The sequence below is a fragment of the Protopterus annectens genome, chromosome 13.part0 (assembly GCF_019279795.1).
Source record: "Protopterus annectens isolate FY-2018-M chromosome 13.part0, PAN1.0, whole genome shotgun sequence".
Taxonomy (NCBI): Eukaryota; Metazoa; Chordata; order Ceratodontiformes; family Protopteridae; genus Protopterus; species Protopterus annectens.
Genome location: NC_056747.1, coordinates 115,339,969 through 115,412,057, shown reverse-complemented (window position 1 = coordinate 115,412,057; position 72,089 = coordinate 115,339,969). Strand labels below are relative to the sequence as shown.

The 72,089-nt window shown below is 35.3% G+C and overlaps 1 long non-coding RNA gene across 1 annotated transcript; it reads right to left on the bottom strand.

Moving 5' to 3' along the window:
• Positions 1 to 13,967: 13,967 nt before the first annotated feature.
• On the bottom strand, positions 13,968 to 46,822 carry LOC122788318. Its single transcript, XR_006362635.1, has 2 exons — positions 46,718 to 46,822; positions 13,968 to 14,473 (listed from the first exon to the last, which is right to left on the bottom strand). It is a non-coding gene; the product is annotated as an uncharacterized LOC122788318 (long non-coding RNA).
• Positions 46,823 to 72,089: the final 25,267 nt, after the last annotated feature.

Below are 72,089 nucleotides of genomic sequence, written 5' to 3'. Positions count from 1 at the left end.
GTAATAGTTGCATAAAACAGTTATTCTGTATCTGAAACACCTAAATGTCATAAGAAACAGAATAAGCAACTAAAATGCTACAAGAATAAGCTCTTATTTAGGCAAAAAAGTGAAGTTCTATCCTTTGAACTGGCTATGGGTATGTTTCAGCCTGTTAAATCTGATGTTTGTACCAACAACGTCCCACTTTGGGCATTTGAAAAGGTGGCAACCCTAAGCAATATAAGAATGCATTTTTTGCTGTCTGCCTGGTTGGGGTGCAACAAGGGGACTATTTTAAGACTATGGTCAGAATTCAGCCAACATGTTCTGCTCTGCTACTTGTTCCATTTCATTTTTACTGGATGCACTATTTGATTTCAGGAAAAATAGGAATGACCTGTGCTTGTCCATTCAAGCTGCAATTTTGCATTTTGGCCAGATCTGCTACTACTACAAATATCTCTCAACTATCCCTAACTTTGCCAGATTTGTCAGGTTATTTATATGTATTAATTATGCCTAACATATCCACACATGTGCAGTCCTATCCCTAGGGTTGTAAAATCAACTAATGCCCAGTCTTTTGTGAAAGTAGCATCACCTCAAAATAAGTTTAAAGCAGATGATCTTAGTTTATAGTGCCCAGACTGAAGGGACAGGTAGGACTGACACTGCAGGCTTTAGGACCACTCAGTGGCAAAGTTTTCTAGGGTGTTAATCCAGTCCTAAACTTCCATAGTCGACTGCCTTTTACAGTTCCTTCCTGCTGTAAAAGTGTTTGATTGTACAGAATGTCCTCTGGTAGCCTTGAAGATAAAGAATCATTTTTTTCCTCAAGGTAAACGTTCTATGCTTCATTCAATGTGTTTGCCACTTCTATAAAAAATCCTTTTATAAATTGTCTACTTCTCTTTGTTCTGTGTCTTGCATGAGCTCTGTTCCCTAAGGTGTCATGAATTCTGTTAATAGGGTACTGACTTCAGGTGCAAACAAATCTCCCTTTCAGATAGACACCAATTGTTTTTTCTGTCAGGCACTTCCTGTAACATCTAGGTGTGCTCTCTGTGGACAAGATTTAACAGTGATAGAAAAAGTACTGAATAAAGGCCATTAAGAGGTAATTGGTGTCTAAAAGACTGCAGGGACTAGAGGAAGTGCCCTGTTCTTTATCCTCTCGATATAAATCTGTGAGTGCTGTACTAAAAAAAAAGGAGGAGCCTTCTATGAGCTGTGCGAGGTGTCAGAACTCGGCACATTTCCTGAATGAGAAGTTAGTAAAATTACCTAAACTAATGGAGCAGAAGTTGGGTACAAAACCAAGGCCATCTACACTTGTTATGAATGAGCCCCCTGCCTAAACTATGATACTCAAATATACCTGAACCTGTTTTCATTGGACACATCTTTTCCCTGGTGCTTCTCCCCTCCTCCAGATCGACAGCTTCTGGTCCTGACAGAAATTGATTATGCTATGATGGTTGCAGTCATTCACAGAATGGAAGCTCAGTTGTTCCCCATATGTCAGAATGTGGTTTTAATCTTGTCGAAAGGCCATATACAGGTGTTTGTCCTACTAATGCCTGTCAAACAGATTTTGGTTGACCTGATGGTGCATCAGCCATCAGTCCCATGAGAGTCGACCTCACTGACGGATGTCTATCTGAATTTAGTTTTTTTATGTCTATCTTTCTCATCTTCCCTTCTCCAATGTCAGTTCAACTTGCACTGGCAGAATGGGTGCCATTCTGTACTCAGGATGCTCAGAATTGAAACATTTGAGTCAGTGCTGTTCACATTTTTTTTTTGCTAGAGGGAGGGTTTTCTCATATTTGGAAAACAGATTATGTGTGGATTTGTGATCACTCTTTCTCCAAAGGACAGCAACCTATATAATATGACAATGGGTGGGTGGGTGGACACATTTTTTTTAATTTTTATATATGAAATGGTTGTCCATAGATTATAGAAGCTCATGGTACAAGTGTATTTAGAATTTGTGTACTCTAATAGCCAGTTTTGCTGACTTTTACGTATAAATTGGGATTTAATGTTTTTAGTGTTAAGGAATTGTAGCCACTCCCAGTGGGATAGGTGCCTGTCCCCCAGCTACCACTTCTACAGGTGCCTGCATTCATTCTTCAGTCATATTCTTCTGTTAAAGAATAGCTTTCCTGCCTCAGTACATTTGAGAGGCAGCTCTAACACATTTAGGTCCTGCAGTGCCAGCTGTGGTCTTTTAAAATGAAGTGGCTCCTTCTTGGTAAGCCTGGGACCTAAAGCCTTCACAAGCCCTTTGTTCTTCTCCTTTGAGGTTTTTACTATGTCTGTTGGGCCCTCATATCTCTCTCTCTCTCTCTCTCACTCTGGTTTTACCTCACGACTAATTAGACAAGGCCTCAGTCAATTCCTTAACAGAATTTCCATCAATTAAATGATAAGGAGAAGTCTACCGAAAACAAAAATCTACACATTCCTTAAGAATATGATTCAGGTTTATCATCATCAACCCCTTTTTTTCCATTTTTTTACATGGGGTCAGGCTGTCATGTTAACTGTTACCATCTCTCATGATTCCGTGCCACCTCCTGCATTCTTCGACACTCATTCCTGACTGTCACAGATCTTTCTCTTTGCTGGATGCCCTCATTTCCTCTTAGCTGCTTCCTTTCTGTCTTACATCTTCTTCACCAGATTGTCTTCTTCTTTTCTGCACATGTCCAAACCACCGTAATCTGTTCTCTTTGATCTTTTCAGCAATTGGAGCTACTTTGGCTTCTGCTCTTATGCCCTCATTTCCTCATCTGTCCCACAGAGTGCATCCTACTACCCTTCTCAGGCACTTCATTCCATCACCTTCAGCTTCTTCATCTGTTCTGCCTTTACTGTCCAGGTTTCTGCATACAGTAGTACTGGTTGCACCACTGTTTTGTACACCTTACTTTTCAGCTTCTATGGCATTCTTCTGTCATAGACTACACCTGAGACTCTATGCCATTTAGCAGCAGCCCCTCTGATTCTAGCTTTGACCTCTTCATTCAGACTTCCCTTCCCATCAAGCACCCGTCCCAAATACATGAAGCTATTTATCTGTTCTACTATCTTCCCTTCTATCTCAATTCTCAGCTTCTTCTGATTTCCCCAATTTGCTGCCATTACCACTTTCTTATCTCTGCTTAGTTTCATCCCATGTGCCTTCAGTTTTGCATTCCATTCCCCTATCCTTTGCTGAAGTTCTTGCTCCGAGTCTGCCTGTAATGTCACATTGTCTGCATACAGCAACTTCGTTGATCTGTCCCCCTCTGACCTGTTTGCTGATGAGGTCCATCACCAGTATGAACAGCACTGGGCTTAGAGCTGAAACCTGGGGCACACCAACTCCCACTGAGAACCCCTATGTGAGAAAGAAAGATCACCCACTCCTACTTGTACATCAGAGGATCTCATGTTCATAGGTTCATAGGTGTTTAGTAGGTTAATGATCACAAGGGCCTTTTTAAGCCTAGCCATGCATCCCAAATCTCTGATGAGTTCTGATACCCTTGATAAGTGTAAGCATGTGCCTCGGAGATGATTCATTTACAGGTTACCGCTCTTCATTACAGACGTAGGTGCCAAACCAGGGATGAATTTCTGGTTTCCCATCAAATTGTCCAAGTTGCATTTGAATTGGGTTAGGGAGGAACTCTGCTTCACATGAGCCTATTCCATAGATGGGGTGGTCTCTGGGATACATATCTATCTCTCCAGCAGGTCCTATTTATGTCACAGGCAAGGTTTAAGTCTTTAGAATGGGTAATTCTGGTGCTGTTTGTTTTGTGGATATTTTTATTTATTTATTTAACATTTCTTTACCTGGAAAGTCTGACTGGACACAGGTCCATTTTCAGTGGAGGCCCAGGGAGAAAAGCTCTAACAATATGAAAAACAAACAAACATTATACCACAAAAAAATTACAGAGTACAGGTCAAAAATGAAACTACACATTGCAAAATATAAATAACCGAAAGAGATGACACCTTAGCAATTTTAACAACATTTGTACATCCAAGAGTATAAGGTATTATACAAACTAGACTAGCATATATATTTGAAAGCACAGTATGATATTTTTGAGGAAGACTTCAAATGATCTGAGGTAAAATGGTAAGTATATATATATATAGGGAAGGAAGAAGGCATAATAGGATAGTACTGTAAAGTGTAGATGTAAAGAAAGCCAGAGGGTGTGTATAAAAATGGAGAATATAGTTAGTCAGGTGGTAGCAAGAGCAAAGCCAGGACTATTCTAAGTGAGTAAATAGAAGTGTTTTAAAATTGTACTATGCTTCAGATGGAAGTGGGAAGTTTATTCCATATTTTAGGAATGATGTTAGAGAATAAGGATTCTCTAGCTGAGTTGTTAGCTTTGGTGGATTTAACTAGGAGTTTGACACTGGAACGGAATGTTCTAGTGGTGGTGTATGGTTGTATGAGCTCTTGAAGGGCTGGGTTTTATCTGTTTCATGGAGTATTTTATAGGTGAAGGTTGGTTGCTTATGTTGGAGGAGCTGAGGAAGTTCTAGCTAGTTTAATTGTCTAAGGGCTGTGCAATGGTGTGTTTTGTAGGGGGGTGTTTGTAGCACATTTGGCTATTTTATTGTAACATGAGTCTAGTTTAGTAAGATCTGATTTGCGTAGGTTGGTTAGTATAGGGGAGGCATCGAATAGGGGTGACAGGAGGTGTGTCTGGGCAATGGTAGCTTTTGTAGATCTGGTTAAAAAATTCTTGTTTCCTGTAAAAGAGATATAATTTTTTATGAACTTTTTTAATAGTTTGGGCTATGTGGATATCAGATTTTAGATTGTTGTCAGTTTCGACCCCTAGCAGTTTGGTGTGTGTCACAGGGATGCTAATGGTTTTGTTTTTGGACTCTAGGGTGAAAACTGAGAGTGTTGTAGGTGTTCTTGAGAGGTAGAAGAGGAGGAGTTTGGTTTTATTTGGGATTAGAATGAGCTGAGAATTGGTAAGCTAGGATTCTACCGATAGAAATGAGTTCTGGGTTATGCTTTGGAGGTCCTGTATGGTGGGGGCAGAGCATATGAAAGATATGCAAGGGGTCCATCAGAGTGGGATCTGAAAATACCCTGTATGTCAGGCATAGATCTTCCCTCAAAAGCCTGTAGGAGACAGAATACAGGGATAGGGCCTTGAGACGGTCTGCATAGGACATATTACTTACGGCCTGTATTATTTTAGCGAAGAACCTCTGTTGACATTCCAATTGTTGGATATGCCTGGTTAGGTACTTAACAAAGGGGGTGTTGTACTCAATGATAGGTCTGATGAATGCTGAATACTGTAGAACAATGACTTTCTTGGACTTAGATGCCATATCTTTGTTTATAAGTTGCGCAACATAGAATGATTTCCTCACCACTGTAGGCACGTGATGATCAAAGGCTAGATTACTATCTATTTGTGTCCGTAAGTCCCTGACTACTGGGTCAACTCTAAGGGGTTTGTTGTCAATATGATAGTTACCAAGGATGGATGACTTCCCAAAGGATACTATTATGCATTTCTTGGCATTTAGTTTTAGTCCATGGCTCTGAAACCAGTTGCTTGTTTCTGTCAGCCCCTCCTGGGGAATATTTGTGTCAGTGTGAGATTCAATGACAGCTCCTAATTGGCAATCATCTGCAAATTTAGTCATCCAGAGACCACTGACATTGGCCTTGACTTCTGAGAAGTAAATATCAAAAAGGAGCATTCCAAGGATTTAGGTCAAATTTAGATAGATCCAAAAAGGTATGCAGAAAAGATATGCAGGAGAGAGAAGAACAGACACACAAATCTGTCTCCTACTCTGAAGGCTTCAAAAAATTATTCTAAGACAGGTGTGTGTGTGTGTGTGTGTGTGTGTGTGTGTGTGTGTGTGTGTGTGTGTGTGTGGGTGTGTGGTACTTGGTTGATACTTTGTAAGACATTATTATGGATAAGAAGTCTTTGAGATCATGATCTCTATTTCCAAGAATGTGAGTGAATATTCCAGCCACTGAAAGAGTGTTGGCTGTGGGCAAAGAATAACAATTTCATTTAATTAGCAAAAGCTTTTAAGAAGACGAAACCTAATCCAGAGTTACCAGCTGTCATTTCCCACATTGGAAGATGTAGGTTTTGGACTGACTTGGGAAACCATGTGTTTGTATACTCAGTACTATCTGTGATGGTATTAAACTATCTTAAGCAAATGTGCTTTCAGTGATACCTTCTGGAAGAATTACAATATTCCATGCAGGAGATGCATGAACTATCTTAAATAATGTGCTTTCAGTGAGACCTTCTGGAAGAATTACAGTATTTCATGCAGGAGATATATGATAGCCTTAAAGAAAGAATTAAGACCCAGCCCTCCCCTGCCTGTACAGACGGCAACCTGATTATCTGAGTGATGTGACATAATGCATGGGTTTGCCATTGTATCTGAGTGACATGTGATATAATGCATGGGTTTGCCACAGTATCTGAGTGATGTGATATTATCTGAGTGACATGTGATATAATGCATGGGTTTGCCACAGTATCTGAGTGATGTGACATAATGCATAGGTTTGCCACTGTATCTGAGTGACGTGATATAATGGATGGATTTGCCACAGTATCTGAGTGATGTGATATAATGCATGGGTTTGTCACAGTATCTGAGTGATGTGATATAATGCATGAGTTTGTCACAGTATCTGAGTGACATGTGATATAATGCATGGGTTTGCCACAGTATCTGAGTGACATGTGATATAATGTATGGATTTGCCACAGTATCTGAATGACATGTGATATAATGGCTGGATTTGCCACAGTATCTGAGTGACATGTGATATAATGCATGGGTTTGCCACAGTATCTGAGTGATGTGATATAATGCATGGGTTTGTCACAGTATCTGAGTGATGTGATATAATGCATGTATCTGAGTGACATGTGATATAATGCATGGGTTTGCCACAGTATCTGAATGACATGTGATATAATGGCTGGATTTGCCACAGTATCTGAGTGATGTGATATAATGCATGGGTTTGTCACAGTATCTGAGTGATGTGATATAATGCATGAGTTTGCTGCAGTATCTGAGTGACATGTGATATAATGCATGGGCTCACCACAATATCTGAGTGACATGTGATATAATGCATGGGTTTGCCACAGTATCTGACTGACATGTGATATAATGGCTGGATTTGCCACAGTATCTGAGTGACATGTGATATAATGCATGGGTTTGCCACAGTATCTGAGTGACATGTGATATAATGCATGGGTTTGCCACAGTATCTGAGTGATGTGATATAATGCATGAGTTTGTCACAGTATCTGAGTGACATGTGCTATAATGCATGGGTTTGTCACAGTACCTAAGTGACATGTGATATAATGCATGGGTATGTCACAGTATCTGAGTGACATGTGATATAATGCATGGGTTTGCCACAGTATCTGAGTGATGTGATATAATGCATGGGTTTTTCACAGTATCTGAGTGACATGTGATATAATGCATGGGTTTGCCACAGTATCTGAGTGACATGTGATATAATGCATGGGTTTGCCACAGTATCTGAGTGATGTGATATAATGCATGGGTTTGTCACAGTATCTGAGTGATGTGATATAATGCATGAGTTTGCCACAGTATCTGAGTGACGTGATATAATGCATGGGTTCACCACAGTATCTGAGTGACATGTGATATAATGCATGGGTTTGCCACAGTATCTGAGTGATGCGATATAATGCATGGGTTTGTCACAGTATCTGAGTGACATGTGATATAATACATGGGTTTGCCACAGTATCTGAATGACATGTGATATAATGGATGGATTTGCCACAGTATCTGAGTGACATGTGATATAATGCATGGGTTTGCCACAGTATCTGAATGACATGTGATATACTGGATGGGTCTGTCACAATATCTAAGTGACATGATATAATGGATCGGTTTGCCACAGTATCTGAATGACATGTGATATAGTGGATGGGTCTGTCACAGTATCTGAGTGGCATGTGATATAATGGATGGGTTTGCCACAGTAGCATGTCATGCACCAGTAGTCCTGGATCCAATTCACGCCTTTTGCGGAAGATGTCAAAGCATCCATTATAACCTTGCCTATCAATGGGCCCTTTCTGTTTCACCCTGAAGTTGATTCTTTTGGCAAAATGAAGGGAAAAGGAAAAGCTGACTGTCTTGTATATGAAATATCTGCCTTCCATAAGGCTGCTTCACAAGAACACAGAGAAGTCTAGCCTAGTAAAGACATGCATCTGGAGCATTTCTCCCTGGGCCTCCGCTGAAAACAGGATCTGTGGAACCTAGTCGGACTTTCCCGGTCAACAAATGTTAAATAAAAAAATAAATAAAATAAATAAAAAAGTCAGCAGCCACCATGGTTTCACCAAAACTACAACCGCAGCATTAAGATTCTTCTGGATCCTAGCAAATACTTTCTGTGGTATTCTAGCAAATTCCATGGCTAAGGTCCCCAGCATCTTTATGAAGACTTCAGGAATCCCCAGAGTGGTCAGCAGTGACTCTCATACCAACCATTGCTACCTGAAAATGGAGGTGGTTAGACAGAAATGCTTCAAAGATTCACAAACGAGGTTCGCCATTACTACCGCTATGCTGGTAATGGGAATGCTAGCAGAAAAGAACTACCTTATGAAAGTGTCTTCCCTTATCATGCCAGTTGCCAGCATTTGCAAGATGTCCCACCTTGACAGAAAGGTTGATAATATAGACAGAGGTACAGATGCTCCTTGTGTAACCAGCCATTCTGGTGGTCCTACAAGACTATCAAGGGTGCAGGATTTTATTGCAGATTATTTTAAGTTTCAGAGAAGATTCACAGCTCATTGTAGACTTCAGCTGCTTGAGCACCTCCATTCCAAATGTCTTTTCATATAGTCACCCTTTATTGTTCTTCTATTTCCCATGAGGCATGATGCGTGCAAGTGAGATGCCTGCTTAAACATAAAGATTAAGAAGTCGTCTTTTCATATGGTCACCCGTTATTGTTCTTCTATTTCCCATGAGGCATGATGCGAGCAAGTGAGATGCCTGCTTAAACATAAAGATTAAGAAGTCGTCTTTTCATATGGTCACCCGTTATTGTTCTTCTATTTCCCATGAGGCATGATGCGTGCAAGTGAGATGCCTGCTTAAACATAAAGATTAAGAAGTGATCAGGAAGATTTATACACTTTAACAGAAAGTAGTCATTGTCAGTTTAGGACTCTGTCCTTCAACCTTCTTGAAGAATGCTCATGAAATGCATACTAATTGTAGATTCCCATCTATGGCTTCAGGTGACAAAATTGTTTTGTTATTTGGATGACTGATGTCTACAGGCATAGAGTTTCATATAACACAGGGAGTCTTCAGTCCAAACCTTGCACTTTTTGGAGGTCATAGTAAACTTTGCAAAGACAAAAACAACCAAAAGAATGACGCATCTGAATATGATGAAATATTGTTGGAGAGACGAAAGTGCTCAATAAACAACTGTTGATTCATTCTTGGAGATCTGATGTATTTGTACTAGTTATTAAACTTTGCAAAGATCCTTCTGACTCCACATCAGCTCTTAAATTTCAAAGGCTTTTTCTAGATTGAAAGACAGGGATATTTTACTACTAAAGAGAATGTCAGATATACGTTCCAGGGTCCTCCTTCTGTTTTAGTAGATCCTTCTTCAGCTTGTCTATGCTGAGTCTTTCATCAATAATAACAGCATTGATTCTGATGTTACCATGTCAGATATCACAAGAAGCTCTGATTTCCCAGGACTCTGGCCCCTGAATATACCAGTCACGATTTATGCATCTTACAAGAGATACATGCATTTCTGGAGTATCTCTTTTTTAGGCTCATAGCTTCATTTATTTATCTCATAATGTATTGGCCTCAAAAAAAGGTTGAATGCCATAATCTGAAGTTGAATTTTTTACTTCTCTTGTATGATAATAAAAGGCATTGTGTAATATAACTATATTTTTTGTGTTATTAATATTTATTTTAGTATTACAATACTTGATCTGGTATTAGCACTTCGCTTTCAGAACAGATTTTCAAATAAAAATATTAGGCATTCACTGCATTACAGACAGGAAAGAAATAAACTGTAAATACCAGTGTAGACAGATGACAGTTCCTGAAGCCTTTCTGAAAGTTATTTTCCTATACTATACTTTTTCTAGTAAGGGCAAACACCTTTTTAAATGATTGCAGATGGCTTGTTTGAAGGCTACAAAATGCAGCATTCAACAATTGGTTGGTCAATGCTGTGTAAAGTGGTACGAAAACCTTCCTGGGCTGCATGGCCATGCCTTTAGAATTAAGTGGGTACAGAACAAGCTTTTCTGAGTTTGACAGGCAGATAATGCTCCTAGTTTAAATTGTCTCCCATTGTCCCTAGCTATTTAATGACGGCGCTGTTTGTATGATTTGACCACTTATTTTGCAATTATAATGCATGCCTTTATCTCCAAGCATACAATGCTGCATTTGCTGTTATCAAAAGTAAGGCCTTTATTACAGCACCAGGTGTGCCTGTTTTGTAGAAGATCATCTTGCAGAATGTCTGCATCACTGCTTTAAGTAGTTTAAAGTTATTAGCATAGATAACATACCCCCAGCTTTCTTAACAATTTTCAAAACAAAGACTCATTCAAGAAATACCTTCCGGAAGCACAGCACTCAAAAGAATTCATGGACTTGGCCAACAAATATTACTGCTATGACACAGATTTTCCAATAGGCACTGATAACTTGCTCTTTATTTCAGCCTGTAGACAGGAACGTAGAGAGCATCTTTCTTGCTTCATTAAAATCTCGACAAAAATTGTATACCCTTTGAGTTCTCAGAAGTTCACCAGTGGGAAGTGAGGTGTTAGAATGGTGAAGAAGGTCACTTTCCCGTATAAAATAGATCTAGAAACAGTAGGATTTTCTAGTAAAAATACATCCAAATAGATGGCCGAACAGTGCAAAATCTAAATAATCAGTATAATTAGGTGCATGTTGTACACGGATTGAAGGGATTTTGTTGCGAACTAGTTTTTGAGATAGTGGGATGGAGTTCCACATTTTCAAGATGTGGGAGGAATAAAGGGAGTCACCTGATAAACTTTGAGTTTGATTACTTGTAGCCAATGTTTATCTGCAGAACAAAGGCTTCTGTTTGGAGAGTATTGTCAGAGGGTGTGGGACAGGTGTGGGCATTTTTCTGAATTGTGGATAAGGGTATGTGCCAAGGCTCACTGTAAATGAGCAAAATATTGCTGGAGTTCTGTCTAGTGAAGATTTTCTGGAGCCAGGCAGTGGTGTGATCTGTAAGGGAGAGGAGCTGTGAATGTTGTCACTTTATTATAACATTGATCAGAAATGTGAGACTGACAGGCTTGAAGGTTAGCAAAGACAGCAGCACCATATAGAAAGTGAACAAAGACAGCAGCACCATATAGAAGGTTAACAAAGACAGCAGCACCATATAGAAGGTTAACAAAGACAGCAGCACCATATAGAAGGTTAACAAAGAGAGGAGCATCATATAGAAGGTTAATATAGACAGCAGCACCATATAGAAGGTTAACAAAGACAGCAGCACCATATAGAAGGTTAACAAAGACAGCAGCACCATATAGAAGGTTATCAAAGAGAGGAGCATCATATAGAAGGTTAATATAGACAGCAGCACCATATAGAAGGTTAACAAAGACAGCAGCACCATATAGAAGGTTAACAAAGACAGCAGCACCATATAGAAGGTTAACAAAGACAGCAGCACCATATAGAAGGTTAACAAAGAGAGGAGCATCATATAGAAGGTTAATATAGACAGTAGCACCATATAGAAGGTTAACAAAGATAGCAGCACCATATAGAAGGTTAACAAAGACAGCAGCACCATATAGAAGGTTAACAAAGACAGCAGCACCATATAGAAGGTTAACAAAGAGAGGAGCATCATATAGAAGGTTAATATAGACAGCAGCACCATATAGAAGGTTAACAAAGACAGCAGCACCATATAGAAGAGCTGGAAGAAAGTATGTGGCTGCAATACATTTTCTACAGTCATCTGTCAGGGAGGGTTTTATTCTACAGAAGGTGCAGAGTTTTGATGGGTTTTCTTTACACCTTGCTTTATGTGGATGTTGCATTTATTTTCATCATTTACTGTGACACCTAGTAGCTTTGTATGGATTTGTAGTTCATTTGGGATAATATTAGAGGCTGCTAGGGAGAAATTAGCATAAGATGAGGAAAATTAAGCACCTGAGACTGTACCTTTAAGTTGATGAGAGATCTGTTCTTCAAAAAAAGTATGTAAACAATGCCACTAACATTAACAGAGGTAATTTTAGAAATTATACATTACTTACGCTACGTTGTCAATATGGGAAAGTACACACACGCGCACACACACACACACACACACACACACACACACACACACACACACACACACACACACACACACACACACACACACATTACTAAAGTGGTACAGGGTGGCGGGGTGCTAACCATAAAGCTAACACTGCCTCTTCCCCTAACCCTATCCCTACACTTTACCTTCATAGTAAGATTTCTGTAACACTGCCACTACAGAAAATACACTCAGACACACAGACACTCACAAACAGACACCGACAACACTACATCTATCCCCTAGCTTAACCCTGACCTTAAAATGCACAAACTCGCACACAGGCATACATCACCTATCCATCACTCATCCCCGACCCTAACCCTAACTCACATACACACACGATCACTCTCACCCCTCCACCCCCACTTATCTGTTTTGACACTTCACACTATAAACATTTCCACAATTTGACTATCCATACTGTCAGCATTAAATCATGTCCCTTGCATATTCAGCTGAATTTCAGACTAGTATTATGGGGGGAGGTTAGTGTTAATACTGGGGGAGGAAATAGTTTTCCTTTCTCAATATTATTACATTTGTGTTTGGTATTGTGTATGTTTCAACTGTTTTTGTTGGTGGTTTTAATTCAACAGTAAAGCAGTTTGATTATACATAATAGAACCTTTCAGCAAGAGGGATATATGCAGATCAAATGATTTGTTACTTAACTCAGAAATGTCTGATCATTAAACTGGATTTGTTTTTACTCAGATCTTATTTTTTGCTTTAAATTTATCAGGACTGGTAAATTAGTGGAATGATAGCATTAAGGTGACACCATTTTTTTACATTTTAAGTATGCAAAATGAGTTTTATTTTTATTCGTATTTGCTTCTAGTTATAATTTTTTTCTTGAATATCCAGCAGGTAATTTAAATGACTAAAACTGAGATGTAGAGTCCTTGCTCGCTGAATTTGGGATTCCGACATGAAAGAAAAGCAAGAACTGGAAACCAAAACAGCAGTGGAAGTTAAAACAAATGTCTCTCTATTAAAAAGCATTCCGAACATAAAAAAACACTCTTCATTAAAGAAATGAATGAAACAAAGATGTTTTTAAGACTGCCTGGCACCTTTTTTTTTAAAAAAACTGGCACTGTGCATCTAACAGCATGGTATTCTTAAGCAGCACAAAGTATGATGTTCCTTGCTGCATATTTAAATGCTCTAATTCTATAGCATGTTGTAAACATAATCCATGAGTCAAATATGATAATTAGTAAGTAGTTGTCAAGAAACCTTAATATAGTTGCAAGACTGGTCATCACTATGCCATAATAGAAGTGTAATACAAGCCTACATTTTGTCATTAACACACTCTGGACAATCAATCATGTTACTGCAGAATTACTAAAGCTTCAATGCAAGTAATGATTTTCAGGTCTCCTGTGATGCTGTGGGTTATGATGTCATCAGAGAATGCCAGGAGTATTTAAATTAAAAAAACACACAGCATATGCCTTTTGCTTTACAAAGACTACTGCACAGACCATCAGACTTCAGCTAAAGTTAATTTATTGACAAACAAGATTACAAGATTCATAACAAGTAAGCTATAGAATGCATTACAAGTAAAAATCAACTGCCTTTACAAGCAGAAAAAGAAAACAGTGAACTGCTTGACATTAAGTAAAAGCAGGATGAAAACATAAATGAAGGACAATCTATGATTTTATAACTAGCATTCAGAAAATCGTATTTTATTAGTTGCTGCAGAAGCTGTTCCAGCTTGCAGGACTTCACAAGAGAAGATTTTGTTTGTCTCCCAGTCAGAAGCAGGGACTGTCAGGTAACTGCTTAGGCTGAATGTGTTGTCTGATCTCTTGATAGGCAGGCCGGTACTGGTTCCACTGGTGACAGCGACTCCATCCACTCTCCAGTTCACGTCATTCAATGCCACGGACAACTTATCGACCATGCATGTCACAGTGGCTGTTCTTTTGTCTGATATCTCCTGTTCTGAGGGTGGCATCACTTGTATTGAAGGGTTAGGAAACACCTGGCCTGAAAAATAGAAATTTAGGTTTATTTTGCAAGCTTTACAAAGTGAAAGAGAAATGTATCTTAACATAACAATAAATTCCTACTGCATAACTGTTAGTAAAGGAGTGGAAGTTGCAAGGTAATAGGTGTACAAATAGCAAAAAAATTTAGAATGGCAATATGTGTGATTTATAATTGTGGCTTCTTGCTCTACAACATCAAAGTATTTTAGCTGACTGTGAACAATTCTATAGTAACTCCACAGCTAAGGAATGTTATATATAAATAAATAACAAAATCTAGTTTCAAAATGAATTCTTTGAATACTCCAATAATTCTGAAATCTGCCATCACTGTTATGAAGTATCTGTCTATCTATCATCTATCTATCTATCTATCTATCTATCTATCTATCTATCTATCTATCTATCTATCTATCTATCTATCTGTCTATCTATCTGTCTATCTATCTACCTATCTGTCTATCTGTCTGTCTGTCTGTCTGTGTGTGTGTGTGTGTGTGTGTGTGTGTGTGTGTGCACACGCGTGTGTGTGCGTAGACATTAAATACTTATATATCTTATATTTTGGATGTAAAATACTGCCTCTAACAATAATTGTGTATGCTTCAGAATGTTTAGAATTAGGTGGAGAAATTATTTTACATAAAAGGTATTTAAAAGAGTATAATAATAAAAAAAAAAAAAACACATAACTACATTTAAATCAGCACCACTTCAAGGGTGTTGACTGACCAAATTAAATGAAATATGTTAAATATCATGCAGCATTACCTATTTAGCTATTACAACCTTAACTATGATTTGCAGGTTGACAGATTGTTACTATCATTGAGCCACGGTCAGTGCAATAAATGAAAAGGGTCTCACAAGGGAGATGGAGAATTCCACACGGTCAGTGCAATAAATGAAAAGGGTCTCACAAGGGAGATGGAGAATTCCACACAGTGCAATAAATGAAAAGGTTCTCAGACCAGGGAGATGGAGAATTCCCCATGATCAGTGCAATAAATGAAAAGGGTCTCACCAGGGAGATGGAGAATTCCCCACGATCAGTGCAATAAATGAAAAGGGTCTCACCAGGGAGATGGAGAATTCCCCACGGTCAGTGCAATAAATGAAAAGGGTCTCACCAGGGAGATGGAGAATTCCCCACGGTCAGTGCAATAAATGAAAAGGGTCTCACCAGGGAGATGGAGAATTCCCCACGGTCAGTGCAATAAATGAAAAGGGTCTCACCAGGGAGATGGAGAATTCCCCACGGTCAGTGCAATAAATGAAAAGGGTCTCACCAGGGAGATGGAGAATTCCCCACGGTCAGTGCAATAAATGAAAAGGTTCTCAGACCAGGGAGATGGAGAATTCCCCACGATCAGTGTAATAAATGAAAAGGGTCTCACCAGGGAGATGGAGAATTCCCCACGGTCAGTGCAATAAATGAAAAGGGTCTCACCAGGGAGATGGAGAATTCCCCACGATCAGTGCAATAAATGAAAAGGTTCTCAGACCAGGGAGATGGAGAATTCCACATGGTCAGTGCAATAAATGAAAAGGCTCTCAGACCAGTAAGTAATAGTTTTATGTTGAAAACTGCCATCAGTTGTGAGTGAAAAGAAATGTCTGTCAGATGGAAGGGCATAATCAAATGTTTATGGTAGGTGAGCTACATGTAAACTTAAAAGTGGATTTCCATCACTCAGGAACTATTGCAATAAAATGCCAAACAGGGGAGATACAGAAGCTAAGAAGGAGGAAGTACCCTCTAAGCATCATAAGAAGAAAATGCAGTTGTTGAGTTTCTCATAGATGGTTGCACAGTCGATGTCATTCAGACATACAGAGTGGCTTTGGAGACAGTGAAGTTGTAGTCACCTCTACTGAAATTCAGATATCTTTTATTGCAAGGAAAGTCCAGACACTAATGTTGTAACAGTGAGAGGAATGTGCTGCTCCACTTAGATGACACTAAATTACCAGGGGGGGAGAATTGTATTACAGTGGAAATGGAAAATAATTATTTTTTAAATTGTGGGAAGCAGATGAGTCTGTCAACTAGAACACCATGATATCCATTAAAGGAGCAGTGTGTGTGTGTGTGTGTGTGTGTGTGTGTGTGTGTGTGTGTGTGTGTGTGTGTATGTGTATGTGTGTGTGTGTGTGTGTGTGTGTGTGTGTGTGTGTGTGTGTGTGTGTGTGTGTGTGTGTTTGTGTGTGTGTGCGTCTGTATGTGTGTGTGCACGTGCACGTGCACGTATGCATCCATTTCCATTTTCTGCTCCCTGGACACGAGCAAGGTTGTGGAGGAAGGGATTAAGGTTACAATGAAAACCCAATCCTTTGTGCAGATGATGGCCAGTTACGCTGATGTACTTGTTGTCATCCCCAGGGGGCAAATGAGCCATAGGTCTCTCCATTGCAGGGTACAAAAAGGATAATAGAGTGGCTAAAGGTGAAACTGGATGGCCAAACAGGACTGGCGCAAAAAAAAAAAATATATATATATATATATATATATATATATATATATATATATATATATATATATATATATATATACACATACATACACACACACATATAGATGTATGTATCTTTGAAGTACCTGTTATTAACATCTGACACATTAAAGTATATTTGCTATAACCTGTACAATGCAAAACATTATTATTTGTATGTTACACTTCTTTACATATTTTTACCATGACACTTATGCTTTTACAGAGTATAGACCCGATTTCATCCAGATGAGTTTTGAGTTATGAAATTTCAACATAGTTGACTATCTTCAGTTGTACTTGTAATTCCCCAGGCTAATGAAAGCGGATAAGGTATACATACTAAATCTAGAGTACTTGATAATAGTTTTCAATCTTACTCACAAACACTAGGTAATCTACAATGTATGTACTGTACCTGTGTACTATGTATGTATTCTACCTATGTTCCAAATTTCAGCAGTACACCACAAATCTATTAATTACCTTTATTTTTAAATTAATATTTTTTTTTGCTTGTTCTCTCCACTGTAACTGTTGATGTGCCACATACCACTGTAAAAACATGTCTCCTGTAATTTGTATGTATACTGATCATGTCTAAATAACTAAATGTGTCTGTAAATTCTCTTTGTGGAGCTTTTCTTCCTGGGCTTCTGCTGAAAAAGGGCCTTTTCGGCTCAGTCAGACACCCCCGGTTAACAAATGTAAAATAAAAATAAAATAAATGAATTCCCTCAGGAATGCTGTATTCATATTACTAGACTAGAAGGAAAAGTAGAGTTTAAGAAAGAAGGATGGTCAAGTATTTATTTATTTTACTGGAATAATACATGGATCACAATAGACAATTTGCCGACACAGCCCGGGTTGAGTGGTGGCTGGGTTACTTTTTTAAATTGTGAATATTCCAAACTGAAATAATTAGAGGCAGTAGTGTTGTAGTATAACTGGTGCTTAAATTACCAAAGCTGTTCTGTGGAAGCAAGAGGCAGTAGCAGAAACAAATTCAAGAATGCACAACATACACTGTACTTTTTATGACATTTGGGAAACTAAGTTCTTGGCTAAATAGGATTTGCAGCATCTGTATACAGTTAGGGGATCTGGCAGACTAAATGAGACATGCAGTCTTTATCCACTACTGAAGCATTTGTTTCTATTTAACATGGACAGATAATCTATTTACAAGGAGTCAAGCAATGCCCCTTGTGGGGCTGGCAAATGGACAAGCAGTACAACATTTTGTGACCTGAATGTGAAGTGGACAATTCCAAAATATCATAAACTGAGTAAATGTGAGATTAGTGAGGATGAATCCATGTATGAAGTAAGTGGTTCTGATGGCAGCTAAAGAACAGGAAAGGGGAATTACATGCTGGTGTACCTATGAGGGGTTCACACGGTACCCATTCGAAACAATATACTTTACGTATCCCATTATCTGAGATCTGGTACAGTTTCTTATTTGAAGTTTGAGTAATGTAAGTTTGTAGCACATAGAAGCACTAGAAACTCCTGTGATTGGTACTACTGTAACATTTACAGAATTTGTAACAATTGCTTCTAGTTTCTTTAATTTTAAATATTTACAATGTACATCATACTAATGGCTACCCCCAAACACATTTTGTAATTTTATTAATTTAGTTTCTTATAAAAGTGTTGAGAAAGAATGAATGAAAGTATTCTGAAGTTTGCAATATAATACACTTGTAATATTTCATACTTCCAGATCAGGATATTACCATATGGTATTCCAGCTGACTTGATATTAAACTGGACTCATTGTACTATGCAGACTAAAAATAAGATGATTTTGTCAATAACTATCAACGTTAAATACTCTGTTACATTACTTATGGGCTCCTGCTACCATCATTTAGTCAAACATTCAGTTTTTCAAATTAATCTTGGATATACATTCCAGTAGTTCACTTAAGTACTCCAGCTTCATCAGAAATAAGGCTACCAGATGAGCGAATGAGGTCCTTATCGGCCATAATGTTCTGCATCTTGCAGTTATGTTTATAGTGTAACTTGATTTTTAGTTATTACACTATTACATTCCTAGTTTCTTTCTTTAACTTTGTTTATTAGTTAAGTGTTTTGGTCAAGTGACCCTATGCAGGTATGACTTGGGCCTTGTACAGGAAAACATACAAGAAATAAATTGTCTCAAACAGAAGGAGTACACATTCAAATTAACAAATACAGTGTACACGTTTCTGTGAAAAAAAGGTGGCCATACAAAGACAGTTCAATCAAGTATAATAATATTCATAGAATATATATTTTTAGCACTGTAATTATTAATGTTGCAAATTTGGATTATAATATCATAGTATGTGTAGTTATGGTAGTATTCTGGTATAGGGAGTACAGTCAGTGTTAAGTTAAGGGTGAAGACTGCAGTGAGGAACATTTATAGATGATAGAGAAAATGAATTGGAAGATATATAGGTAGAGGAAAGCTCGGAGTATCAGAGTAAGTATTGAAAAGGGGAGGACTGGAAAGACATGGAGATGAGGAAAGGAAGAAGAAAGCATTGAAATAGAGTAAGAGTAAGTGAGGACTTGATTAGCACAATGTATATTAAGTTTGTTTTGGAAAAAAAGAACTGGAATGGAAATCCAAGATGGGAGAATGAGAGAAAAAAAGTTTGAAAAAGAGTACTTAACTTGATTAAATTTGCTATAAATGAATGAATGGAATGAATTAGTATACATACACACACACACATACACACATATATATATATATATATATATATATACGTATATATATATATATATATATATATATATATATATATATATATATATTATATACATACATATATATATATATATATATATATATATATATATATATATATATATATATATATAATATACGTATATATATATATATATATATATATATATATATATATATATATATATATATATTTATTCAATTGATGTACATTTTGTTGATATACATTTTGCCAGAAATATGACACTGGTTTAGAATATTGCACTTATTATGCAAGTGAATGACTACAGAGAATTTCCTACCATTTACTTTTACTGCAAAGGGGTGACATGTGATATGTACTGACTCTTGATGTTGTAATCTGATATACTGAATCTTAATGTAGCATTACAGCAATAACTAAAATATCTATCATAAAAAATAAATAAAAAAATAAAAAAATCTATTATCTATATTTTTCCTCGGTTTTCTTGTTTATGGTATTGTATAATGTTTATTTACTTAGATATCAAAGAGTTCAGACTCTGACTAGAAATAAAGAAAATGGATCAGTAGTACAATGTTCTTTTGGGCTAAATTTACATGCTCATGTTTCCTCAGTAACAACAAACTGTTGTTAGAGTAATTGATATACCAGCAGGCTATAATTATGTTATCAAAACTGTCTGGAATTTGGACAATGGGATCCTGCTGGGTGGGTTATTCGAATTACTATTGATAATGTAGGGAATGCTATTAACCTCTAATTCTCTGACACAGAATAAATGTCCTGATTTTGGTTAAGGAGAAAAGAAAGCTATCTCAAATCAAGATGTATCAGTCAGTATGAACAAACTTGAATGATTGATCCTAACATTTGCTATTCATAACTGGAAATAATCTTTCAAAACTATAATTAATGGTTACAATGTATCCTTGGCTTACTTGGAAAATTGCATCCATTTTTGCTAGCAAATGTTAAAAGCAAAACTAAAAATTACTTAAAAGTGTTTCTTATCTCCCCAAAATATAGTATTATCAAAATGAAAGAAGACCTATATGTATTCCATACAGTAAATTTAATTTGAAGTCTAAGAATGTTATTTTTCAGTGGGCAAGTGGTAAGATGAGCTCTGACACAGTGGTGTGCTAGTGGTATCCTGCAATACAAAAACTTACGAGAATAGTACAATAACAATACAAATAAGTAGTTCATTTTATCTAATGCTGTAGATATTATTCATGTATTCCACCCAGTTATACATTTCTATTAAATGCAATTAAAGTACATATAGTTTTATTTCACAGCTATTTAATTGACATTTACACCCTTTACTATTTGGCACAGAAAAATTATCTGTAAAAAAATGTAAGCAGCACTAACCTGCTATGTAGCAGACTTATTAATTTATAATAATTGATCTAGAATTCCTTCATTCATTTTATTCTGTAAAATAAATACATTCTACAAGGCTTGCTTTCAGAATTCATGCCATTATTGCATACTTGGTGTAGCAAATTTTGTACAACATGTCTGGTTCCTACCACAAACCTATAACTTGGTGGGATAGGACATTGTTTCTCTTGATTCTGAATTGGTTAAAGAAGACATTGGAAATGGATGGAATGAAGAAGGAAGGAAGGACGGATGAATGAATGGATAGATGGATGCGTGGATGGATGGATGGACGGATAGATGGATGGAGGGATTACATCAAATGTATTAACCACTAAATGAATCTGAACCTGAAATATGGAATGCAGATGGGGATATTGATTATCAGATACATAGAAGTATTGTTTTGAAAATATGATCAAATTATGGAGAGCTAAATTAAAATGCTCAAGCTTTAGCTGTTATCTTGTTAATATAATTCCAAACTCCCCCAGCCCCCTCTAATTTAGATTTAGACTATTCTTGTTTTGTGACAAAAAAGGTATCACAATACAACACTTCAAATTGTTCCTGTGGAAGCTTCCAGAGAATGAAATGTCATATTTATTACACTTTATAAATACTTGTAAGCATATACTGATTGATGGTGGGGTGGGATTAGATTTTTTTACAATGATGCTGTGGAGGAAGGTTTACATTTTATAATGTCCTAATAGAAGTTACTTCACATGGAAGGCTGAAGCTCTAAATATTAAACAATTATAATTTGTACAAAACAATGAAAAATTATAATAAAATGGAAAACATGACAATTACTGCAGGATTCTAGCAATCAATGAATTCCTCTTTGGGTTGAAAAGTTGAACATATCTACTTTTAATTGTTCCTTAAACTAATATGCCAGCAATCCTTTATTTTTCATGAGACATGATAATCACCCTTTCATCTAAATGCCACCATCCTTATGGATTAGTCATAATATTGGTGCTGTATTTAAATAACTTGTTTGAATACCTATGGATCACTTAAGTTGTAATTATAGAAGTATAAGGTTTCTGAAGTTTTATGACATATTTAAATTGTGGCTGAGTCAAATTTTAAATAATAAGTTTCTTGTTACCATCATAAAAAGTTAATCATTAACTTACTTCATAACTAATTTACTACATACATGGGGGTAACAATTAGAAATATAGGTTATACAGTTATGCCATTATCAAAATTCTTCAATGCCAATAAGTTGTAAGTTTGACATATAACTCTTTTAACCTATAAGATTGTCTCTGACAGTTCATGGCATTCTGGGGTAGAAAATAGACTTGGCAAAAATTTATTATTTAACTAAACATTTATGATTTATTTTTGCAATTTTTTTCTTTTTTTTTTTCAGAAATAATACACCACTCTGCATTTTGGGATTTCTGTTATTATAAGAACAAAATAAGAGATTCAGAATTGTGACATTCAAAAGAGGGCAGTCACCTTCTGTAACATATACTTCATTCTGATAGCATGTGTCAGGGTAATCGATAAGAGTAGTAGTTGACATATACAAATGTGAAGTTTTGTAAAGCTGTTGCATGACACTAGGTAATACTGGAATGTGAACTAGCAGAAACACAATACACAAAATGTTTTCCTTGTAGTAATATGGATTTCCTTGTTAACAAAGCCGATGTATTTCAGAGCAAAATTGCTTAATTATACACTTCAGAATTATAATCAGAGTAGAATCAGTAATCAGCCGCCTTGAGACCTTTTTGCATTCATTGTTACAGCAATGAAAATCACAGTACAAATGACACAATTTAAAAATAATGAATAATGCTCCTAATTAAAAATGAAGCAAAATCCCTACAACTTCTAGCAGGTATATGAAGGTGGGTAATGTTCTGCTCTGAGTGCTCAGATCAACACTCTAGAAATGCATTCTATAAAATGAAATGCTACTGCATTTTACTATTATATTTGGAACTGTTTTGTACATGACATAACAGAGTTCCATCCATAAGAGACTCAATAGTATTTTTGTTTTGGGTTTCTTATGACACAAATACCAGTTGTGTTTTCTCTGTAACGTTTCTATGAAGCCATAGAATCCCTTATCCAGAATATTTTCTAGCAGTAAATATATATGTAATGAACAGTATTGAAGAAGGCTTATTTCACAGTTACAAAGGCAAAACCATTATGTGAACAATTTAGTTCTAGTTCTAAGGGTAATGAAAGGCATAACCAAAATAAAACAGAAAGGGTACATTTTCAGTGTTCTATAATACTATTGATTTATTGAAAGTTGATTGAATTGGTTCTGTTTCACAATAAACATCTATCTTTATTTTTTATTTTATTTATTTGACATTTGATTACCAGGAAGGTCTAATTGGGCATAAAGCCCATTTTTAATGGAGGCCTAAGAAGAAAATCTCCAAATAAATTATACAGGTTTAATATAAAATACATATATAATGATTAAAAATGGATGAGATTTACACAGAGGATAACATGAACACTATCATTATACAAAATAGATTATAAAACCTTATCCCGAGTTGCACAGAGAAGTCAAGTGTACGATAATAGGAAATAAATTTATTAAGTTACACTAGAAAGGGATATAATAAAATAATGTGCATCAGTAAGTGAGAGAAGACTCTAAGAATAAAAATACATGCTACAGACAAACTTTTAATTTTGACACAATGAGGTATAATCTAGAGGAATAAAGTAGTTTATGAAAAGAAGAATGTAAAAATGTGGATGTTTCAGAAGATGGGAATGTTAGAGGTGGAGGGAGAGAGTGTAAAGGAAATTATAGGTGGGGATTTAAGGAATTAAATGATTAGTAGAAAAACAAAGATCAATATAGTGAGAAAAGAGAGAATTATTAGAAAATTAAAGTTTGGAGAGAAGAGATGAAGATGAAATTGGTGAAGGACTTAAAGTACATAGGAAGATTGATATTAATTAGCCAGGTGTGAGATTGGAACAGGAGAGAGACTTAAAGAGGAATGCTTTAAAGGAAGGCTTGAACAGATGAATGCTAGGCATTTTTTCTGGTATCAGTGGGGAGTGAATTCTAAGTTTTTAGTGTATAGGTGCTGACCAATAGATTTTTTTTAATTTGTAAATTTCAAGGAGTTGCTTTTCAGATGATTGAAGTTGATGGTTTGGCTGATAATGGTTAAGAATAGAGATGATCACTTGGAAGGATGAGGATTTAAATAAGATTTTATAAACAAGGAGTAATTGAGTAAACTTGAGATGTTGGGGTAACCCAAGCCAGTGTAATGATTTAAGTACGATGTAGTGATGGGGGATGTAGGGAAGGTTTGCTGCAAATTTAGCCACCTTATTGTAGCATAGCTCCAGTTTGGTTTGAATGGATGGATATGGATGAGAAATAGGGAAGTATGAAACAGAGAAGGAAGGAGATCGGCTTTGGCAAGTGTGACTCTAGAGATATTGTCCAGGAATTTTTTTTATCTGTACAGCATATCAAGTTTCAGTGAGTTCTTTTTATACAGTTTTAAATATGATGGTCAAATTTTATTTCATCATCAATTATAATGGTAAGGAACGGTATGAGAGATGACTTCTATGTCAGTGTTATTAAGAGAAGATGTTTTAAAGTTGTCTTTGAGGGATGTTAGGGATTTGGGGAGAAACAGGAGAAGTTTATTTTTGGGTGGTTTAAGAGAAGTTGATTTTCTTTAAGCCAATTTTTAATGGAACTGAATGTGTTTTGAGTGATAGTTTGTAGTTAAGGGAGGATATCACAGGAGCAGACGAGAGTGCAGTCACCTGCATCTTGTATAAGGGTAGCTCATTTGAGGGACATATGGAGGTTGCTGATATATATGTTAAAGAGAAGGGGTTGTTCTGTTCTAAGTACTTATTAACATCAGGTGACTGTAAATTCAGATTTGTAAGGGCAGAGATAAATGAAATCATCTTGTAAACAGAGCACTAAATATAACTTAAAGCTGTCTAGCAGTACTTTTCAGACTTATGATCTAAAACAGTATTACATTTAGATAAGAAATAAGCATTAGAAGCATTTAAAATGTTAAAGAAAAGTTTGCAATTGTTCCACATCTGCAATATTGTAATGTAATGTTTCTTACCTGTGACAATTACTTTGGCACTGCTGCTGAACACCCACACAGTGCTTCAGTGGGTGTGTTGCCTAATACAAAAACTGATGTTAACAGCTCAAGGATAGTATACAGTACAACCGTGTATGCTACTATGCCACAAATGACTAAAGGAACGTCATACCTTTAGGAGAAAATAAATTGTAACTTTCATAGTTTGTGCCTAATTAGGGGTACCGAAGGATATATAACCCCTACACAGTAGAAAATCTAAATCTGTCTTTACAAGGTTATCATTTGTATTCAGAAAGAGTCATGGTAGGGTAAGTCAACCAAATTAAAAAGAAAATACATATATCCTATGTATAGATGAATTGTATTTCAAACTTAGTGTTCTACCACTTTTAAATTTAGACCTAACACTTTTAAATACCATCACATTTTTCCAGAATAATGGCTTTTATGGTCTGAAATATTGATGACTGTGATTTGTTTGTATTTTATTTTGTGGTGTATTTAAAAGTACATTGCTGATGTTTTACTTATTAATTATATATACTCCAAGTAAACTTAAAACTACTGCAGTATATGTACTATTTGAACCACAAATTTATTCAGATAATTTAGTGCCTTATGGTATCCCTCAGTGTGATGAGCTAGAGTTCTAAACATGTAAGAAATACTCTTTTGTATCAAATGGCTTTGTAAAACAGGTTGTTAAATTTAAAGCCAAAAATCACTGTATTAAGGTATTTTTTTTTATTTAAAGGGAAACATATATTAATGCTCCATAAGAATGTAGTTTATGTATAGACCATGACATAATGTTCTACTATTGACAATAATCTCTGCAAGATTTCACTGGTAACTCTGTGAGCTATTTATACTATGTAAGCTGTATTTTTCACTAATCTAAACAATTAATGATAATGCTAAGTTATAATGAAGTTGCTGAGGTAAATTTTCTGATGTCTGAAAAATGCAACAAAATAATAGATAAATGCTAACTGTATTTATAAGTTACATCTGAAAATATACTCTGTTCATTTTCGAAAATCAAATGTCATTAGATTCTTTATCTTCTCAATCTTTAGTGTTGATATATATAACAAAAAGTGGCTTTTTTTAGGTTCATAGGTAGGTACTAGGCTATCAGCCCTGGGGCCTATATAAACCTAGCCAAAAAGGTTCCCTGGCTTTCGCCACCCAAGAAAATTATTTTCCTGGCCCCTGTCAAGCAGTGCCACAGAAGTGATCTCTGGGGTGAATTTTCAAGGTTTAGATTTCTGCACTGGTTTCCAATGAGTCAAATGAACATATGAATTTGTTTCTAATTACTTGAGTCATTGTGAGCTAAGATATTATCTAGATGAAATAAAAAATAGGGTATAACATGCTGCTTCTTCTAAGTGTAGTCCATTTCCTAGAGCCACAAGATTATTGGGCTTAGAAAGACATGTATGAGATGGGTTATCTTTGCCAATTAATGGTACACTATAGTAGAAGACTAATCTGCTAATAAATTAATTCTTTCCTTGAATATTTAGCTTTGTGTTCATTTTTTGGTAAGTAATTAACAAGTGTGCAATCGCAATTGCTAATATTGTAAGAATTATTGCAAGTACATTATGGCACAGCTGAATCAACCACTTTTTGTTTGCATTTATTGTTCCAGTCATCAAACTCACAGTACAGATGAAGCAATTTAGAAATCCCAAGTAATGTCCCTGCTTAAAAATGCAACAAAATCCCTACAACTTCTAGCACCTGGATAAAGCCTGATGACTTTTTATGAAATGAAATACATCAGCATTTTAATATTATATTTGAAACTGTTATGTATGTGACATGATACAATTCCATCTAAAAGAAACTCAGTACTATTTCTATCTTGGGTTTCTTTTGACACGAGACACTCTTTGTAATTTCTCAATAATGTTTATAAGATGCCATAAAATACTGATGAATGGTTATTTCAAAGCTACAGAATCAAAATCAAAATGTAAATAGTTTGCTCAGATTTTCAGGATGATGAAATGCATAACCAAAATGAAGCAGAGAGGACTAACCGTTTTGATGTTGTACCATAACATTATTACCTATTGAGAGTTATGTGACTGTATTTGTTCTATAATGATTTTTCATGACCATCTCACCTACTTTTATTCAGTATTACTAGCAAGTAACTGTACATTTAGAGTTGTAAGCTTTGAAATAAAAGAGAAACAGTTTATAAACCTGTCATTAACTATATGTTAAACCAGAATAATAGCACGTTTCAAAATGTTTGACCAAAAACAGTATTATATTTAAATAAACAAATAATCATTATAAACATTTAAAATGTTAAAAAAGTTTGCAATTGTTCCACGTCTGCAATATTGTAATGTAATGTAATGTTTCTTACCTGTGACAATTACTTTGGCACCGCTGCTGAACACCCACACAGTACTGCAGTGGGAGTGTTGCCTAATACTAAAACTGATGTTAACAGCTCAAGGATAGTATACAGTACAAACATGTATGCTATTATGCCACAAATGGCTAAAGGAACTTCATACCTTTAGGAGAAAATAAATTGTAACTTTCATAGTTTATGCCTAATTAGGGGTACCTTAGGATATATAACCCCTACACAGTAGAAAATCTAAATCTGTCTTTACAAGGTTATCATTTGTATTCAGAAAGAGTCATGGTAGGGTATGTCAACCAAAGTAAAAAGAAAACACATATACCCTATGTATAGATTAATTATATTTCAAACTTAGTGTTGTACCACTTTTACATTTAGACCTAACACTTTTAAATACCATTACATTTTTCCAGAATAATGGCTTTTATGGTCTGAAATATTGATGACTGTGATTTGTTTGTATTTTATTTTGTGGTGTATTTAAAAGTACATTGCTGATGTTTTACTTATGAATTATATATACTCCAAGTAAACTTAAAACTACTGCAGTACATGTACTATTTGAACCACAAATTTATTCAGATAATTTAGTGCCTTATGGTATCCCTCAGTGTGATGAGCTAGAGTTCTAAACATGTAAGAAATACTATTTTGTATCAAATGGCTTTGTAAAACAGGTTGTTAAATTTAAAGCCAAAAATCATTGTATTAAGGTATTTATTTTTTTATTTAAAGGGAAACACATATTAATGCTCCTTAAGAATGTAGTTTATGTACAGACCATGACATAATGTTCTACTATTGACAAATAATGATCTCTCCAAGATTTCACTGGTAACTCTGTGAGTTATTTATACTATGTAAGCTGTATTTTTCACTAATCTAAACAATTAATGATAATGCTAAGTTATAATGAAGTTGCTGAGGTAAATTTTATGATGTCTGAAAAATGCAACAAAATAATAGATAAATGCTAACTGTATTTATAAGGTACATCTGAAAATATACTCTGTTCATTTTCGAAAATCAAATGTCATTAGATTCTTTATCTTCTCAATCTTTAGTGTTGATGTATATAACAAAAAGTGGCTTTTTTTTAGGTTCATAGGTAGGTACTAGGCTATCAGCCCTGGGGCCTATATAAACCTAGCCAAAAGGTTCCTGGCTTTCGCCACCCAAGAAAATTATTTTCCTGGCCCCTGTCAAGCAGTGCCACAGAAGTGATCTCTGGGGTGAATTTTCAAGGTTTAGATTTCTGCACTGGTTTCCAATGAGTCAAAGGAACATATGAATTTGTTTCTAATTACTTGAGTCATTGTGAGCTAAGATATTATCTAGATGAAATAAAAAATAGGGTATAACATGCTGCTTCTTCTAAGTGTAGTCCATTTCCTAGAGCCACAAGATTATTGGGCTTAGAAAGACATGTATGAGATGGGTTATCTTTGCCAATTCATGGTACACTAGAGTAGAAGACTAATCTGCTAATAAATTAATTCTTTCCTTGAATATTTAGCTTTGTGTTCATTTTTTGGTAAGTAATTAACAAGTGTGCAATCGCAATTGCTAATATTGTAAGAATTATTGCAAGTACATTATGGCACAGCTGAATCAACCACTTTTTGTTTGCATTTATTGTTCCAGTCATCAAACTCACAGTACAGATGAAGCAATTTAAAAATCACAAGTAATGTCCCTGCTTAAAAATGCAACAAAATCCCTACAACTTCTAGCACCTGGATAAAGCCTGATGACTTTTTATGAAATTAAATACATCAGCATTTTAATATTATATTTGAAACTGTTTTGTATGTGACATGATACAATTCCATCTAAAAGAAACTCAGTACTATTTCTATCTTGGGTTTCTTTTGACACGAGACACTCTTTGTGATTTCTCTATAATGTTTATAAGATGCCATAAAATACTGATGAATGGTTATTTCAAAGCTACAGAATCAAAATCAAAATGTAAATAGTTTGCTCAGATTTTCAGGATGATGAAATGCATAACCAAAATGAAGCAGAGAGGGCTAACCATTTTGATGTTGTACCATAACATTATTACCTATTGAGAGTTATGTGACTGTATTTGTTCTATAATGATTTTTCATGACCATCTCACCTACTTTTATTCAGTATTACTAGCAAGTAACTGTACATTTAGAGTTGTAAGCTTTGAAATAAAAGAGAAACAGTTTATAAACCTGTCATTAACTATATGTTAAACCAGAATAATAGCACGTTTCAAAATGTTTGACCAAAAACAGTATTATATTTAGATAAACAAATAATCATTATAAACATTTAAAATGTTAAAAAAGTTTGCAATTGTTCCACGTCTGCAATATTGTAATGTAATGTAATGTTTCTTACCTGTGACAATTACTTTGGCACCGCTGCTGAACACCCACACAGTGCTGCAGTGGGAGTGTTGCCTAATACTAAAACTGATGTTAACAGCTCAAGGATAGTATACAGTACAAACATGTATGCTATTATGCCACAAATGGCTAAAGGAACGTCATACCTTTAGGAGAAAATAAATTGTAACTTTCATAGTTTGTGCCTAATTAGGGGTACCTTAGGATATATAACCCCCACACAGTAGAAAATCTAAATCTGTCTTTACAAGGTTATCATTTGTATTCAGAAAGAGTCATGGTAGGGTATGTCAACCAAAGTAAAAAGAAAACACATATACCCTATGTATAGATTAATTATATTTCAAACTTAGTGTTGTACCACTTTTAAATTTAGACCTAACACTTTTAAATACCATTACATTTTTCCAGAATAATGGCTTTTATGGTCTGAAATATTGATGACTGTGATTTGTTTGTATTTTATTTTGTGGTGTATTTAAAAGTACATTGCTGATGTTTTACTTATGAATTATATATACTCCAAGTAAACTTAAAACTACTGCAGTACATGTACTATTTGAACCACAAATTTATTCAGATAATTTAGTGCCTTATGGTATCCCTCAGTGTGATGAGCTAGAGTTCTAAACATGTAAGAAATACTCTTTTGTATCAAATGGCTTTGTAAAACAGGTTGTTAAATTTAAAGCCAAAAATCATTGTATTAAGGTATTTATTTTTTTATTTAAAGGGAAACACATATTAATGCTCCTTAAGAATGTAGTTTATGTACAGACCATGACATAATGTTCTACTATTGACAAATAATGATCTCTCCAAGATTTCACTGGTAACTCTGTGAGTTATTTATACTATGTAAGCTGTATTTTTCACTAATCTAAACAATTAATGATAATGCTAAGTTATAATGAAGTTGCTGAGGTAAATTTTATGATGTCTGAAAAATGCAACAAAATAATAGATAAATGCTAACTGTATTTATAAGGTACATCTGAAAATATACTCTGTTCATTTTCGAAAATCAAATGTCATTAGATTCTTTATCTTCTCAATCTTTAGTGTTGATATATATAACAAAAAGTGGCTTTTTTTTAGGTTCATAGGTAGGTACTAGGCTATCAGCCCTGGGGCCTATATAAACCTAGCCAAAAAGGTTCCCTGGCTTTCGCCACCCAAGAAAATTATTTTCCTGGCCCCTGTCAAGCAGTGCCACAGAAGTGATCTCTGGGGTGAATTTTCAAGGTTTAGATTTCTGCACTGGTTTCCAATGAGTCAAAGGAACATATGAATTTGTTTCTAATTACTTGAGTCATTGTGAGCTAAGATATTATCTAGATGAAATAAAAAATAGGGTATAACATGCTGCTTCTTCTAAGTGTAGTCCATTTCCTAGAGCCACAAGATTATTGGGCTTAGAAAGACATGTATGAGATGGGTTATCTTTGCCAATTAATGGTACACTATAGTAGAAGACTAATCTGCTAATAAATTAATTCTTTCCTTGAATATTTAGCTTTGTGTTCATTTTTTGGTAAGTAATTAACAAGTGTGCAATCGCAATTGCTAATATTGTAAGAATTATTGCAAGTACATTATGGCACAGCTGAATCAACCACTTTTTGTTTGCATTTATTGTTCCAGTCATCAAACTCACAGTACAGATGAAGCAATTTAAAAATCACAAGTAATGTCCCTGCTTAAAAATGCAACAAAATCCCTACAACTTCTAGCACCTGGATAAAGCCTGATGACTTTTTATGAAATGAAATACATCAGCATTTTAATATTATATTTGAAACTGTTATGTATGTGACATGATACAATTCCATCTAAAAGAAACTCAGTACTATTTCTATCTTGGGTTTCTTTTGACACAAGACACTCTTTGTGATTTCTCCATAATGTTTATATGATGCCATAAAATACTGATGAATGGTTATTTCAAAGCTACAGAATCAAAATCAAAATGTAAATAGTTTGCTCAGATTTTCAGGATGATGAAATGCATAACCAAAATGAAGCAGAGAGGGCTAACCATTTTGATGTTGTACCATAACATTATTACCTATTGAGAGTTATGTGACTGTATTTGTTCTATAATGATTTTTCATGACCATCTCACCTACTTTTATTCAGTATTACTAGCAAGTAACTGTACATTTAGAGTTGTAAGCTTTGAAACAAAAGAGAAACAGTTTATAAACCTGTCATTAACTATATGTTAAACCAGAATAATAACACGTTTCAAAATGTTTGACCAAAAACAGTATTATATTTAGATAAACAAATAATCATTATAAACATTTAAATTGTTAAAAAAGGTTTGCAATTGTTCCACGTCTGCAATATTGTAATGTAATGTTTCTTACCTGTGACAATTACTTTGGCACCGCTGCTGAACACCCACACAGTGCTGCAGTGGGAGTGTTGCCTAATACAAAAACTGATGTTAACAGCTCAAGGATAGTATACAGTACAAACATGTATGCTATTATGCCACAAATGACTAAAGGAACGTCATACCTTTAGGAGAAAATAAATTGTAACTTTCATAGTTTGTGCCTAATTAGGGGTACCGAAGGATATATAACCCCTACACAGTAGAAAATCTAAATCTGTCTTTACAAGGTTATCATTTGTATTCAGAAAGAGTCATGGTAGGGTATGTCAACCAAAGTAAAAAGAAAACACATATACCCTATGTATAGATTAATTATATTTCAAACTTAGTGTTGTACCACTTTTAAATTTGGACCTAACACTTTTAAATACCATTAAATTTTTCCAGAATAATGGCTTTTATGGTCTGAAATATTGATGACTGTGATTTGTTTGTATTTTATTTTGTGGTGTATTTAAAAGTACATTGCTGATGTTTTACTTATGAATTATATATACTCCAAGTAAACTTAAAACTACTGCAGTACATATACTATTTGAACCACAAATTTATTCAGATAATTTAGTGCCTTATGGTATCCCTCAGTGTGATGAGCTAGAGTTCTAAACATGTAAGAAATACTCTTTTGTATCAAATGGCTTTGTAAAACAGGTTGTTAAATTTAAAGCCAAAAATCATTGTATTAAGGTATTTATTTTTTTATTTAAAGGGAAACATATATTAATGCTCCTTAAGAATGTAGTTTATGTACAGACCATGACATAATGTTCTACTATTGACAAATAATAATCTCTCCAAGATTTCACTGGTAACTCTGTGAGTTATTTATACTATGTAAGCTGTATTTTTCACTAATCTAAACAATTAATGATAACGCTAAGTTATAATGAAGTTGCTGAGGTAAATTTTATGATGTCTGAAAAATGCAACAAAATAATAGATAAATGCTAACTGTATTTATAAGGTACATCTGAAAATATACTCTGTTCATTTTCGAAAATCAAATGTCATTAGATTCTTTATCTTCTCAATCTTAAGTGTTAAATATATAACAAAAAGTGGATTTTTTTTAGGTTCATAGGTAGGTACTAGGCTATCAGCCCTGGGGCCTATATAAGCCTAGCCAAAAAGGTTCCCTGGCTTTCACCACCCAAGAAAATTATTTTCCTGGCCCCTGTCAAGCAGTGCCACAGAAGTGATCCCTGGGGTGAATTTTCAAGGTTTAGATTTCTGCACTGGTTTCCAATGAGTCAAAGGAACATATGAATTTGTTTCTAATTACTTGAGTCACTGTGAGCTAAGATATTATCTAGATGAAATAAAAAATAGGGTATACCATGCTGCTTCTTCTAAGTGTAGTCCATTTCCTAGAGCCACAAGATTATTGGGCTTAGAAAGACATGTATGAGATGGGTTATCTTTGCCAATTCATGGTACACTATAGTAGAAGACTAATCTGCTAATAAATTAATTCTTTCCTTGAATATTTAGCTTTGTGTTCATTTTTTGGTAAGTAATTAACAAGTGTGCAATCGCAATTGCTAATATTGTAAGAATTATTGCAAGTACATTATGGCACAGCTGAATCAACCACTTTTTGTTTGCATTTATTGTTCCAGTCATCAAACTCACAGTACAGATGAAGCAATTTAAAAATCACAAGTAATGTCCCTGCTTAAAAATGCAACAAAATCCCTACAACTTCTAGCACCTGGATAAAGCCTGATGACTTTTTATGACATTAAATACATCAGCATTTTAATATTATATTTGAAACTGTTTTGTATGTGACATGATACAATTCCATCTAAAAGAAACTCAGTACTATTTCTATCTTGGGTTTCTTTTGACACAAGACACTCTTTGTGATTTCTCCGTAATGTTTATATGATGCCATAAAATACTGATGAATGGTTATTTCAAAGCTACAGAATCAAAATCACGATGTAAATAGTTTGCTCATATTTTCAGGATGATGAAATGCATAATCAAAATGAAGCAGAGAGGGCTAACCGTTTTGATGTTGTACCATAACATTATTACCTATTGAGAGTTATGTGACTGTATTTGTTCTATAATGATTCTTCATGACCATCTCATCTACTTATATTCAGTATTACTAGCAAGTAATTATACATTTAGAGTTGTAAGCTTTGAAACAAAAGAGAAACAGTTTATAAACCTGTCCTTTTCTGACTCCATAAACAAAAATCGTAACAATAACACTTTCTCCTCTGCACTATTTATTGACCTTTCAAAAGCCTTTGATATGGTAAACCACAATATACTTATAGACATACTAAAAGCCCAATCACTTGACCCACAAGCATTACAATGGTTTAAGTCCTACCTGGAAAAAAGACAGCAAGCAGTACTTAGGGATAACAATCTTTGTACATCCCTCCCAGTGAATATTGGAGTACCCCAAGGCTCCATCTTAGGACCCCTACTCTTTTCCTTATTTATTAACGATCTTCATACCCAAATTCCTCAAGCCACCTGCATACAATATGCAGATGACTCTACTTTAATTTGTTCAGCCAAGACTATAGCCTCTCTCCAATCCCTCACTCAAACTGTATAAAATTGGTTCACACAACACTGCCTCCTCCTGAACCCCAAAAAAACAAAATTACTGCTCTTTGCTCCAACTCTAAAATCACCTCAACTGTACTTCACAATTACCTCAAACAATGGTACTAACATAACCCCTGACACAACAACCCATCTACTAGGAGTAACAATTGATAACAACCTTAGCTATGATGACCACATTAGTTCTACAATAAAGTCTGTTAACAAAAAACTAGGCACCCTTTACAGAATCAAACCCTTCCTAACCCCATCAGCCAGAATGACTATTGCCCAGACCCATCTATTCTCTACCCTGTTCTATGCTTCTCCGATATATACCAATCTATCTAAGAACAACCTTACCAAACTTTCCTCCAGTTATAATAATATAGCCAGATTTGCCACTGGTACCCCATTTAGAACTCATCACTGTCTCAACCTTAAACAACTGGGATGGCTAGAATTGCAAAATCAACTACTTTGTCAACAACTAGTTATCACCCAAAAGATCCTTTATCACCCTAACAATACCCCTATCCTCACTAATCTGATCACAGCATACAAAAATCTTGAAACACTATGCTCAGCAAACAAGCTCCTTGTGGCCACTACTAAGTCAAAAAACAAAGCTGCGGACTCACTTTTCTCCAACACAGTAGGTAAAAACTGGAACCAGCTTCCTACTGAACTATCCACCCTTGCTTCTACTTTCCAATTTAAAAAACATCTTAAAGAACATCTTAAATCTCACTGGCTTTGTCCATGCTCTAACCCTGACGGACATCTTATTCCCCTTCTTGCTCTCTCTACACTTCTCTTCCATACCATTTTTTGATGCTTACTTTGTAATCTATATAAAAAAATATATATATATATTATTGTCTTTGTTTATCTCTCTGTTATTGATATTAACTTCAACATACTAAATGACTTATTCCTATTTTTGTTCTTGCTAACACAGACAATGTACTGTAACTTGACTATTTAGTAAATATTGTATTCTTTGTCACTGCTAGTGCTTGGAGCTTTTCTCCCCGGGCCTCTACTGAAAATGGACATATATCCAGTTAGACTAGCCCGGTCAACAAATGTAAAATAAATAATAAATAAAATAAAAATAATAATAATTAACTATATGTTAAACCAGAATAATATCACGTTTCAAAATGTTTGACCAAAAACAGTATTATATTTAGATAAACAAATAATCATTATAAACATTTAAAATGTTAAAAAAGTTTGCAATTGTTCCACGTCTGCAATATTGTAATGTAATGTTTCTTACCTGTGACAATTACTTTGGCACTGCTGCTGAACACCCACACAGTGCTGCAGTGGGAGTGTTGACTAATACAAAAACTAATGTTAACGACTCAAGGATAGTATACTGTACACAGGGATGGACACGTGTCTCATGTCATTGTAAAACAAGGTATATGCTTATGTTATTTACAATGTGTGTACCAATGAAATCCCATATTATACCTTTACTAAAATGGTATAATAATAGATGGTTATGATCACAAGTGCCTGCATATAGCAACAACTTACAGTGATGTGTCTTCCTTTCAGATTGTCTGGTAATCCTTAGATCCTTCACTGCTCATATTACCTGGGATTTGGGATAAGAGTGGGGACATTGCCATGTCAGATGCAAATTAACGTCTTCTTTAGATCTTATCATAATTGTGTAGAAGTTTAACATTATCACCCCAATAGCACTGTGTAACTATGTGCCTCAGCAAGAGTTATCTGATCTGAAGTTCAGATATGACACTTTATTCAACCAAAGTTAAAACTGGAAGACAAAAATCAAAAGCCACGTTGTGCCATGAACAGGAGACTCATAATTAGAAATCACCTGTATAATACTCTTTAATTTGGAGCTGACATCCCTTTAAGGTCATAACAATGTGTTTATTCTAAAGCAGTCATTTATATAGTCTAAAGGCCTGATGACTCTTTTGGCATGTAACTTAGATGTTCTATTATATATTATGCTGCTGAGTTTTTGTGTTACTTAAACACATTCCACACTGAATGATAAACCTATTTACACAGTATAGTCAAATCTATTTATATATAATATTGTAATGAAACCTACTCTATATTGTCATTTAAATCCCTAAACTATGTAAAATATAGTTTTTACCAAATTGTAAGGGAAAAGTATAAAATAATCACCAAGTGATGGTAATGAAAAATGTATGCATTAATTTCTGGGACATAATAAGAAAAACATATACTACTGCCCCTTAAGATGAAATGAATCCACTATCACTTTTTTAAATTAGGAATACATTGTAGTCTCATCATGTTCTCAATTAGATCTTGCTAACACTATTTGTAGAAGTCATTAATAATAAAAATACTGTAATTAAAGTGATCTCATTCAAGGATTCAAAATTAACTAATTAAACAGTAAAAGAAAACAAACAAGATAAAAAAAGAATGAAAAAACTCCACCGATACTCTTGTAGGATACCAGACTTATAAAAAAAAAAAGAAAAATTAACAGGAGTTATAATCAAAAATTTCCCTGAATTAAACAAATTATGTTGTCCAACTTTTGATACTACAGAAAACTGTAATTTTGTGAGGATATATCTCCAACACCCTAATGCATGAAGTTCCATACTTTGGACACCTACAACTTATACTCAAATCCATGGTTGTTGCACCTCAAGACAAGCTCAATGCCTGGTCTCACTGCTCTCATTTGAAGAATCTTGGCTAATTATGCATTGTCTTGGAATCAGGCAGTACAGAACTATTTGTCTATTATCTGAGTGGTTAAACATCCGATGTAATTAAATTGCTAATACAAATGGTTTATGAATGTAACATATAATTAAGTCATGGATAAATCGATGTATTTTAAATGTAGCCCAGAAAATACTGGTGTAGCAGTTACCTGAAAGCATAATCTGTTCATCTGATAAAACCACTTGATTTCACTGCTGAAGGATGCTACAAAATGAAAGGAGGGTGTCACCTATAATGAAAACCAAGTAGTTTCTGTGAGGTTTATTATATCAAAAGATTCCAGATATGTTAAGGAACATCTGGACCAGTTTTCTGCTTGATGCTAAATTGGTTAAGATTTAAATCTTATAACATTAATAATTTTTTAATTAGGTTTTGTATATTTTAGAATGCCAATTTTAGTTATTAGATAGTAACATCAGTTTTACTATTCTGTAGCATTTCACACCAACATCTTGTGAATGTTTTCACTTTAAATATTAATTAGAGTGAATCAATTGGTGTAGATTGATGGTGGGATATCATATAAATGGGTTGTTTTTTGGTATGATATTTTATCTGATGAAGTCAGACACACTGACGAAAACGTTGTGATTTTATAATTTAGCGTTCATAATAAATTATTCATTGTGGTTGCGGTCTCTTCCTCATCTGGTTTTGGATTTGTGGTTGTTAAGATTTAAATCTAAATCAAGCTGATTGTTATTGTACCAGGCCACTCCTGCCTTGTGTCAAGATTCGTAAGAGTATGTGTCTCCCAACCATGAAATTAACATTATCTCTGCTAATCTATGAACTTGTGATGCAGAAAAGGGACTGATAAAGAATGATATGCGTAACTGACCCTTTTCTCATATTTTTCTTTTCTGTTTTTGAATCCATATTCAGATATATGCAATGCAGAAGTACTAATAAAATGCATTATTTCATAACAGAATTTCAAGTGTTGTACTGTATAAAAGCTAACAGTGAAAAGAAGCCATCTTCTTTTCTGGAACTTTCAACCTAGATTACATATTTAAAATCCACAATAATCGCAATTAAAATATACATTTAACATCTCTTTGTTATACATATTGTGAGCTTGCAAAGCATATTAGTTGCAAGCTAAGTATGGGAAATATTGTAGTACTCAGCTGTTTTATAGTTAGTAAAATTACCTTTTAACGTGTGTCTTTTAAAGTAATGCAGAGCTGTCATAAATGTATTAAATGTTATAATTAGTACAGACTCCTTAATTGTTTGCATTATGATTCAGTTTCCTGTTTATAAAAGAAAAAAAAATCATAATGTAGCACTCACTGTACAACAGACTCTAAAGTCATGTCCATATACTCAAAAATAATAAAACCTTCAGTCTTTGCTACCTCAGAAGCTGGGTTATTTAAGGTTGCATTTCTGAGTAATTTTAAAAATGTTCTTTTTTGTGCATTATTTAATATATAACATAAATCAAAAATTTTAATGTTATATTTGAACCATTTACTATACAAAATAAGATGAAATTGCCTTATATTGCTGAACTGTGTTTTCTCTTATTCTTTTCTAAGAAAAATGAAATGAGTACATGTTAGTATTCTGATGTTAATATAAGTTCCTACCAGAAGAATATTCCCTTTAGTAAATATGAACACATGTATTAATCTCTTAATAAAAATGTTGGCAAAGACAAGATAAGAATGCTTGTAATACAAAGATCATAATTAGAAAATAACCTGCTTCATACTTAGTTAATGAACTATTTGTCTCAGCAGAGAAGGAGACGTTAGTATGTTCCTTAATGATATTATCAGTCTAGACTGAGCTACTATGTTCATGATCAGTAACCAATTGTTAAATTTATTATTAAAATAGATCAATGTATACATAGAGTTGTAGGTTTTAAGAAATAAAATATGCTCTTCCCTTACCTGTGAAATCACTAAGCTATTTAAATTAAAATGTTCAGCTTTTTCACTTAAAATAGCAGAGAGTTTATATATTAAAACAACTTTAGAAACATTTAACAGTAGATGATAACATAATAGTTAGCTGTGATATTTCATAATATTCTTACCTGTGACGATCACTTTGGTACCACTGCTGAACACGTACACAATGATACAGAGGACATATTGACTATTACACAAACATAACTTAGCAGATCAGTAGCTGACTGCATTTTAATACCATATTCAATGTAATGCTATATTCTCTTTTGGAAAAGTAGAAAACACATGGTTAGTGCCACTGGAAGAGCAGATAAATGCACATCATGTTTTTGGTAACATGTACTCTACTATGTTACACAAATTCCTGTGTTACACCATTACATACATGACACAGTGACAGAAGACACTGCCTGCATGTAAGCGCATTTTGCATCAGACTTCTGCAAAGATCTGTTCCTTTTGATAGTCTGCTAATTCCCGGGCTCTTTATTACTTACATTATCACTGTTTGTAATTTGGGGTATATGAGAGAATATCATTTTAGGTGCAAATAAACAATGTAGGTCTAATTAGAGATGCACATAGATACAACTCCCATACAGATAACAATTGACATTTATTTGCCTTAGAAGAGTTTTTATTTAAATTTATCATGAACCACAGTAGCGTGTCAACCAAAGTCAACTAGAAAAGTCCATAGCACCTTATACTGTATATAGATTAATCATACTTAAAAATTATTATTATAACTCTTATAAATTTGGGTGTAATACTTTGAAATGCCAATATAATGTGAGATTTCTGAAATAATAACTTCTGTATTCTGAAATCTTAAACACTCTGTTTTGTTAGTATTGCATTGCTGTTGATTTTTCTTCTGGATTGAACCATTAAACTAATAAAGTACAAATACACACTGAACTGTAAATCTACTCAGAAAATGTAATGACTTATGGTATCTGTTCTGTTGGACCTCTAAAAATATAAAACTTAAAGATTTTGAATATGATCATGTAAAACTGATAGCTAAAATGAAATGAAACAAACTATTCTGCCTATTTTAAGCAATTAGCTGTTTTTTTTTTTTTTTAAAATGGGAAAGTATATATTGCTAGCCTTAAATGCAATTTATTGCTAGACAGTCACTTTATTTTTTTACCATTGACAGTAATATAAGCTGCAAACTCTTGACTGATCTAAATCATGGCATAATGTTAACTTATAATAAAATTGTGGAGGTAAACTTTCTGATGTCTGCAAAGAAGTAATAAAATAAATGATATATAACTATTTTTACAAAGGTAACTATTAAATATAATGTGGTCATTTTAGAAAACCAAGTGTTATTAGCTTCATTAGCTGCTCAAAATATCATAAGTGCTGAATTATACAAGAAACAAACAAAAGTGAATCTTTTCACAAAGGTCTGGATTTCATTAGCAGTTTCCAGTGATTTTGTATCTAACTGATTCATATGGGGTAAGTTAGAATTTTATCTGAGTCAAATCAAAAATGTGGCTCTAACTTGATCATGCAGAATGTGGTCTGTTTCCTGGCTCCAAAGTGCTATTGGTCTTTGAAACTTATGTCCAAGGTAAATTATCTCTGCCAATTTATAATATTCTAGAGTAGAAGATGGACTTGCCCATGAAGCAATTGTTTTACTGACCATTTTGTGTTTATTGTTGTTCAGTTTCTTGGTAAATAATCAGTAATTCTGAAAATTACAATAACTAATATTGCAACTGCATTATTTTACAGCTGAATGTGATACTCTGTATAGTGTCAAACCTAAAATTCAGAGAGTTCACACATATTTTACTCCACAGATTTCAACTCACAGAACATATAAGAAAATAATTCATACGAATAATGAAAAGTCAGACGTTATTCTTGCATATCTGTTTGTTCAACATATCATCAACTTGTCAAACAGTGACAAAATAATATAATACACAGTTGTTCCATGTTTAGCATTTATTTTCTTATTTCCTTTATAAATCTGACTTCTTGATGCTAACTGGTATCTCATGTCAAAGCAAGTTGAAGCTGTAATTTGAATTACCCAGAAGTGTGAACTAATTTTGCTCTATATAAAAATACATAGCTCAGACCAAACTATAGCATGAAATATTAGCTTTTCACCTCTTTAAAGCAAATAAGATATACCAGTTTAACAGTCCTTTTCCTATTTGGATATACCCATGCATTTTTTAATAACTAGAAAAGTTTTCTGAAAATACTATTTATGAAATAAAATTATTCCCAATGTTGTGATATGTTTGAAACTGCCAATGTTCAAAATATAGGATCATCATTAAGCACCTTAGTGGTGTTTATTCCTTATTGTTTATGTAATAAAGATGTTTTATGCTTAGTTTCTAGTGTACCACTAAAAGTCATTTAGTAAATAGGTGGACAGTAGTTGCTATTATGGATGGTGATAAAGCTAGCAATGTAAGGACTTGATTCTTAGTATACTGAAATCCGTAAATAAACAAAATGGGGTCGGTAGTATATGCCAGTGTTTCCTTGTGACAGTGCACAGGAATCAAAACTCGAGTAATCACACTTGCTCTGTGCTGATGATTTCTTACTCTTTCTAATTCTTATTAATAGTGGTAAGAGAAGATCAGTAAACATTTATGATCTTAGATTTTGGACTAAAACTATCATTTACTATAAGCAGTGAGGTCATTAAATGCAAATTAAACTGGCTCTCAAATTTCTGAGATAAAATAGCATTTAGTCTCTGTAAACACAATCAGAAACATTTGCAATGTTAATAAATACTTTTGTAGTTTTATAATATTTCAAGAAGAACAGTGTTAAGTTCTTACCTGTGACAATCACTTTGGAACCACTGCTAAACACTCGCACAGTGCTTCTGCAGGAGGATTTGGGTAATACAAAAACTTAAGCTAACATTTCAAAATGCAGGAGCACTTGATGACTGAATACAGTGCAGTACTGCTTTATTCCAAACCAGTAGGCATAAGGGTCTATATTAGATAAACAAAAGTTTATCTAACTGAACGCTCACATGAGCGAAAATCCAGGAAGTCAAAACTGCAATTGTGGGGGCACCCCCGCTAAATATATATTCTAACTCCAAGATCGCACTACAGTGAGGAAAGGGCAAATATTCCCATCTTCACTGTACCACAATCTCACAATTGCAGTTTTGAGCTCTGCAATTTTCGCTCATGTGAGCGTTCGATTAGATAAACTTTCTTTTATCTAATATAGACCCTAGGCATAATATGCCTAGTGTTACTGTAAAAGGAAGAAAGCTTGGACTTGTGAATGTGCTATTACAATTTTACATATGAATTCCTGTGTTATATGTTTGTTTGTCTGGCATAGAAGTGTAAAAGGCTGCATGTGTACAACTGTCTTCAGTAATAATCCATTACAGTGCTCTTTCCATTAAATCTATCTTTTAATTCTGAATCCCTTTCTGTTCATATTGCTCATGAACCAGAAATAAGTAGAAAGCACTGTCATTAAGGTGGAAATTAATATATCATTGATAGTTTGGATTTCATTATAAATGCTCAGAAATGTAATACCTAATACATTACAAATAGCAACCAATTTGTGCAATAAGGATTCTCTGTTTTAATTTAACCTCGATGATAGTGTGACAAAATTTTTAAAAGTCAAAGGCCATGCTTATTTTTATAAATGACTGGTTCAATGTCTCTGAAAGGAATGCACAAATAGATAAACTACTGTATGTCTATTCACATCATATAATGTTCCAATCAATTTGCAAAAAAACTGATATAATGAATAAAAAAAATTACATAGTTGCTCAACATGGTAGAGATGGAGAAGTAATTAAAGTAAAAAGCCAAGAATAATACTGTATCTAATAAATTATTAGTTAATTTATTGGGCCAAAACATTTAAAGTAAATAATGTTGCCTTAAATTATACAGTTAGTTTACAGACAAGCCCTTAATCATTTATTCTTAATTACTACATGTGAAAACCTTTATAATTAATGGGGAGTGTTGAACTGCCTGCCATTTTTGCATTACTTGTCTAATATATATATATATATATATATATATATATATATATATATATAAATAAATCACAATTCAGACCTCAGCCTAATATGAAATTTAGACCTGTGACCTATCTAAGAAAACAGCCTAAAATGAGATTTAAACCTGTGACCTGTTTAAGAAAACAGACAATAAATGCAAGAAACACCCCTTGTGTATTGTTAGCATTTAGGCAAATAAAGATTTTTTACAAAGGGAAAGGTACTCTGAAATTTCCAGTTATAAAATGAAATAAAGGAGGGTGTTAATGCTATACTCAAATCCACTTTATTGCAACATGGTGTGGCATTACCTTACATTAATGACCCACACTTCTGCCTTGGCTTTCTTATGACATGAAAAATATTGTATAATTAGTTGTTAATAATAATATATATTGTCATAGTCCTTGTTAATGGTAGGCATCCTTTTAATGATAGCTATATATGCTCTACTGTATATAAAGAATGCTAGTGTTAAGGGATGGCAGTAAGTTTTTGTAACACAAGGATCATAGTTTGAAATTAGCCTCAGTTTATGAAGTCCATGATTACACTAATAGGGCACAAGGTAGTTGTTTCCTAATTTCATTAGTTTTAAGTCACTTTTCTTACTAGATTTATCCTACATCAGTGATCACTACTGATCTCTAATTCTTATACTTAGCAATAACTACTTCTTCTACATTCATAGTTCTAGTTTTGGGGCAAAAAGTTATGTTAAAAGACAACCAGTAGCTAAATGTATGCAATGTATTTCTCAAAGTTTTGAGCTAAAATAGCACACTCATTAGGTCAATATGTTAAGTTGTTATCAAAGGAACTGAAAATGCTAGCATATCTGTAGTAGTTTAACATCATATTTTGTGAAAATTACATAAGTTTCTTACCTGTGACGGCCACTTTGGTACCACTGCTGAAAACATACACAGTGCTACCTAAGTGGTGCTGGCTAGTACAAAACCATAAGCCAACAGTTCAGGAACAGTATGCATTGTAAGACGCTGCCTAGTACAATTTTTATTTTAGGCTAGTAGAAAACATGTGCCTAGTGTCAATGAAACACAAAGTGGAGCCAAGGTTACAACAATATGTGTACTTTGATGTTATAACTGCCGAATTTATGAACGGCATTTAATAACAAGCTGCTGTAGTGTGCAATCCGTTTGGATGGTCTACCAATTCCCCATGAATATTTATAGCATTTGTGATCCAGGTTAAGGTGAGGAATAGCACCACTTCATATGGAAATATCCTCTTGATGATGTTGATCTCATCAGAGATTTAATTATCCTCCCTGCACTGCATATTTATAACAATCTTTGTTTGCTTCAAAAAGGGTTAGCATTTGTATTTAAACTAAGTCAGCAAAAGTAAAAAAAAAAACTCTGAATGCCCTGTGAATAGATAAAATAAAATAAAAAAAAGCTCAACCACATACTTTGTTTTATTTATATACTTTATGTTTGTTTTGTTTTATATATTTTATGAAACTGAGTCTGAAATAGTTTTATCATCATAATTTATCCTCTCTTAGAAGAATGGTTGATTCTGTCTTTAGGCTTGTCTACTTTAGTTGTTGGTTACTTGGTTGTTGACTGAAAATTAATATGCTGCTGATTTTATGATTTATATTATGGTATGGCCAGTTATAATTTGCCCTGTGTTTGAATTAAACCAAGAGAAGAACAAAGAAATTCTTAAACGTGTCTGATTTGAAATAATTCATCCTGCCCATTTATGGAATGAATGATTGATGTCACAGTATTTCATCAGTGAAAACACTGTATCCCCTCATTCAAAATCAAATTAAATGTGTTATAAAAGAAGAATGGAGTAAAGGAAGCCATTCCACTATGGCAGAAATATAAATATACTTTTTGAGCTTGTACTTTACTTGTTAGTAGTGACAGGGATGAAACCAGAGTAATACTGCCAGTGATTGCCATCTGTCTTTTTTATCTAATAAGGAAGCACATTCATATTTAAGTCAAGAAGAAAAATGAACTGTAATAATGTACTTAAAATGCTACCCTAACAGCTCCTGCCTTCTCATTTATGTTGCCCGTCATTCACAATCTGTTTTTTGTTACTCTCAGCTTTTACCAAAGTTCTTTCTTCCCTGAAATCGTATATTTAAGATAACCCCAAGACATTACTGTTGGTCACATGAGTGGCATATTAAATAGATAAACATTCAATGGCAACTATTTTTTCTACAATTTCAACAGCAGAAATGAATATGGACATGCCTAATTATTGCATTTAGCAAAAAATACCAAAATACACTACAATAATGGAATGAGGCTAGAAGCAGATGATATAAGTATTAATGTCTGGGCAGCCATGACACTTTTTTGTTTTAAGCATTGCTTTTATAAATAAAAGCAACTTAAAACACTTACACATATTTCCTCAACGTTTTTCATATAAAGCTATTACGTTTCAAATATATCTTAAAGGGTAATTGTAGCAGTCAGCTTTATCTTACTCAATCAGTTTTACATTTGGTGATTGTTTCCAGTTATGCTTACATCATAAATAACACTCATTTTTCAGTTTTGATTCTGCTTTATTGCAAATTCACACCTGGAATGATTAATAAGTATTCCTACCACATGAGAATATAAGTGATTTCTGCCATGTTAATAACTGTATACATTGGTCAAAGTCACTTGTGGGTAATGGAAATAAATTACTTTGCATTTTGAATGCTTTCTGACCATTTTAGATTAGAAGCACTCAGAAAGCAGTAAGACTGCCTATAAATTTTTGTTATGAAACATTATAAGTATATTTTCTATTATTTAAAATATAAAAGTAAATCATACTAGAACTGTAAGTGAGAAACAAAGTTAGGAGTACGAGATAATCTAAAAAAAAAAAAAAAACAAAACAAAACAAAAACAGCTAACAGTAAAAATGTTTTACTGTTTTCAGACAGTTCTTTGTTAGAAATTGCTTTTTCTTGTAGAAAAAATCATGTATTCTTACCTGTGACAATCACTTTAGTACCAGAACTGAACACCAACACAGTGCTGTGGCCCAGATGTTGATCAGTACAAAAACCTTAAGTAACAGCCATCTGCTACACCATTAGGTATGAGTTTACCATGGATGTACAATGCATTAGCCCACTAGGCCACTCAGCTCTTGTAAATGACCTTAATTCTTTTTGCCATAGTAACAAGCAACCAACAAGTATGAGGATCACTGCTACGGTATAAATTACTGATTAATAAATGTGCTGGTAGGGCAATCCAAACTTCTGAACTATGGATTACAGCTAAAAAAAGCTGTGTCCAGCAAACCTTTGTAGAGCACTGCAGTTTTATTCTTGCATGCATTTTATTGACTGCAGGCCAAGCAGTCATTCAATATGTATCACACAGGTTGTTCCAGGAAATATTCCTGTGTTTAGATGACATTACATGATAAATTTAAACTGTGTAACTAAATAAATGAAGACATTAAATGACAGCTAAGTGTTTTAGTTAAGTCATCACTTATTATCTAACTTTTAAGCAATGCTGCCGGTTGACCATGTACTATTTTGTTAAGGTACATCTGATAAAATAAGGCACAAGATTATACATGCTAGACACAACCTACAAAGTTTTACATTAAAAAGTCATCAAAGCAGTCAATAAAGTAACATTTTGAATTATAACTGGATTCTCTGTAATGCTTGTGGAATTCAATGAAAAAAAAGGAAGTATAGGAATAACGGTTTTGCTTACATTTTTATTTTAATAATTGTTCATGTGTTTGGATTGTGGAAGGTACTATGGGCTGCTTAGGATAGATCACATAAAAACTTAAATGCCATAGGAAGCTTATATATATATATATATATATATATATATATATATATATATATATATATATATATATATATACTAATGATCCTAGCTTTTAACTAGTTCTTAGCAAAAACAGCTAACGCATTCTGCTAACTCCAGCAGACATCATCATACATGGTACTAAATAATGCAAAATCACATCTGCTTGGTACATTAAGATAAACGTGTCTGAGTATTCAGTCTAACTTTGTGATATACAAGTGTAATGTTTTTTTTTTCCCCTCTATTGAAATATTACTACAATAACTGCTGGTGGCCAAGGACATTGCTTAAAATGGTCCTACTATGAGAAAATTCTTCATCTGCTTAACAATGAAGCAAAAATGTACACCAAAACAATGCACGTCTTCTGATTTGTTTTGACTAAGGTACTCATTCTGTGTGTTATTAGCCTTCACAGAGGTCTATCTCTGTTAAATAGTTACCACTTTTGTTTTTATAGTTTCAACATTTTCCATGACATCAGCAGAACAATTTAGTCTGCTAAAGTGAATGCCATGAAAGTGTATTTGATTTTAAAAAAACATTCAGATAGAAGGAACAGAGAAAAATACAGCGAAGAAAGGTTCCGAGAAGATGGAAAGATAATTATTTATATTACTTTGGTAAGTACAAAAATTGAAGTCCTTCTAGGAAGAGATTAAAAACAAAAATAGAAGTAATCTAAAAGTGTGAAAAGAATCATGTTAAGAACACATTAAGGACTTTGTTTACTTCTGTTGCTATGCATTTGTCTTGGGGGGCAGTGAACTGTAAACATTTTTAGGAATTAACATAGCTTTTTACATTGTTAGTTGTTTATATTTACTTTAAAGAGTAAACATTTTCTGAAGCAAAATAACTGCCTTAAAATTGTATTGCTTAGATCTTGAGAAAAAATTAAATATGGTTAATTCTGTAAACAATCATCTTAATAATGTGTCAATACCACACCAAAATAGATCATCTTTAAATTAATCTAGTGCATTTCAAACTACATTTTAAGCATATGCAAGGGTATTCTAATGTTTCATCAACAACATTGTTCTCTTACCTGTGACAACCACTTTGGAACTAGAGCTGAACACGAACACTGTGCTATGCTACACATACCTCCTAGTTCAAAAACCTGAGCTAACAATTCCAGGCAGGTACTGCAATAAACTGCAGCCTGCAAAGCTATTGTACTTTTTACAAACAAATAGCATATAAACATTTGAGTATTCAATGTCATAAAGCATAATTGTTTATAGAAAGTTAAATACATCTTCTTGAACTGATGGTAAAAAATGCTAAAGTATTAATTCATGTTTTACTGTAAATAGTGAGTGCATGATGAATAAACATGTTTTCAGTTGTCCTATTTTGAAATTTCCTTCCATCGTCATTTTAAATCTAACTTAAAGAAACCAATTATTTTTGGAGAATTAAACATTTTAAAAGAATGCAGTATTAGTGCACACAAGACAAAACAATGAAATTAGATTGCCTTACCTGTGACAATCACCTTTGATCCAGAGCTGAACACCCACACAATGCTAAGCTATTGGTTTAATGCAATACAAAAAGGTATGGCAGCATTTTAAGGAAGCACCATAGAAAGCCATACACTGTAATTTTGAGTGAAAAAATAAGTCTAAGCAATTAAAATTTCACAGACAATCAAATCTATTTTTATAACTTTTATGCCATAATAGTAATCAATAACCTGATAATCATGTTTTGTGGTGACAAGCTACTAAGGTGCTTATACGTTTGATTTAGTACCTTGTTTTCAACAGATAATATTGGAAACAATGAAAAAGATGTCTAAGTGTAGAATGTGGAGGGAGAAAACTGATATGATTTGCAATGTAAATAGATATTGACTTTGAAATTATATTAAAACAAGAAATGAAATCTAGTATTATAATGGAGTTTTTTATTGATAGTGGAGAAAATCTGCAGTTTATAAACTGGTGATAGCATTATACATACATACATACATGCATATATGTTATCCGCTGCATTATAGAAAAGAAACAGTACAATGCGTATCTCATTTCCGATGGTAGCACTTTTTTAACTCAGTCATGTTGGTGTTAAATGTTATTTCATTGCAATGCATTGTGGAAATATTTAGAGTTATTCATGTAGAAAGTGTGTCATCCCTGGTGTCAGTTTGGCGTGGTAATGATCTTTCACAAAACCAAATGGAATAATATAAGAAAAACCAAGATTAAGTGTTCGCCTGCAAATATAAAATAATGGTATTCAGATGTGCTTAAGTATAACCCATCCAAGTTGAGGTTGACAAAAATAAATCAGTATGGTATTAACCTATTTAACATACTTGGACAGAATGTTTACAAGATGAAATGCCACGATGTAGAAAAACATTGTTACAGATCCCAAAGTTTTACATTGTGATACTGAAACTAACATTAGCCAGTTAAGCTCATCACTCTTCTTGTGATAAAATGATACTCTTGTAACCATTTCACGAGGTTCTCACCACTCTCAAGAACTGGAAACAATACAGTGTAATGAAGACCTCGGATCTCCATGTTCACACACAATCTTGGCATAAAGTCTCCAAAATGTTCACAAGAGGGGAGGCAGTTATAAAAACATGAAACCTGGTTTTGTTTAACATACTCCACCTTTGCATTCTTTGTAGAAAATCAATCATTGAGACTATGGAAATGCATCTGCCATTTTCTGCTGAAACAACGGCATAACAGATGATGAGACTGAAATTATCCAGAAGCAATAAAATGCCTAAAGGTATGAGTTTACCATTATCACCCATGAATGACAACTAATAGGATCACAGGAAATACTAGCTAAATGAGCCAAGAGACAATTTATACATTGCTAATATTCTCCCAGTGCTATATCCCTCTTTTTAAGAAGGGCAAAGCAGGTCAGTCCTGGAGTAAATGTATGGGTACCCATTAAGTCATCCAGGTTTAATTTGAAGGATGTTAGGGTGTCTTTTTATTTAACTGCAGGGACATTCTGTTTCAAAGTTGTAGTAGGCATTGGTTAATTTGTCTCTGCAGTGAATTTAATTTATTTCCTTGTGCAGACATAAATCCCTGGTTCTGGTACTAGTGGAGTTATCTGACTGCAAAGATACAGGAGTCCACGGAGGCTGGGGTGTCTTATGTTGTGGGACACAAAACAAAGATTACCCTGCAAGAGCTTATAAAAACTGAGTAAAAGGATAGTGCTTCCAGCCTTTTCTGGTAGTTCAGGGACTTTAGACTAACAGTCTTCTTGGCTAGGAACCTCTGGGATCTTTCCAGTTGCTTGATATGTTTAGGGGACTGTAATCAATAACTGATCTATCCTTGGAACTGTAATCAATAACTGGTCTATTCTGGGAGCTATAATCAATAACTGGTCTATCCTGGGCTGCATAAAGAGGGATGGTAATTTCTTTTGATCTGAACAATGTGCCTTTACATATTAGTTTTTCTAACTTGAAGGATTTTCTGATTACTGTTGCTTTCAAAGGAAAGGGAAGTATCACTACAGGTTCTAACATCCCTTGCTACATTCTAATTTTGCAATGAGGTAGTGGTTATACCACAGGTTAAAGAACAGAGCTATTTATAAAATATGACAATACTAATTTTTTTTGCATTTAATTTTAGCCCTTTTTCCATAAAAGACTTGTTTACAAGGGTTAGTTCCTTCTGTAATGAATGGGTGTCAGGGTATTTTGACAGGAAAGTCTCATTGCAATGTTTTACAAATTTACTTAAACAGTGTCTGAAGACTGGACTAATAGATATAGAAAAGGAGGAGGTCCCAGTACTGAGCCCTGGGGTACACCACTAGTTTTAGTTAGCTTCATACTTTCCGTGGAGGTATCTTCCACCTTAACTCTGTGGGTTTTATCTTTCAGCTAGTTGGCTATCCTCATCACCACATATGGATCAATGTTTAAGTTACAACATGGAGTGGAGGTATCTTCCACCTTAACTCTGTGGGTTTTATCTTTCAGCTAGTTGGCTATCCTCATCACCACATATGGATCAATGTTTAAGTTACAACATGGAGTGGAGGTATCTTCCACCTTAACTCTGTGGGTTTTATCTTTCAGCTAGTTGGCTATCCTCATCACCACATATGGATCAATGTTTAAGTTACAACATGGAGTGGAGGTATCTTCCACCTTAACTCTGTGGGTTTTATCTTTCAGCTAGTTGGCTATCCTCATCACCACATATGGATCAATGTTTAAGTTACAACATGGAGTGGAGGTATCTTCCACCTTATCTCTGTGGGTTTTATCTTTCAGCTAGTTGGCTATCCTCATCACCACATATGGATCAATGTTTAAGTTACAACATGGAGTGGAGGTATCTTCCACCTTAACTCTGTGGGTTTTATCTTTCAGCTAGTTGGCTATCCTCATCACCACATATGGATCAATGTTTAAGTTACAACATGGAGTGGAGGTATCTTCCACCTTAACTCTGTGGGTTTTATCTTTCAGCTAGTTGGCTATCCTCATCACCACATATGGATCAATGTTTAAGTTACAACATGGAATGGAGGTATCTTCCACCTTAACTCTGTGGGTTTTATCTTTCAGCTAGTTGGCTATCCTCATCACCACATATGGATCAATGTTTAAGTTACAACATGGAGTGTTGAATGCTTTGAACAAATGGAAATAAGTTGTGCGAATAGAATCACCACCGCGTGCAGCCTGTGTGACTTTTTCAAATAAGTTAACTAAACTGAGTAAGCAGGATCTTACTTTGATAAAGTCTAGTCTAGCCTGATATGTTTTTTTTGTATCACAGGTTATGTACCCTGGGGGTGGCATAATGGTTAAGGTGTTTACCTTATGAATATAACATAGAAGGTTTAATTATCACCTTTAAAGGGAAGTTTGCTAGGCTTTAAATGGCCTGTAAAGGCAACTAGCCTAGTACTTAACCTATGAACCAATGAATCTCTGAGATCACATATGATGTGTTCTCTGGCTTTACGAATCAGACTAGTCAGGCTAGAGCATAGTACAGGCCATTCTTGTGTATGGCATTGCCACTGTAGCTTACCATATTTTGGGAAAAATCAAGTTAAGTGTTTTAAGGAGGGGTTCCAAAAGTCTGACACTATTTATTAGACATTCAGGTAAATTATCAGGTCACATGCTTAAAGAACTAATTTAATATAATATATGCGTTTGTGATATTTGTAGGTGTAAGGGATTTGGGAATTGTGGAATTAAGGCAGTTATTTCAGGGGTACGTTTGCACAATGTATGTTGGCTAATATATTTGCTATATCTACTATTACTGAGTGGGAAGAGACACTTTGGATGCATTTAGTACCTTTTGGGTTTAGTGTCTTAATTTCTTAATGTAACTAAAGAAAGATTTAAAAATATCTTTGCCTGCAAAAGGTAATTTAAGTTCATGATGTGCCTTACTAGTCCTAAATTATATTCTCGATGCAGTCTTTGATATGAGGATTCTTTGATCTATTATATGTTTTAAGAAGTATTCTTCTCTTGTTATAGAGTTGATTTAAGCTGGGGGAACCACAGTGGCTTTTCTTTAAATTTCCTTTTCCATTTGGCTAAGGTAGGGACAGCCAGGTCTAGACACTTATCTATGCTGTAATATAACTCCTTTGTACAAACAGCAACTGTGTTGGTGTCAGATCTGGTGATGTTACAAATGAATTTGGAAAGCTCATCATAGGGGTTTGAAGAGTTTTGTCTATCTGAGTCACTGAATTCAGAAATATTGACTAATGAGGTTTTAGAGATTTTGAAAAGAAGGATACAAATTTACCATCAGAATTAAGCAAAGACAGAAAAAATAGAGGGGTGATATGTTAGTGGCTATATTAGTTAGGACCAGTTCAGGAATATGATGTCATCCATGTAACTATCTGTTCCAGGGAAATTGTGATTATTAAGACTAATAATCCTTGGGCATTCCCAACTTTGAAGGATTTACCTACGAGCTGTCAACAATATTTTAATTCTAATTTAATTTAAAAAAGGCTGAACTAAAAATACTATAAGAACAGAAAAAAATTGGGACTGGTGTCAATAGATCAACAAAGTTTTACTGAATTCTGAAATCACTTTCAGTGAACTTCAAAACAATTGTTTTCATTCATGGGGGCCTATGTGGTGGGACACTCACCCCACCAAACTTAAATATAGCTAGTCAGAGGTCACACAACAGTGGAGAAAAAGGAATCTGCCTCCACTGCTGAAAGTGATTTCCATGAAATACTTTCTCTGAAATGGAATTCAGCAAAAATGGTGTTAAGAGAATGACATGTTGCCCTTTTTTTTTGCATCCCCTCACACAGACCAAATTTATATATACAAACTCCACAGTCAAACGGCAGTAAAGGAAAGCGGGAACTCAGAAAAGAGTTTGTCTTCTTCAGGGTAAGCTGGAGTTCAGCGAGTTCCATTTGTGGGTCTAGACATGAGATTATCATTGACAAATATACAAATGCCACAACACTTTTCCCCAGGCCTGATTGTGTAGCATTCATAAAATCCAGTTATAGAGAGAGACTATGAATGAAGCAGTCTCAGTAACTACAAAGACATGTACTGTATGTGTTTAAGGCGCAGGATGCCCTCAAGACCAGACAATTTGTCATTAAGACTTCTGTCATTCAGAAGAGACACCTTGATGGGGACCAATTGAGAGAAGGTAATGGTTACATTGATACCTGCAAAATTCAGATGTTCATTTGTTGAACTATGTCTAAAAAATACAGTATGGTGGCAGTATGTGGAAGCTATGGAGCAAAATGTTAAGGTCATCCTTTGCAAAGCAAGTTGATCAGTCAGTCATGTCATTACAAGCTGACAAAGACTGAACCCAGCATGATGTCATCTACTAAACCACTTAATAAAGGGAATCAGATTTTATTTCTGTGTAGGTATCATTCTAGGCGAAAGGAAAATTTCATGCAGGATCAATATCTTGCTTGCATTAGACACATGAATGGAGATTATAAGGTTCAGTTAGAATGTAAGGAAAGAAGTTGGCAGATTAGACTGAGGGCAGACCTTAATGAAACAATCAGCATTAAATGTTTTTACAAGCTTTAAGGGTTTTATGTTACTTGGAAGTTACCTTTGATTATATATGCTTTTAACAAACTTATAGTTGCTTTTTAGTCCTATCACTTTTAATTTTCAAGATAATTTTTCATGTTTGTAACATCATCATCAGTTGTATCTTTCATTGGCTGTATGGATCACATGATTTATATGCAGTCTTTTCAAATTCTTGTGGTGGATCTACATTTTTACATGTTCTTATGAAGTTCTGTTCTGGTTAAAGTAGAACAATAGCACTAAACTTTGTGTTTGGAGCCTTGCCTTCACATTGCTGTGTTTTTAGTTTAGTTTTCAGAGTTTTAAAGTTTGGTTTGTTTTTGGAATGCTGCTACAATATACATAGTAAGCACAAATATGTTTGTCTGCATGTCCCTCTCAGTTGTGAGCCTCAAGTCATTCACGCTCACATGGGCTACAACTTGGTTATTATCACATTCATCTGGTGAGAGGCATGTTAGTGTGCTTTTGATGTCATGGATCCTGGCAACAAAGACAACTAATTGTAATCCTGTCTTTGTCCATTGCGATTGTGGGGTCAGTGTGCATAACAATAGGCTCTCCGATAAGACATTACTGTTTTCACTTATGGAGTTTGAGGCATTAGATGCTTTGTGATTGACTTCATGGTGACCCTTTACTATCTGTGAGCAAGGTGCTGATATGATGGTGGGCATCTGTGGAGACCTACTCTTTTTAACACCTTTATTAAATTATCACTTAAGACACAGGCATGCATATATTAATAAAAAAGAAGATAAAATGTATTAACATTTTTATGCATTATACATTACATATCTTTTCTTTCTTTATAACATCTTGCCATTTGGTCCAACATTACATTATTTGCTCAATTCCTGCAGTCCCTTAAACCTCACTCCTCCTCCTCCTGAACATTATTCTGCATGTATTAGTCCCACAAATTCCCTTTATTTCTATGTAATTTGGTTCTACCTATTTCTAAAGAATCCACTTCCAGTTCTTTTATCTCTTTAACAATATTCAGCACTTACACCTGGTTTAGATTCTGATTTCCATTTTCTAGTAATTGCTTTTTAGGCAGCCAATAGCATCAAATGTTATAAAGCTTTATCTAGGCAATTCAGATCCTGTGTTCCAGCTCAAAAGAATAATTTCCTTGGTTACAGCCATGTGTTCCCATAAAATTTCTGACAGAGTACTATGTATCTGAGATCTACTCATAATCCACGGAGGCTTTAGTGGTGCCTTTTCTACAGCCTCAGCTTATGTCATTTAGATTAGGAAATCTAATCTTTTCTTGTTTATGTCAACTGACAAACCCAGCTGGTAATGTCATCTGATACCCTATACCCCTGCAGCTTGGAACCGAACCAACAACCTCCCCAAATAGTATAGGCACCCCGTCCCTCAGCATCATTCCTGTCGAAACCATGACCCAGCACTTTCTGCAATGTCTGTAGCAGCTTGATTGAAATGGGTATCTTGAAACAATATAGGAATTAGTTCATGCTGTCTGATTTTCATCTGTCACTTCTGTCTGTTAAATGGCATAATGCTGTGTGTGACAAATGTACTTATATTTCAAATCTAGATGCTTAGGATTTCCCTCTCTCTTCCCCCCTTGACTGACCTGGTGTGACTAACTCTACATTTACCTACAAAACAGAGTCTACAGGACTGCAATTGGTCACTATAATAAAATCAGTTTCTCTCAGCATTTAAGCAGATTGAACTCTACATTTATCTACAAAACGGAGTCTACAGGACTGCAATTGGTCACTATAACAAAATCAGTTTCTCTCTGCATTTAAGCAGATTGAACTCTACATTTACCTACAAAACGGAGTCTACAGGACTGCAGTTGGTCACCATAACAAAGTCAGTTTCTCTCAGCATTTAAGCAGAGTAGGTTGCACACAAAAAGCATTTGTTAAGCTTTCACTTACAGTGCTGTGTAATTAAGCAGGTCACCACATTGGTCAGCCATAGGGCTCTTTTTTCTACTTGAGTGTTTGCCTCCTTCCCCTGTAACTTAAGTAAACTGACTCTTACATTAAGAGCTATAATACTTACCTTATAACTTTAGGACACCTTAGGAAACCTTGTAAACTGCAATAGCCCCACTATCTCTTCCCCCTTGGCTGACCTGGTGTGACTTAGTGTAAGTTTCTTCACTGCATGGATATTTTACTGTTTTTTGTGTAACTGAATGACCTGCTGCTAAATTCTTATTCTGCACAGACTGCTCTATTTTTTTTGCAGAGGCTCTATAAGTAGCTAGTGACTTTACTGAATTTCTGTGGTAATATTTGTGTTTAAACTGAACCTGTAAATTGCACACCCACATTGAAGAAGTGCTTTTATGACTTGAATAACTTGGGCTAGCTATACCTGAAGTACTTTTACTGGCAATTTGTCAGTTGTACAATTGTGAACAATTGATTTAGTTTTTCTGGTATATCTTTAAAATCTGGCAAGTGTTTATTTACTGTATTGCTCTCTTGCTTAAATTTCTTAGCTATAAATCTTAGTTCATTCTGAAGTATGCTACTTTACCCCCCCCACCAAACCTTTCTGAATGCATTATTATATAATAACTGCCTGTTGTTGCCTTCATGCTTACTCTAGAATCTCTGCTTTTCTCTTTTCCTAGTTGAACTCTACAGTTCCCTACAAAACGGTGTCTACAGGACTGCATTTGGTCACCATAACAAAATCAGCTTCTCTCAGCATTTAAGCAGAGTAGGTTGCACACAAAAAGCATTTGTTAAGCTTTCACTTACAGTGCTGTGTAATTAAGCAGGTCACCATTTTGGTCAGCCATAGGGCTCTTTTTTATACTTGAGTGTTTGCTTCCTTCCCCTGTAACTGAAGTAAACTGACTCTTACATTAAGAGCTGTAATACTTACCTTATAGCTTTAGGACACCTTAGGAAACCTTGTAAACTGCAATAGCCTCGCTACATTCACCCTCGCTATGCTCAGGCTCTCCTCGCTCCCCTCCCTGCCCCCAATTTCCTCCTTTACCCAGTACCTCCAAATTTAAAGTACTATAGCCACTCCCCCACTTTCTAGATCCTACCTGCTTTCATGTGGTGAAGGATGTCTGTGTCAGCCGGAGAGCCAATTATAGCCCCTAGTTTACAGTCGTCTTGAACTTGGTCAGTCATAGTCCTCCTGTGCTTGCCTGTACCTCTGAGAAGTATATGCTGAACAGGAGGGGTCCTAGGACTGAGCCCTGGGGAATGCCACTTGTAACCGGTTTAGAGTTGGACCTAGCTCCCGCAACTCTCACCATGTGGGTTCTGTCTGTGAGCCAGTTGGCAACCCATCTTGTGATGTAGGGGTTTATGTTCAGGTTGGTGAGATTGTCTATAGTACCAGAATGCAGAATGGGGAATGGTGTCGAAGGCCTTAGCGAGGTCTAGGTAGGCTGTGTGTACCAGCTTTCCCTCATGTATAGCCTTGGTAACTGTCTCAAAGAAGTCCACCAGGTTTAGGAAGCATGATCTGCCCTTAACAAAGCCAGTGTTTGGATGTTCCCAATGTCTCTGTTAATGAGTTCCATGATGATGCGCTCCATAGCCTTGCAGACCAAGCTAGTCAGGCTTATGGGGCGATAGTTCCCAGGGTCTGTTGTGGCTCCACCTTTGTGGAGCGGAATAACCGTTGCTGTGCGCCACTCTATGGGTATGTAGTCTGTGGAGAGGCTGAGTTTGAACAGTGTGTTTAGGTGAAGTGTTAGTTTGTCTTTGAGCTCATGCAGGATGCAGCCTGGGACACCGTCCAGTCCCATTGATGCTGTGTTTTTGGCTTTGGAGAGGGCTGTTTTAACCTGAGTGTCTGTGATTTCAGGGACTCTACATTCTTCTGGTATCGTTATGGGCCCTTTTGGGGGTGAGAGGGGTTGAAGTTTGTGCTGAACCTGTCTGCCAGGATGTTGGCGATATCGGTCGGTATAGTGTATTTTGTGCCATTCTGCACTAACTCCGAGCAGATCTGAGCATTGCCACTTAGATTCTTGACATAGCTAAAGAATGCCTTGTGATTATTTTTGGAGTCCTTGGCAATTTTTCTTTCAAAGCTCGCCTTGGATGATTTTATGACGGATCGTATTTTCTTGTTGATACTGATCAGGGATGTCTTCCCCTCTTGGGATTTTACTCTTTTCTGTACTAGTTTCCTCCTTCTATTTTATAGCTTGTTTATGGCAGGAGTCCACCAGACTGGTTTCCTTTCTTGGAGGAGTGAGTCTTGGTTTTGCTTGGGATGGCACGATCCATGCATTCTTGTAGCTGCCTGTAGAATGCATTAGTAAAGGATTTTGCAGCTTGGACAGTGTTATCCTTCAGCATGGGGGCTTTGAAACTTTCCACCTTGGTCTTAAGTAATGTGAAGTTTGCTTTTGAAAAGTTTTTCACAGTGGCTTTCTTGTTCAGGGGTGGGGGTGGAATATGGATATCCAAATTGATTTGTTTATGGTCAGATCTAACCCACGAGGGGTGACCTCTGGTGTGGAACACCGGTCGCCCATGTTTGTGATGACCAGGTCCAATATGTTGTCACCTCTGGTGGGAGTGTTGACCAGTTGAACCAAGGCATTTGAGTTTATAAATTCTAGGAAAAGTTGGGCAAGGGAGTTAGTACTTGAGTAGTTCTCCCAGTTAATATTTGGGTAATTGAAATCACCCAATATTAGGGTGTTTGGTAAGACCTTTATGTTTACCAATGTTTCCAGATATGTGGAATGGGGGTCCTGGGACATGGTGGGTGATCTGAAGCAAGCTACAATTTGAATTGCAGCTTTGCCCATTGTTAGTTGCATGTGGATGATCTCTGAAGCATCATGCTGTGCCACTAACCTGGAGGTGTGGGTATCCTTGATGAATATGGATATGCCCCCGCCTTTTGTATTTCGGTTTGGGTTCTGTAGCCGAAATGTATGGTATGAGTTGTAGCCTGGTAGTGCTGGGGTGCTCTCTGGAGCCTTAAACCAGGTTTCTGTTACTGCACATATATCGATTTTCTCCATACTGAGGAGTGCCTCGAGTGCATGCATTTTGAGGTTTAGACTTCTGGCATTGCGTAGCATTGCCCTCAGTTTTTTGATATTGTGCTATTTACGGTGGTGGGTTTGTCTTTTGAGCCTTGCCTAAAAAAGGAACTATGAGGGTGGCAAGAGACTTGGCAAGTATTTGAAAGCCTAAGGGTGACAGGGGCAAGCCATCTCTAGTGAAGCAGCATGGCTTGTCGAGCATGTCATCTCAGGCAGACTGACACCAGAAACTTAGCCAATTGTTGAAATCGAGAATTTTTCTTTATACCGTGGTATCATTCTTGGTGAGGGCAGGATGCTACTCAGGGTCAGGGTCATACTGGCCTGGGCTACGTGATCAGAGAGCTCTTCCATGTCTCTTTTCATGTAGTCCAGGGAGGTACGGCTCAGGTCATTCCCACCAATATGGACAATGACAGAGTCATATTTGTACTTGTTCTGGAGTGACCTGAGTGCTTGTGTTATGTGGCAGATCCTGGCACCCGACAGGCAGCTAACAGTAACCTTCTCCTTATTCAGCCTAGTGAGTGGGACGTCAGTGTGCCTGACTATAGAGTCACCTATTACTAGTATGTTGGGTATGTTATTTTGCCTTAAGGACTGTGATTGCATGGCACACTGATTTTGTGAAGTATGTGTTTCATGGTTTGTGTTGGGGGGGTGGAGGTTGCTTGGATGTTTGCTTTGGAGGTCTCTGTTGGTTTTGCAGATTTTTATTTAGAGCCTCCGAGTATGTTTTCATGTATTTATGTGTGTTTTTGTCGGTGCTGTTTTAATGGGTCTGTGTGAGACTGATGGTGTAATGCAAGTATTTCCCTTCTCCTCTTGACTGTCTGATCCAGTCTTGGGTTGAGAGAGCTTAGCTTCTAGTTTGGCTGTATAACTGCATTTCCCGCATGTATTATGCATGTATTAGTGTTTGGTGGTAGGAGGAGGGGGTTGTCTGTGTACATGAGGCAGTTGTAACATTGCCTCAAAATGCCCAGATTCACCAGTTGGACTGGAGAGTATACCTAAAACTGCTCTTTGGACATGCCTGGATAGGTACAGTGAACTGTTTTACTGGATGGCTGGTAAGGTTGAATAGAGAGCCTTGTCCTACTGTACAGTACAGGAGGGTCTAGTGTTAGAGTTTATAAGTGCTTGCTATAAGTTTTGAGCAAGTGCCAGGCTGAGAAATGAATGGCTTGAGTGCTTAAGCTGAAAGTTTGTCTAGTTCCAAGGGAAAAATTGAAGAGGAGACTTTGTAGAGCCGGGAATAGTTTTACCATAGCTAACCGGCGCTGCCCGAAGTGCAAAACCAAGCAAATATGGTATTTATAGCAGGGAAATGAAAAAGATAGAAATTAGCCAAAAATGGCCAATAAACTACTAATTTCTGGGCTGAAACCACTCCTCCAGGGACAGATAGGCTGCTCAAAGCTCCCTTCTCTCACAGGTGAACAGAGAAACTTCCTTCTATCCAAGTAAGGTATGGGCAAACACAGAGATTTGTAACACAGCCCTGAATTTAGCACTAACTTGAAAACTGGACTATACTATCTTAGAAAGGCAGGAAACAAGTATATATATATATTTTTTTTTTCAGAAAATAAAGCAGATATACTCAGAAAAACAGTTTAAAAGCACAGAAAAGGATACTTATTGTTATATATCGCAGGTCAGAGTTGTAATCAATGCCCCCAGTAATAAAGTAGGAAGAAACACAAATACAGTAAAAGCAGATGAATAAAGTGCAATTTCTTTTATATATATATATATATATATATATATATATATATATATATATATATAACAATAGAAAACGAACAGACTGATTTAAACAAGTTACCCAATTAACCAGAAAAAAGCTCAGAACTGAGCCTTGTTCTAGCAGTCTTCAATCAGACAAGTTCTAACTGCACACCTCTGCTTACTAGGGTGAAGGGGAACCTTCTCCAAATAAAGATGGCCTGGATCAGTGCTCAAGTTATACAAACAAAGCTAGATTCAGCAGGATGGGAGATAGGAGATTCAGGGGATGGGAGATGAGTCAAATTCCTTTCCTTTGCAGCTAATAACCACTTTCAAATGTCTTTCTTCATATAGCATTGTATTCTCTGGTATTATTTCCTACTACTTGCTATTTTCTGTTCTTCCTGCTATTCCTGTTTTATTATTTTGTACTTGGTCATTAACTTTTCTGTATTTTTCAAATGTTAATTTACATTGTCTTATGATTTATTAAGTAAATGTGGAGCTTTGCTCCCCGGACCTCCATTGAAAAAGGACCTGTGTCCAGTCAGACTTTCCCGGTAAACAAATGTAAAATAATAAAAAAAAAAAGTAGTACAAATTCAGGCTTCATAAAAGATTGCAGTTTAGCCATTCTAAAAAGAAGTAGCAGTAAAAAGTACTTTGAAAGCCTGTTCTGTGGCATTTGCACTGTTTGTGTTTTAAGTAGTCACAGAACGGCATGAAATGTTACTTAAAACTAACTGACTGAAGGACAGCAGTGTATGCATGTAAAATCAGTGCAGTGACAAGAGTTTTAGGAAGAAAGAGGCCTGCGTGATATAATTTTTTACCGGCAAGCACTGAATTATGGGATACCTAGAGGCAGACTAAACAATCAGAATTACTTCAAGATGCCAGACCCCATGTAGTCAGACTCAGAAATTATGAATAAAAATATTTAAAAACCTGTAAATAGTCCCATAGTGGTGTAAAAATGTAGGAAACACCAAACCATGATGAAATAAACATGTTTTTTTGAGTCTGTGGGTGTGGGTCTCCTTTAATACTACCTTCTCCTTTACATGGGGATCTCAGATGGTGCAGTGCTGCAGTGATTAATGTTGTTTCCTCACAGCAAGAGGTTCTCTAGTTTGATTCTCAGCTGGGGTTCCTTCTATGCTGAGTCTGCATGTCCTCCCTATGTTCATGTGGGTCTCCTCCATGTGCTCTGGTTTCCTCCCACATTACAAGACATGCATCTGGAGTGTTTCTCCCCAGGCGTCTGCTGAAAATTGGCTTGTTCCAAGCTGGACTTTCCCAGTAAACAAATGATAAATAAATAAATAAATAAACAAATAAATCTCATCTTAATCCTGTAAATGAAGGTGTGCCATATGTAACAAAAGAGGATGGTGGTATAGGACTTATAAATCTAGTAGTGTGTGCAGTTTTGTTACATTTATATAAAATACTTAAATGGTTAATGGAAAGAAATGGTAATTTAATAAGTCTATTATTGGAAAACAAATAAAAAGTATGGGATACGATGAAAAGTTGTAAAATAGTGTACAGATGAAGAAATGGGGTTTATATTATTTGCACAAAAGTTCAAATTGTCGATCGCTGTAAACAGCAAAAATGCCAATAATCGAATCCTGTATTGTGGGGGGCTGTGTCCCCCCACATCCCCCGCTAATTATATATACCAACTCCAAGGTCACACTACAGTGAGGAAAGGGCAAATTTCCTGAAAACAGACATCAATTATCGTCATTTTCGCTGTTTACAGCGATCGACATTTTCATCTATCGTTCAAATAATATAGACCCAAAAAATGAAAGCATATCATTTTAAAATTGTAATGTAAAAATAAGTATAGAATATTTAGAAGATGAAAGAAAAAAGTGGTATAAAAAGTAATGGTGAAATATTTTTTATGTATACTAATGGAAAGAATTGGAAGAAGTGAAAATCAGAGCTAAAAAAGCAGGAAAATAGATTTAAAAGATATTAGAATGTCATGGTTTTTTATGGAGACCTGTGATAAGGAAATTATCAATCAAAGCAAACAGGCCATATAAAAAAATTAAAAGAATATGTAATTATTGTTATAAAGAAGACACTACTAAACATCTTTTTGAAATATAAAATAATTGATACATTATGGATTAAGTTAGATGAGAATCATTATTCAGATGAAATTAAGAGATGTGAAAATATTAATATGCATATGATTTAATATGTTTTTATAAAGATGAAGATAAAGTGTTTATTGAAAAGGTTGATAAAAATATTGAATATTATCTGAATAATTTGGAAACAAAGATTGAAAGGAATTATGTATAATGCTAAATGAAATCTATCAGGAAATTTTGGAAAAAAAAAAGATTTTGTTTGTGGAAAATACAGTGGGGGTCAGATATAAATGTGTTTTGAATGTAAACAAATGGATATGAGGTCAGTGCAAATAGTTTGTGTATAATATTGTAAATTCAGTTTATATTGTAAATATTCAAGACTTGTTAAATAAAGGACCCCTACACTTTTCAATTCGGCACATTTCTCTCCCATTGCCTGGATGGAGGTGGCTGGAAGAAAAGACACGCTGTGGAGGGAGAGCAGCAGAGCAAGTTGGAAATGGAGTGAGTGTTGGAGCAAGAGAAGCCAGTACTGCATGATGGAAAAGTTCCTACAATCAGGCGATGCATGAAGGGATTAATATGGAAACGTGCAAGTAAACTTGCCATAACAGTACGTGTTTGAATATGATGCAGTAACCTAAGTTATATGGGTTATATATTGCTAAGGATTTAACAGCTGGCCAGCTTCCACTAACACTAACCATGCTCCCAAACTATCAATTTGCTTGAGCTGAGCTGACTGAGAGAATGGGAGGCTGAAGCCCTGAGAGGGCAATCCTAGGAAAATAAAAATAAATGTCCCTACTCTGGCATAAAATAAATAAATAAATAATACAAAAATAAGGGGGATTATGAGAGAGGGGATGGCTACTACAGCAGTGATAATTCCAATGTTTACTGTTATGGTAGGTCTACTTACACAACTGTTCTATGTTCATCATTTGATCATTGCTATAGTAGCCTAAGCTATAGATATTACCGTAGCTTAGCTAGACTGGGAGGAGGAAGAATGTATTTCCAGGACCCCCTGCAGAATGGTCCCAGCAAATCCTAGACCTGGAGAAGGAATCTATTTCAGTATGCTCAGAGGACCGAGTTGCTGCTTTTAGAATACTTTTGGAATCCAGTTGTTTCCAAAAAGCCCAACCTGGATTACTGGATGGGGAAAAGAAAATACACCCCTAGGATTCCACCTGCATCCCTGCTGGACAGTGGCATAGGGTGCTGACTTGTTGGAACATGGGCTAAATTCTTGGCTAAGATTGTAAGGGCCTCAGGGCCAATAGCCTAGTAACTTCCTATGATCCTATGAAGTCAAGGCCCTGGTAGAATAAGGCTTGACTCTGCCCAGAATAGTCTTGTTGTGGTGGGTGTAAGAAAAAGAAAGAGCTTGAGACAACCATTTGGAAATCATTTGTTTTGACACCAGTTGCCTTTTTTACCTTCACAAGAAATGAACAACTGATTGTAAGTTCTGAACATTTTTGTTCTCTCAGGATAACACCTGACTTGGATTGGAATGTCATTTTCCCCTCATTTTAGGTTCTGGAAATAAAACAGGGAGATAGATAGCTTGGCTTAAGGCAAACTTGGGTACCACTTTAGGTGTAAATGAAGGCTTAGTTCTTGGGGAAACCTATCTTTGTGGAAAATGAGATAAGGCTGACCCATCAGAAGAGCTTGTAACTCACATTCCCTTCTTGCAGAGGTCAAAACAATAAATAGAACTAAAATTGAGTTGGAGGTTGCAGGAGCAAAACAGGTCCAAAAAATGAAGAGTATCTCAAGACCAACTATGTAAAAAAAATGAGTATTTATTTAAAGATGAGCGCTTTCACTGTTAACACAGCTTCTTCAGATCTAAGTTAAAATGATCTGAGTTTTTATTTTACTTCTAAGTGCTTTTTAAACTGGGTGACAGGTAGCATTCATCTGGTGTATTCAGTGGTGTGCTGTTTTAAGTTTAATAAATAGAACTGTTTTCCAAATTGAGAACCTCAAGTCAGCCTGATCCCAAGAAAGAGCCACCTGGTTTCTAGGAGGTTTTGTATGCAACACCACTTTCAAAAACATTTTAACATGAGAGCGGTGGTGGTGCTGTGGTAGCGTTGCCGCCTCACAGTAAGACGTTGTCCTGTTCGATTCTCAGCTAGAGCGTCTTCTGTGTGGAGACATGCGTGAATGGGCGTACCTTCATTGAAGGTTGTGCGTCAGGGCCGGCAACTCGGCACATAAAAAAAAATCTACTGCCAATCATTAGCGGACCGGAGTTCCGCTGTGGCGACCCCTAGCCAGGAAAAGCCGAAAGACACAACAACAACAACTGTATGGAAAAATAGAGATCCATGGGAAGACATGCTGAGATGGACAACAAATAAACCTTGACTGAGGAGAAAGGCAGATCATAGAATATTATCTCACAGAAATAATGTAGAACTAGAAAAGTTCTAGTACTTTTGTTGGCAACAATTAGGCAACCTTTTCCATTTGCTAATATAGGATTTTCTGGTAGCAGGTTTTCTGGTTGCCATTTCCTGCTGGATGTTCTCAGGAAAAAAAAAAAGGTGCCTAAAAGCTAATCAAACTGTGTCATCTAAGCAGTCAGTTGTACTTGCACGGGGCAGGGATGTATCAAAATTCCATGGTATTGTTTGAGTAAATCCAATCAGTGAGGAAGCTTGTGATAACTGCTCTTGACCAGTTCCAGAAAGAGGGAGAAGCACTGTTGCTTCAGCCAGAAGATAGTCACCACAGCGATCTTTTATGAGTCCTTTTGAATCTTCAAAATTACCATGGATATCAGTGGAAAGGGTGGGAAAAGCATACAGTAACATGTCTGTTCAAGGGAAAGAAATGAAAAGCCATTTGTCTTCCAGACCTTCTGCATGAAGTCTTGGAACAGAAATTTGCCAACTGTTTGTTTAGAGTGGATGAAAAAGATCTGTTTGAGGTATTCCCCACAGATGGACCAAATCTTGGAATACTCTCCGATTGTGTTTCCATTTGTAAGGGTCTGTCCCGGCCCTACTCAGCTTGTCTGATTCATAGTTTTGCTCTGACAGAATGTAAGATGCTTATAGAATGAGATTGTGCCAAAACACTATATACCAGGCTACCCTGGCAAGCCAGAATTGCCAGCAATAACCTCCATAGGGATGAGCATGACTTTCTTGACAGACAAGGAGACATTCTTTGCCCCTTTACCAGGAATGGCTGTTGCCTGCCAAGGGTACTGAAACAGCCACAGAGGGAAATGGTTAACCCCTTGTCCATGCTAGCTGTCGTGATTATACCAGTGGGAATCTAGGAAAAATATTAGTGGTTTGAGGAATCAGTTGTGGCTACAGCAGAGTCACCAACCTACAGCAGAAACACGTTAGTAGCTTATTGTAGTGCCAAGACCGGTAGGTTGTTTAAGCAGAAAAAGATGCCTGCTTTCTGGGGGAAACCAAATAGCAATATTTAGTAAAGGTAAGTAGGAAAAAAGTAAGATTTACCCCAGATAAAACAGTAAAATAACTTACAGACTTAACCTAACCCCCAAAAGTAAAATAGCACAATTTTCATTAATCAAAAGTAGTTTAAAACAAGTTTTAACAACTTTTATGAAAAGAGTAACACTCCCATTTAAAAGTATCTAGCAGTCATGCGACAGTCAATAAACACACTATAACCTACTATAAGATATTACGTTTTACAGAAAAACATAATTTTCTGTCATAAAAAGTAAAGTGAACATTTTTTCCCATGGAGAGAATTCAAGAACATTTTAGGTAAGATAAATCCTGTGCTGGGAATCATTGGTATAAGATATAGATTTTATAAAGGTATTACTAATGATCAAAAGACAATTTTTTGCAGGTGTTAAAAGAAGAGAAAGTTGTAATTTAAAACATAATAAATAAGGGAAGGAGTGGTTTAATTACTCTGGAAGAAGTGGTGGTCTTGGTAGTATAATAATTTCACAGTGACTTGTCTTGGAATATTTTAATTTTCTGAGTTAGACTTCTGGATTCTTTGAGGTGGAGTGGCAAATTCGGGCAAGTCTTGCACAGTGTTATGTTCTGCCCTTTTCAAATATGCAGTTTCTCCCACTTCTGGTTTCTAAATTCAACAGCTATTAATTTAAAATATAGACATTGTGGCTACATACAGTTATTTTTTTTCTTTGTTAAAAGTTTTGTCTTCTGAATCCATCATTTTATTGATTTCTGATATGGAATTACTAACAGTAGGGTATTACTCTGAGCAGTTTTCAATTGATAGCAACAGAGATTGCAAAAAATATGTGTGGTCTTTAATAGGGAAACTTCTGCTAGATTTAAAACTTAAAGAATATTCCTCTTTAAAACCAGTTTAGTTTTCCATCTCATCTTTCGTTTGTAGCTTTTTTCTCTGATATAACCATTTGATTTTTGTGGATTGCAATTCCATGGAGTCATTTTCTTTTTTGCATTTTCAGCAGCTTATATATTCTATCAGGAAGAAATTATTAAGTAGCAGGGTATGTCTCTCTGAGATAAAAATGATTTGCAGGTTGTTAACGCTTCCTTCTGGTTTGCAATCTCTCCAAAATGACTACAGAAGATGAATTAGTCACAAAACTACATTTTAAATACTTTCAGGTGCAGAGATGTCTTGAAAGTGATAGAAATAGCTGTGATATCGTGACACAGTGCAGGAAGGTTGCTTACCCTTTGTTGACCCATGTTAAGTCTCTCACTCTTAAAAAAGCTTCTTGACAGAGTATGTGTCTTTTCTATATTAACTTATTAAACCTAAGGTGTTTGTATAGGATAAGCCTAGCAATGCTTCTAGGCATCAAATATTGGCTGTTCTCATTTGCGTATATTTAATTCTAAAATTGTGCTACATACAGGTTATTGTCTTAAAGCTTACGTGATGGGGAATGCAGCTGCACTGGTATTTGACCTCTGTCTAATGCAATTAAAGAGATATTAAATGCTGTTCATGATATGTGTTTATATTGTTATAATGTTGATATTTCTCTAAATATCTCAGCAACCCAGTGACACAGGTAATTCTGCTTATCGTGACAGCAAAGTTTCTTGAGTAAAATGCTGCTGACATTGTACAAGTAGCAGAAGTCGTTACTGAGATATTGTAAGGTGGGCCAGGCTCCTTAACGGTCTCCAGGGCTGCATACCCAGTATGAACGTAAAATTTGTAGTGTTTATTGTGACTTCTAAAATTCAGTTTAAGGCCAAGAATCTTATAAATACTATCATTGTAAAGAATGATTTATGCTGAATAGTTTGTCATTTACAGTAGGAGGATAAGTTCCTAGAGATATGAATATGTTTGAACTGTGAGGATGTAACCTGGTTTTGTCAAAACACTCAGGATGCAAACAAAGAATGTTGGAATACAAACTTCAAGATCTCCATTGAGGGGAAATAGTAAAACATTTCTTGAGTTTAGTTTCACTTTGCAACTTATAAATGCTCTTTATTCACCCCGCAGTGCCCAAACAGGACAAGTTTCAGGCTTTCACTTTCTTTTGTCTTAAACCAGGTAATCAGACAGGACTTTACTCTGAAAGTTTTCTTGTTTGTTTCTCATACCCATAAACCACATCTTGAAGTCAAGGGCATCATGTCATTAGACAGCAATCATTTGCTGGCTTAATTGGTAGATGATTTATTAATATTTCTAACAAATTTTAAATATGATCTCTGTGAGCATCTTGATATTTAAAGTGACTTTGGCATTTTTCTAGGATACTAGGGAAATTGGTTATGAAGTAACCTCCATCTTTGCAACTGTTTTTATCTGTGTGAAATTCATATGTTAATACAAATATACTGTGATGGAGCTTTTCTCCCTTGACCCCAGCTCAAAATGGGTTTTGTCTAGTTGGACTTTTCTAGTCAACAAAGACAAACTAACTAACTAACTAACTAACTAACTAACTAACTAACTAACTAACTAACTAACTAACTAACTAACTAACTAACTCAGGTAATTACTACCTTTTGACTACAAATACTTGTGGTTAGAAATTCAGCCCCTATTGCTGGGTATTGTAACAGATATATTATGTAATATAGCAAGGGCGGAACAAATGACTTTCACTCCCCTGTCATTAACCATTCAGTATTCATCAAAGATGTATACAGTCCACATTAAGACATTATATGACCATTCTTATATATGTATATGTGTCTAAGACATAATACACATATGAGACTGCCATATAACGTATATATGTGTATAAAATATTTTGTTCACACACATACTATCCATAAGAACATTAATATAACTAATAAAAAAAATCAGGAAAACATTATCAGAATCAACAGCAGAGACTGTTGGTGGAGACTTTTTTTCATGATTAATTTATATAGTATTCAGCTACACCATTTATAATACATTTCTCTTGGGCAAAAGCACATGAAGCAAAATGCTCTCAGACTCTTACAAATAACTTCTTTCATACCAGTGGAATGTCCATGGTACCCCTAGATATCAAAAAGACAGTTCTGTTCACACTACACAAAAATATAATGCACTGCACAAAAACAGAATGAATCTGTTAACATGAGGGCAACTGCACACACACACAAACACACACACACATGCACGCACACACACACACACACACACACACACACACACACACACACACACACACACACACACACACACACAGTAATTAACATTTGGTTCAATGCATTATTCTCTTTCTACTGTATTCAGTTTTACACACACACACACACACACACACACACACACACACACACACACACACACACATATATATATATATATATATATATATATATAATGTTATGCTATGTGTTTAACTAGCTGTCACATAATATTAATGTGGAATTGTTAACATATAAAGTATACAGCATGCCATTTTCAGACTTTCTTGGGGCTATCCTAAAATTAGCCTGGGCATACAAGCATATCCAGGAAGACTGACATTACCATGCTAATATCAGTACTATAAATGGAAACATAAAGAAACAGTTCATTAACCCTATCTCTAAGACTTCTGGTTTTATCTGCCTGTCTTCTAATGCCGGAGTATGCTCTGTGGTCCATGTAGATGCTGTCAGATTTGTACAAACTTCTCCTAAGGTGACAAAGCCATTTCTTTTGACAGTATGCAATTAATCATGAGTATCCTTAGCAACCATCTATATATTGCCCATCAAGCACTTAGGTTCATAGGTGTATAATAGATTAATGATCACTTGGACATATATAGGCCTAGCAAAACATCCCAATTGTATCCTGCAGATTTATGTGCATTAGAGGTTATTTGAAGGAGCATATGTAAACTGCGGCAAGATTTACATGCTGCCTCTGTCCATTAGAGACATCAGCGCTAGACCCAGGTTGTATTTATAATTTCCCCTACACTGGTCAGGTTTTTCTTGAATCAGGCTAGGGAAGAGCTCTGTTTCACTAATATACAATACAAATTGGTTAGGTGCTATCAAAGAAAACTAGGTGTTATCAAAGAAAACTAGTAACCAAAGTGTGAAATAATGGCTAAAGGAAGTGCAAAAGATGGAAAGTAAACAATATATTTTATTCAGCACTTTTGTCTCTACCAAAGAAGACTTCATCAGGATAGTACAAACATATTACAACCACCATTATCCAATGAAAGGGGATTGTATTCAGTATATAATGGTGGTTGTAATATGTTTGTACTATTGTGATGAAGTTACCTCAGGTAGAGACAAAAGTGTTCAATAAAATTCTTTATTAAGAGCTCTGTTTCACATAGATGGGAAACCTGTTTCAGTAAAGTTAAATTCTTTCAGACACATACCTGTCCCTCCAATGTGCCTTATTTATGTCACAAGCAAAGTTTAAATCCCTAGACTGAGTAATTTTGATGCTCCCTTAACAAATTTCTCACTGATTAGAATTGCATTTAATGAAAGACCCATTATAGGAAAAGTATTACGGGACTTAACGAAATGTTTGAAAAGCAAATAGTTAATTTATAAGCACTATAAGCCAGTCATGAAAATTCTCCAAAGATTTAATTTGTCCTTGTACATGTGAGAAAAATGCCAGATATGTATTCTTCATGTCACATTAGAGTTGCCCAGTAGCACTGTGTGTAGTGTTGCTGCCTTATGGCAAGATGGTATCTGATTTGATTCTCCACTGTTGTGCCTTCTGTGCAGAGTCTGCTTATCCCCACTGTGTTTGCACATTTTTTCTGGGTGATTCAGTTTCCTCCCACATTCCAAACACATACAGTTGGTGGATTTGTCACTATACTCTGGCTGTAGGTGTGAGAGTGCACATGTGTGTGAGTGGTATGGAAGAGAAACAGAGGCAGGGCTAGCCATCCAGTGTTGTGAACACTGGCTCTAGATAATTGTCACTATTGAAGAGGCACCCTAGCCCACTTGCAAAAATGGGAAAAAGGTGTTGTAGATGGATGGATGGATGGATGGATGGATGGATGGATGGATGGATGGATGGCTAGATAGATAGATGCAATCCTTGTATAAAACCAAATATGGTTCCC